The sequence below is a fragment of the Gadus macrocephalus genome, chromosome 4 (assembly GCF_031168955.1).
Source record: "Gadus macrocephalus chromosome 4, ASM3116895v1".
In the NCBI taxonomy this organism is placed as follows: Eukaryota; Metazoa; Chordata; class Actinopteri; order Gadiformes; family Gadidae; genus Gadus; species Gadus macrocephalus.
In genome coordinates this window covers 2,897,831-2,969,586 of record NC_082385.1, presented here as the reverse complement: position 1 = coordinate 2,969,586, position 71,756 = coordinate 2,897,831, and the positions used below count along the sequence as shown (strand labels likewise).

Here is a 71,756-nt window from a genome sequence, read left to right as displayed (position 1 = left end):
ATGGTGTTGTCCATTACGTGGAGAACCATTCATAACTGTTGACACATGTCATCAGAAATAGCATAGACTAAAATAATTTACATCACCAACCCTTTCCTAGCCCTTAATTTTATTTTTTAACGCTATAGAGCGTGCATGTTCCTTATTTAGTCATCCCGGAAGAAACTTAGGTTTCGTTTTCCAATCATAAGAAAAGGAAACTCATGCCGACTGCTGCCGTGAATAACCGCGACCCTCAACAAGTCTATCGTTTAGACTTGTTTCTGTGTGTGCAAAAAAACACCTATTTTTTTCTTTTTTTGAGGTTGGTTGGGGGACAACCTACCTATGCCTCTATGCTAAAACCACCACTGCTCTCACTCCAAGTTGTACACGGCTGTGAACTCGGTGGGTTCATGGACCTTGTAAAGAAAGGGTGGGTCGCGTTTATTCACGGCAGTAGTCGGCATGAGTTTCCTTTTCTTACGATTGGAAAACGAAACCCAAGTTTCTTCCGGGATGACCAAATAAGGAACATGCACGCTCTAAAGAAGGGTAATAAACAGAACTGAAAAACCTCTTATTAACATCATTGTATAATAGGTTTTAGATCATATCTTTAAGTTATTGATTATTTTTTTCCATATCTATTATTTATTTATTTGTTATCAATTGTAGTAATACAATAACGACATAAAGTACGACTAATATAGGGCTGTACAGACCCCTTTGCACAATCTTTGAACACAACCCATAGGTAAGTTGTAGGTCTACTGGCTTATGAATATCATACATCCCATTCTTTCCTTTTGTGTTACTATTTAAACTTTCTTGACGGGTAACAACTCGGTAACAACTCGTGGTGCAGAGACGCACCACGCCCCTCAGAGGACGAGTCGGGAAAAGTGGGCCACCGTGAGGGCGCAATGGTCAGCGATACTCTTTCCTGCTCGCTTCCTCCGCTCCGTGGCCTCACAGATATCCATGGGGCAATTTATCCAAGCGGGTGTCTCTAGATGGGGGCGGACACGCCATACTGATCACCTGTCATCAGTGAGGTGCGGATCAGAGTTCATGTATGGGGAGTCTGTCCAGACGTCGCCGACTAGCGGTTGTCCATCATCTGAAGAGAGTCTTTGGTGACTGTGGACGGAGGGAGGAGGGGGGGTTGGATGTTGAGCGGCCACTTCCCTTCATGTGCTGGGAGATTGAGTTACAGTGGGAATCTGACACCCTGATACACACTCCCACACACACACACGGGGGTAATGCCCGGGCTAGAATAGCCCCTTTTCACAGAGGACAAACACAAGTCACTCAGCAGTACTATAGGGGTCTGCTGCTCTCGTATCAGGGCACTGGTAGTAGACTTGTGATTGCTTGTTGAGGGAAGTTTAGTTTAGTCTACCTGTCACCTGCCATAAATAGGGCTAGGACACCAGCCTTAATGGATGGCCTTGAAGTAAATTGTTACACAAAATATCATTTTGTGTCACATTATTTGTAAAAAAAAAAATTGTGTAACCCACAAAATATAAATTACAGTTGTTAAAGAATTTAACAACATCAAAATCACAATGAATTCTTATAAATTCCTCTTCGCAACACAGCAGAGCTTGGTCTGAATGGCAGGTCAACAGAAAGCCCTGAAAGATGTTCGGGTCGGCCTACCGTAGCCCAGGGCTGTGTACTAGACTCTGTCTATTAACGAGAGACCTGAGAGATGTTCGGGTCGGCCTACCGTAGCCCAGGTCTGTGTACTAGACTCTGTCTATTAACGAGAGACCTGAAAGATGTTTGGGTCGGCCTACCGTAGCCCAGGGCTGTGTACTAGACTCTGTCTATTAACGAGAGACCTGAGAGATGTTCGGGTCGGCCTACCGTAGCCCAGGACTGTGTGGTCTATTAACGAGCTTGTTGGTTCCCCCAACTTCCCCAAATATTCTAATGAATATTTCATGAAAACGTTCATATTTGCAAGCATGACATCATACACATCATGTCATGCTGGTAAAGCATGTGCCTCTGGAAAATAGAAACACATAAGGCAGATATATCTGCCAAAAGTACCGCAACGAAAGGCCCAAAAAGCTTTTTTAACAACAGAAAAACAAACTATCTCCAAAGGTCTGCATTCTGTGTTTATCCCGGTCAGGAACCGGTAGGACTACGGTTAAGGTGTGACAAACGGAGCCTGATGCACCACAGGGACACAGCTGAGGGATCCCCTCTTCGGTGCGTCGAGCGTAACGCGATGGGTGCACCGGAGACCGTGGGCGCAATCACGCCTCGTTCACACTACATGCGTTTGTCGACGGATGGGGGCTTTTTGACGCATCCATGTGTTTTCCCGGGTTATATTACAAACGCGATTTCATTGGACAGTGTTTTTATGTATATATGCAAAACGCGATCTGATTGGCCGACTGATCCATCGCTGCCTGAAAGGTTGAAAAATTTGACGGACACATGTGGTGTGAATGCGCCCTTAGGGCGCATTCACACTACCTCCGTCCGTCGACGGATCTCATTGACTCTGCATGGGACTCTCTCGAAATGCATTGTGGTTCTGTCCGTTCTGTCGGCTCCGTGGCCTGCGTCAAAAAGTTGAGAATTTTAAAGCGACGGGCAGCGACGGATCCATCGGCCAATAAGATCATGGTTATGCAAATACACTCCACGCGACTACTGGAACCATTTAGCAATAACAAGCAGGAAGAAGCAGGAAAAATCAGGCCGTTATATTTTTTTTAAAGAAATGTGGAATTGTTGGATTGGATTGTTTTTAGTCGCCAGTTGTTTGTGTCATCTTTTGTATTTACATCCACACATCGGCTTTGTAGTAGGAAGCAATCCACAAAGACTTGTCCCCTATATGTCAGACACGCCCTCGGTTATCCGTTGACGGACGCATGTAGTGTGACGACGCATTCACACTGCCCCCGTCCGTCGACGGATGGGGTCTTTTTGACGTATCCATGTGTTTCCCCCGGGTTCTACTACAAAGACGATTTCATTGGACAGTGTACTTGCGTATATTTGCATTACACGATCTGATTGGCCGAAGGTTCCGTCGCTGCATGAAAAGTTGAAAATTTCTCAACTTTTGACGCAAGCAACAGTAACGAGAGAACGGATGGACCCACAATGCATTTCGAGAGCGTCCAATGCAGTCAGTGAGATCCGTAGACGGACGGAGGTAGTGTGAATATGTCCTGAATGCGGCGTAAAACTGATGCATCCGACGACGAGCGCCGCAGCGAATGCAGGGTTGCATTGTTACATCTCAGGACGATCAAGTAGGTAGGGCTGTTGTTAGGGGGCATAGTGCTGTGGCGGCGGGACGGCATTCGAGAACGCGCCGGGGATGCGATGTGCGGGCATGGCTCTGGGCACAGACGTGGGCGGGGGGGGGCTGGGTAGGTCTGTTGTGAGGGGGCGGTAGAGCTGTGGCAGAGGGGCGCCATTCAAGTACGAGAATGCCCCGGGGATGTGATGTGCCGGCGTGGCTCTGGGCACAGACGTGGGCGGGGGGGGGCTGGGTAGGGCTGTTGTGTGGGGGCGGTAGGGCTGTGGCGGCGGGGCGCCATTCAAGTACGAGAAAGCGCCGTCGATGCGATGTGCCGGCGTGGCTCTGGCCACAGACGTGGGCGGGGGGGGGCTGGGTCGGGCTGTTGGGAGGGGGCGGTAGAGCTGTGGCGGCAGTACGCCATTCAAGTTAGAGCAAGCGCCAGTGAACTGCTGAGGGGGCGTGGTTCTGGGTGCAGGCATGGGTTTCACCGCAGGCTTCGGTTTCACCACAGGCGTGGGTATCACCATAGGCGTGGGTATTACCACAGGCGTCGGTTTCACCACAGGCGTGGGTTTCACCACAGGCGTGGGTTTCACCACAGGCGTGGGTATCACCATAGGCGTGGGTATTACCACAGGCGTCGGTTTCACCACAGGCGTGGGTTTCACCACAGGCGTGGGTATTACCACAGGCGTCGGTTTCACCACAGGCATGGGTATTACCACCGGTGCGGCGGCAACAGCGATCAGTAACCCGGACAACGAGTAGCCCACGGCCGACGCCTTCTCCTCGTACGTGAGCAGGAACTCCGGGTAGATCTGAGGCCGGTCGAAGACGACAAAGATGGAGGGTGAGCGGATGTCGTCGACGCAGCTGTCGTAGAAGAGGGTGTCCCCGCCGTCCTTGGAGGGGGGGCGCACGTAGTCGGGCGAGCCCCAGGTGTGGTGACCCACCAGCACCCGGGACACGAAAAAGGAGCGGACCGTCGAGGTGTACCCGGTGAAGTGGTGGGAGTAGCTGGCGTCCCGGGCAAAGTAACTGCCTGGGGATGGGGAGAGAGACGAGGAGAGGAGACAGAGGAGAGGAGAGAAGGGGAGAGAAGAGGAGAGGAGACAACCCAACCTTTGGTTATCCAAGCCGTTCCAACACATGTCAGTTGTTAAAGTGGCAGTCTGTAGGATTTAGTGGCATCTAGAGGTGAGGTTGCAGATTGCAACCAACCGAATATCACCCCTGCCTCACCTTTCCCTTTCAAAAGACATAGGAAATGTAAGGCGGCCTGTACTGTACTGTACTTTGCTCATAGTTTGATAGTGTAAGTATGGCAGCGATTAAGATTTAACATTTTAAACTCTACAGCCTGAATTCTAAATTCTGGAGCAGTTTGTCCGTCCTAGGCTTCTGAAGAAGCATGGCCGCCTCCACGGCATGGGCTCATTGTAAAAATTAACAATACTTTTTTAAGGGCTATACAATAACTAAAACACAATTTTGAACATTCAATCTCAGCCAAGTCTGTTCTGCTAGATGCCCCTCATCGTACACACCGCACCTTTAAGTCCTGAAGCGATGTTGTTGCGTTAGCTTACCCTTGCCCAAGACGGTCCCGTGGGTTCCGCAGATCCTCCAGTCAAAGTTTGAGCAGCAGATGGCGTCGATGAACTTGGAGTCTGTGCCGTGGAACAGCTTCCTCTCGGCCACGTTACGGCCCCCATTCCTCGTCTTCATTTGTTCCCTTTGCCTTTTTAAAGAACAAGATTAAAAAAAAAAAAGTTAAAATTGCAGTTGATCATTATTTGTTATAAAACGTCACAAAAAATAACGATAACGTTATAAAGATAAGATAATGTTATAACGTAAGATAACGTTATAAAAGCGTGATCCAACCGATAACGCAAAGTTTTAAAAAACTAATTTTAAATGGTTGATCATATAAGCTTTATCGTTTTGAGTCCCTTGTGTCGGCCATTCTAGGGCATTTCCGACTAACCGACGTACAACTGAAATTGGTCCCAGAGACTCTTGTTCTGAATCCTCTCGATCTTCACGATGTCAAAGGTGGTCATCTTCTGACGAAACAGCGTCTCCACCTCCTTGTATTCTTCTGATGAATCTTGCAGCAGTACTTTCTACCAGAGACAGAGGAGAGAGCTCTTAATTTACCTTTGAGAACAGTTAGAACAACCCAAAGGTGTATGTCATGAGACTCATCTTTTTAAATACTGATTACTCATCTTTTTAAATACATCCTAACTGTATTTATCACCAGGATGTCGTCACCATCAATACTGGATACAAATCTGAATAAGGTTAACATCATCTCTCTAATAATGAATATAACATTTCTAAAAGCACATGGAATTTATGATCTCGACCTAAAAAAGAAAATGTAGGTAATGTTGTTGCATGTAACCCTTTGATGTAACCCTATAAAAAGGATTATAATTACCTTGTATCCAATCTCAGGAACCTGGGTTTTGTCCCAGTGTCTGGGAAAAGCATGGACATTTGGTGGACCATTTGGAGGCCTTCTACTGAAATAAAAAATAAATGAATAACTTCACCTAAAGCATAATAGAAAGGACCCGTTCTGTGTCTATTTTATGGTCAGCGGTCCAAAGTGCCCGATGTAGAATTGGTCTGTGTCGATCTGAAATGTGAGGGTCAATATTAGGACAGAGGTATGACGGCAGATACGGCAATACAAAGTCGCCTAACTGGAGCACTCACTGGTGATTTCTGAGGTTGTATAATCGTCTCTACATGGAAATTTTGATTCAGAAAAAATTTAACATTTCCCAAAGCTTCCTGGTCATAAAGCAGGAAAAGTGAAAGTGATAGGATTCATCAGGGTTGGGCCTGGGTTTGCTTTTTTTCATACTGTCTAGTGCAGTAGTTCTCAAGTGGGGGGTACTGCAGGGGGTAATCAGAAAATCGTAAAGTTAAAGGTCCCATGGCATGCTACTTCATGGATGCTTAATATTGATATTAGTGGGCGTTCCCGAAATTCAGCCGTGGTGCAGAATTACAGCCACTACGAGCCAGTCGCACATTGAGCTTTCCCCAAATGCGCCGTTTCGGTCTCTGTAGCTTTAATACAAATGGGGAGGAGAGAGGCGGGTCAAGGAGGAGGGGGGGCGTCGCCCTGAGCAGCTTGCGGCCACGGCACCATGCGCTCTGTTTACAGTGGATGTATCGCAATTGTGAGGCCACACAGCCTTTAGCCGTGTTCTGTAAATATTCTAGAACACACGGGAGTCCTGGTGCTCTATGTAGGAAGAGACTGCAGAGGGTGGCAAACGTCGCGCAAAGAATCATTGGCTGCCCTCTGCCTTCCTTAACCACCATCTACGGCTCCCGCTGTCTCAGCAGGGCCAGAGGCATCCTGAAGGACACCACCCACCCCGGCTACCATCTCTTCAACCTGTTGCCCTCTGGCAGGTTGCCAAAACAAATAGACTCAGGAACAGCTTCTTTCCCAAAGCTGTCACCATGACCTGCACTGATGTTTGTCGTCTGTTGGTAGTCTTTACTGTGTATTTAAGTTTTACTGTGTATACTTACATTTGTATTTATTTATTTATTTATTTATATTATATATTGCTTTTGTAAATTATTATATATTTATATTCGATAACATGTGTGCACTTTTATGGAGCTGCTCATTGCATTTTGTTGTACTTGTACAATGACAATAAAGCTTTCTATTCTATTCTCTATCTAAATAATATCTAAATAATATCATATTATACATAGATATCTATATCATCATTCTCACGGCCAAAAGCTGTGTGAGCCTCCAGACGATATTATGGATCTCAAACGACTGCGTCGCTCTTCCACGTCCATATCAATCTGAAGTAGACTGAACCACGACAATGGAGGAGAAAGGGATTGTTGACCGTGGTTGTCTCCCGCCGGAGCCTCGCTGCCGAAGGACCACCGCCTCGGGGGTACACTAGTAGCAAAAGTTTGAGAGCCACTGGTGTAGCGGGACCAAGACATTTGACTTCTCTAAAGGCAAACAGAGAGGCAGTCCGTCCTCCAGGTGGAACGCACCTTGTCCTGATGTCCTGCATGTCGGCGGAGGACAGGAACCGAGGCCGTCGCCTCACCACCCTCTTGGTGCCGTAACTCTTATTGGTCTGAATCATGTCTGCAAAATGAAAAGGAATACAAATCTTATGATGCTACGTTTCAATTGAGTCATCCAGCACACGCTGTCTGGAGTGACTCACAGAGAGTTCACCTAACAGATCATTAATAAAGGGTTGACTTGTTACCGGAAGGTTGCTAGTTTGATCCCTGGCTCCTGAGTGTTGAGGTGTCGATGAGCAAGACACCTCAGCCTAACCTCTCCTGACGAGTGTGTGTGGTTGTATGTCGCTTACTCGCTTTGGATGAAAGCGTCTGCTAAATGCCCTAAATGTTAATGTAATGAACCTCTTTGGTCCCAGGGGTTCAAACTCCCTAGCAACGTCACGTTGCACCGGCCTCACCCTGGAGGCTGAGTGTGTAGGCCTGGGACCCTGCGGTGAACTCCACCACCGCCTGGGGGTTCTTCTGGAACTTCTGCTCCAGCTCTGTGCTGCTGTTGGTCTGGAGCGAGCGTGCAAGGAAACGAAAACACGCCCAGTTAAGAATTTCTATTTGTCTGTTCAAATCAGTTCTTCGAATAAAATATTCAAGCACAATTGGTCGCCACCACCATTTCTAGTCTGCCACCAATTATCTACCCTGACCCCCTAGCACTCTAAACTTAAAGTTTACAAACCACAAACTATCGGCTAGATTATTGCGTTTGCGGATGTGAGCCGAGTCAGGCTGACGCCGCTTTGTGATGGTACTGAACTCACCGGTGAATCGTACTGGTTCCAGTTCCCATGCTCATCCTCCCAGTACCAGAGCCAGTCAGTGGTGAGTATGGAGGGGGGCTGGAGGACTGAGGAGATGGAGGAGAGACGCCTGACCTTCTGGAGTCTGCGCAACATGGTGTCAAAGCACACCGCTCCTCCATCCACCATGCTGCAGGAAACATCACACACCGTTGACCCTCAGTAACGCCTCGTTTCCACATACGTATGTTTTTCGTATCCGTGCTTCCGTAAATTTACGGAAGGAGTCGCTAGTGTTTTACGTACGGGCATGAATTTATTTACAGACAAAAGATGTTAGGAGGAAACCGATGGATTGCTTACTCCGGGTAGGAAATGAGTCCTTAGCCCAAGTGAACGAGTTCAAGTACCTTGGGGTCTTGTTCGCGAGTGAGGGTAGGCTACTATGGAGTGTGAGATTGGCCGGAGAATCGGAGCAGCGGGGGCGGTATTGCGTTCGCTTTACCGCACCGTTGTAACAAAAAGAGAGCTGAGCCGCAAGGCAAAGCTCTCGATCTACCGGTCGATCTTCGTTCCTATCTTCACCTATGGTCATGAGGGCTGGGTGATGACCGAAAGGACGAGATCGCGGGTACAAGCGGCCGAGATGAGTTTTCTCAGAAAGGTGGCTGGCGTCTCCCTTAGGGATAGGGTGAGAAGCTCAGCCCTCCGTGAGGAACTCGGATTAGAGCCGCTGCTCCTTTACTTGGAAAGGAGTAAGAAAAACTCCCCCCGTCAGAGTTGGTCAATGTGGCCCAGGAAAGGGAAGTCTGGGGCCCCCTGCTTGAGCTGCTCCCCCCGCGACCCGACCCCGGATAAGCGGACGAAAATGAGATGAGACAAAAGATGTGGGAGCGTATGATAATGGCCGTTTTTAGGAGACCGGTACTTTGGAACATGAGGATCGACATATACAGAGATAGATAAAAACAAAACCAACCAGGCTTGGAAAGAGATCGGTGAGGAGTTTGGCCTGCCAGGTACTTACAAGTTTTGTGAAAAACATAAAAACTTCCATACGGTATCTCCGTAAAACGACGGCGAAAGTTAAATTTTTTGAACGTATATTACGGACATACCGGACAGAAATTTTACGGAGGGGAGGAGTCTCGGAGGAAAAACGGACATTACGGAGAATCACATAGGAATGAATGGACTTTCGGTCGGAGACGGTTGGATCGCATACGAGAATGTACGTATGTGGAAACGAGGCGTAAGTGGGTTTAGCGATCACACGTGCAGCATAAAAACGCAACTCAACACTTGTTCAATCAATTCAATAATGAAAAATAGACAGGATTTAGGGGACACTAGGAATCAACCGGAGCAAACTGAGGTTTCAAACTGGGATTAAACGGAGTAGGCTAATTTCAACAAAAAGGGTTTCAAACTGGGATTTTAGGTTTATTCCAACAAAAAGGGTTTCAAACTGGGATTAAAAGGAGTAGGCTCATTTCAACAAACAGGGTTTCAAACTGGTATTAATGGACTAGGCTAATTTAAACAAAAAGGGTTTGAAACCGGTATTAAACCGAGTAGGCTCATTTAAACAAAAAGGGTTTCAAACTGGGATTAAACAGAATAGGCTCATTCAAACCAAAAGGGTTTCAAACTGGGATTAAAAACAAAAAGGGTTTCAAACTGTGATAAAATGGACTAGGCTAATTTAAACAAAAAGAGTTTGAAACCGGTATTATTCCGAGCATGCTCACTTCAACAAAAAGGGTTTCAAACTGGGTTTAAATAGAATAGGCTCATTTAAACTAAAAGGGTTTCAAACTGGGATTAAACGGAGTAGGTTGATTTAAACCAAAAGGGTTTTAAACTGGTATTAAACCAAGTAGTAGGCTAATTCAAATAAAAATGATTTCAAACTGGTATTAAATCGAGTAGGCTAATTCAAACAAAAAGGGTTTCAAACTTGGATTTAACAGAATAGGCACATTAAAACCAAAAGGGTTTCAAACTGTTATTATATAGAGTAGGCTAATTTAAACCAAAGGGTTTTGACTAGAGACGTACGAGCAGTGGCAGGTCTGCTTGTAACGACTAGAGCCTCCTCATCCTATCAGCACCTTCAGTCCCATACACTGTCGTCCGTCCCATACCTGTATGTCTTTTTGGGGTTACAGTAATCCTCTTCTATCTTCTCCGAGCTATCCAGCAGCGTCCACTGATGGCCCTCCAGAACTTCCCAGCTGTAAGGCAGCTTGTAATGAGCTCGGAAACACCTTTCTGAAGAAGACAGGGAGGAACAGGATTATCGGTTGTCATACGGCTAACACAACAGGTAATCTCTGGTGCTCAGGTGGCAACAGGTTTTTTGTGTACAATTGAGTTTTAAATAAGATCCGTTCATTTGAACTCACCTGTGGTGTGTCTACAGGTGCCTATAAGGAAGTACATGCAAATCTCGGTTTTATCTGAAAAACAAATCAAACAATGAACAACTATTTTCAATGGACGAGCACAATGGTAGTTTTAAAATGGACCTTGTTCCATTCTTATTCAACACCTCAGAGGATCATACAGACATTCCTCTGCAGTCAATGACATCAGTCTATCTCTCAGTTCACGTAGACAAGTATAATTAAGGTTAACTTTAAGTATAAATTCTACAAGAATATAAGGTAAATAGATTTACAATGGAGCCAAATCTTAAACACTATTCAGGGGTTGACACTAGGGTTTCAAAAGCAGTTGCCCATCGGGCAAGTACAGGTCATGCTTGACTTGCCCGAATGTAATGTTAACTTGCCCAAATTAAAATCACAATCGTGAACGCCGCAAGCCTCTTTTTGCCAGGCACCTGGCCTTATTTTGGGGAACTCAGAAAACTCATCCTAGCTCAGACTGAAGCTGAATGTTAGCTTCTTCCACACATCTACGTGTTTAAAATTAACAAACTTCTTCTTTGATTACTTGTTTACCAAATGGTCACATCGTGCCATGAAGTGATTTCAGTCCACCGTTGCAACCTATTAAAGCTATCGCCCAGTTATATGTAAACCTGCATGCTTTCATCTGGATTTTATGCAAATGTGAATAACTAAATGTCCAAGGTAGTAGTAAAGAGATGTATTTTTTACCTTTCACGTTTCTTGTAGGTCTAATAATCACGATCACAATCGCGTTTATAGTAGTGTTGTCACGATACTGGATTTTCTAACTTCGATACAATACCTGGAAAAATATGGATAATCTATACAGAGTTTCCGTTGTCCGGTAATTACCGGTCATTGACCGGTAAAAAATGAGGAGGACCGAAAATTCTAAATGTCTCCGGTCAGAATGACCAATGGAAATAATTCTCTGCACAATTTGAATTGTGTTTAAATATGCTACAGTGGTCATTTTTTTAGCCAATTCATGTTAAACAATGAGGGTTTTGATTGACCCGACCTGGCCCGCCAATATTTTCCACAGCTATCCTTGAGCCGGGCCTTTGATCGAGCGTTTGTGTTTTTGTTTTTTTTATCATTGCTTTATTGGACTAATCTGAGGAGAAATCTATGCCATAAACAGAAATATTATGGGTCTTTATTACACAGGTCTTCTCAATGCCGTGGAACACTCCGTTCACTTGCATGGGTAGTAGTCCGGTAACTTGTCAACCCCAGCGTCTTCGGTTGCTAAGCGACGTCACCGTCTTTGGCGGACTATTTCACTGCTGATCAACACTACGAATGCTGGTATTGAATAAATTGTAAAAAGACACACCATGTGAAGTTATTTTTTTCATTTTGGCAAGTGGCCGTTTAATAAGCGGGATAATGTATAGAACGTCGCCAGTCATTATCGAAAATAGGCCCCTTCAAGGCGAAGCAAGACACCTTCGCTGTGCGTCGGTGTCCTGTTCACCCTGTCGGGGCTTATTTTCCCGATAATGACAGGCGTTCTATACATTATTCCTCACATATATATTTAGCAGAGTAGGCCTAAGTAACAAATGTGTACTACAAAGTTACACATGTATTAAAAAAAATGTCGAATGTGTCGGGCCGGGCTCGGGCCGGTGCGGGCTTGATTTTCTGGGCCAATCTAAGCTCTAATAAAGACTGCTCATTGAAGCCGCCTTGGGGAAGGAAGAGTCACGAGGCGTATTATGCGTATTGAAAGCAGCAGAGACACTCTTGATACATTTGACTTTAAGTCAGCAGCGGCACGCTTTACAGCTTCCAAATATCGAAAGAAGTAAAAAATAACAACAACGTTAAAATGAAACCTTCCAGGTCACATGACCGGCACCAATATTTTCTAGCGGAAACACTGCAGCCAACCCGTTCTACCTCCTGAGCCTCATGCCGCCCCTGCCCCCCCCCCCCCACACACACACACAAATGTAAATCCTAAAAGAAAAAAAAAAAAGGAAAAAACACTTGTGTGACTGACCTTTAAGCTTGAGGTGCTGGATGGAGCTCTCTTGCAGTGGGTGGAGGGAGTTCCTAGGCAGGTAGGAGGACGGGCCGCGGGCCTTCTTCTGCTTCAGGATTTGGTGCAGCAGCTCATAGAGGACGTCTCCTACAGAGATAGACACACAGGGTCGAAGGTCAACCTAGAGGATCAGAGGTCAACCTAGAGGACGTCTCCTACAGAGACAGAAACACAGGGTCAAAGGTCAACCTAGAGGGTCAGAGGTCAACCTAGAGGACGTCTCCTACAGAGACAGAAACACAGGGTCAAAGGTCAACCTAGAGGGTCAGAGGTCAACCTAGAGGACGTCTCCTACAGAGATAGAAACACAGGGTCGAAGGTCAACCTAGAGGATCAGAGGTCAACCTAGAGGACGTCTCCTACAGAGACAGAAACACAGGGTCAAAGGTCAACCTAGAGGGTCAGAGGTCAACCTAGAGGACGTCTCCTACAGAGACAGAAACACAGGGTCAAAGGTCAACCTAGAGGGTCAGAGGTCAACCTAGAGGACGTCTCCTACAGAGACAGAAACACAGGGTCAAAGGTCAACCTAGAGGGTCAGAGGTCAACCTAGAGGACGTCTCCTACAGAGGCAGACACACAAGGTCAGAGGTCAACCTAGAGGACGTCTCCTACAGAGACAGACACAGGGTCAGAGGTCATCCTAGAGGTTGTTTCCTGCATGACGACACACACACACACACACACACACACACTAAGGATCAAATGTCAACATAGAGGACGTCTACTGCATGACGAGACACACAGGGTCAGACGTCAACCTAGAGGACCGAGACACACACACAGGTTCAGAGGTCAACCTAGAGGACACACACAGGGTCAGAGGTTTTCTCTCTCTGATTGTCACCACAAGTTGTTAAGACTTGGTTGACTTGACTTCAGAGTTGGAATTATTTATTTTTTGAATAAAAGCCCTCCCATGTTCCCGCTCATAAAACACACTTTATGAGTGTGTGTGTGCATGAGTGTGTGCGTGAGCGTGTGTGCATGAGTGTGTGTTCTTTCAAGTGTGTGTGTCTATACAAACATGTGTGTGTCCATACTAACGTGTGCATGTGTGTGCGTGTACAAACTCACTTCGATGTATGAGTTTGTGTCCATAATATTGCGTGTGTGTGCATGAGAGTGTGCTCATGCAATTGTGTGTGTCCATACCAGTGTTGGGGACGTTACATTAAAAAAGTAACTAGTTATAGTTACTCACTACTTGTTCCAAAATGTAACTGAGTTAGTAACTGAATTCCTCTATAATAAAAGTAGCTAGTTACCAGGGAAAGTAACTATTTGCGTTACTGTAAAAAAAGAAAGTTGCTATATGTCAAAGAATCTGGATTTTTCTGAGCAGTTTTCACTTGGCCTTAATGTGTTAAATGGTTGAACTGCCCATTCAAGACTGATATATATATATATCCTGATATACTTCCAACTGAATTTTAATTTGCTTGGTTGCAAACGCTGTGGAACTTTTCATCGGATTGCTCCGGACTCGCCATTTCTGCTGCTTCATCGAATCTGTTTGGTGTGTGCGTGTGCGTGTGCGTGTGTGTGTGTGCGTGTGTGTGTGTGTGTGTGTGTGTGTGTGTCAGACCAATGAGTAAGAGAGGATATGTGTGTGTGTGTGTGTGTGTGTGTGGCCTGTGAGACTTGTGTGTAAAAACACTGGCTCCAATTGGCTACCATGAAACATGACTCTGCATTAGCCAATCACAATCGCTTATCTTGTTGTTAACCCACCCGGTCACCTCACTAGCAGTTTGTGTTTGGAGCCAGGGGTGCGTTACGCAGTTTATTCAATCAATTCATAGTAGGGCACCGCATTTAACGTACAGTAACGGTAACAGCGTTGTAACGACGGAAACAGTAATTAGTTAGATTACCCCGTTACCGAAAAAATAACGGCGTTACCTAACGCCGTTCTTTTAAACTGCGTTATTACACTGGTCCAAATAAACATTTGTGTGTGTCCATACTAACGTGGATGAATGTGTTTTTGTCCATAATATTGCGTGCGCGTAAACATGTGTGTTTGCGTTGGTGAGTGAGTGTGCATGTGTGCTCTTGCAAGTGTGTGTGTTCTTGCAATTGTGTGTGTTCATACAAACATGTGTGGGTCCATACCAACGTCACGTGGATGTGTTTGTATCCATAATAATGTGTGTACACCTACGTACTGCGTGTGAGTGAGTGAGTGAGTGAGTGAGTGAGTGAGTGAGTGAGTGAGTGAGTGAGTGAGTGAGTGTGTGTACCTGAGTGTGGCGAGCGGGAGCGGAAGTCCTCCTTGGTGAGCAGCAGCAGGGCCTTGCCGTTCATCTGGAAGGAGGAGCTGGTGGTGGTAAACTCCCGTTCCGCCCAGCGCAGCCACTCGTCCACGTCCTCCTGGTCCCAGAACACCGGCTGAAGGGGGGAAACATAAAACAGGTCGGGACTGCAAAAAGGCTCAGGACCCAAAAAGGGTTGGGAAGATCCAGTTGGGAGTTCTGACAATGCAAAGAACCCCCGGTGTGTGGGTGCCATTCCAGTGTCTGAGTTTGGGGGAGGGGTTTGGACCCAAACCCCTCCCTCACAATCAGGTCCACACGTCAGGTCCCGGGATGACTGAGGTTCAGAACCGCCGTGGTGATGGACAGTCCAGAGCGGTGCTTCGTTACCTTTTTGGGGACTAAAGCACAGCGCTTTAGCGTTAGCTTTATTGGTAGCCGGACCCAAAATTAAAAGAATGACTGTTGTTGTGTTTAACAGTGCGAGGCACAGGGAGAATGACGGCAGATCCGGGGCCTCTACGAATAGTCAAATCTCCTAACCTTTATGCCTCCTTTACTTAACCTTTGTGGAAAACGTCATCGGGTCAAGGAGAGATGAAAAGGTGCTTCCTTTCGAACATAGGAAAAGACAGCACTGTTTAAAATGAATTCGAAAAAAACGAGGCTCAACTTATGTTGACGTTGAAATTAACTGCCCCCAGTAGTCTTTCTTCCATGTGAAGTCTGCATTTTATTTTCTTAAAAATTTCTTGTTGGTTAGTCAACTTCTTTATGTGGATTTGGCTCAATGGATGAATGGTGAACTGAATTTCACCTCTAGGGATGATGTGTGAAAAATACAATCGTGAAACGAAATCACATTCAATGAAGCTTTTGATATACAATATACAGTGTAGAAACAGAATGTCGAATTGAATCCGTTTAATATTTGAAGTTATTCAACATGGTGCTTTGTAATGATATGCATATTTTTTTTCTGGCATGAATTTGTTATTTGTTTTTATCTAAAACAAAGCCATAATTCCATTTACCGTATTTTCCGGACTGTACGTCGCTCCCGAGTATTAGTCGCATCAGTCAAAAAATGCTCCATGACGAGGAAAAAAACATATATACGTCGCATCGGTGTATAAGTCGTATTTATTTTTAAACAAGAACGTTTAGTCTGGAGAGACTGAATATAATTGCAATAGCAATATAGGCTATTCGCCAGTCCCGGCTTTTCGCCAGTCCCGGACAAGTTTTTCACTCACCCCAAACTTTCTTTCTGTTGCTCGATTGCCGTTTTCGGCTGCATACTTTATAATCTGCAGTTTAAATTGTGCAGTATAGCTTTTTCTTTTTGGCGGCATTTTATTTTGTGTTCTCTTTTGTTTTGTCTACGGTCTAGTTTATTTATAATTTATTCGGTGGTGCAGTAGGCTTGCAGCGTTCAGTTGTAGGCCTAATGAATGACGGTGCCATCTTGCGGCCAAAGATTATGTACGCACAATTTTGGCATATAAGTCGCTTCGAAATATAAGTCGCAGGGCAAGCCAAACTACAAAAAAACCGCGACTTATAGTCCGGAAAATACGGTAATTACATCGTAAACTACTATAAATGATTTCCCTGGATTTATGTAGCAAGGCAAGCTTATTGATAGTTCACTGTTCAAAGCAGATAAACACTGGCTGTGCATGGACTACAAACACTGTGTGTGTGTGTGTGTGTGTGTGCGCGTGCACACGTGTGTGTACACGTGTGCACAAACGGAAGGCTGCCGGGGGTGATAAGAGTGTGTGTGTGTGTGTGTGTGTGTGTGTGTGTGTGTGTGTGTGTGTTTGTGTGTGTGTCAGACCGATGTGTGAGAGAGGACGCCTTGAGGGGAATATTCTGTCTTCCATCTGTCATAAAGGAAATAAATAGCACAGCAGGACAGGCCTCGGGTGAGGACTTGTGACCCGCAGGCCCTTGCAGTTGTAATCATTCTCTGAAGGCGTCCCGAAGGAAAGCCCTGGGGTCCTCACATGTTAAATAAAAATACAGAGCCAGGAACCCGGGTTGACTCCTGTCTGTCTGTCTGTCTGTCTGTCTGTGTCTGTGGCGCAGGTGCGCTGGACTCACGCAGGTGGGTGGGCAGCCGGGTGGGGTCCTCCTCCATGCGGCCGGTGGGCCGGGCGGCGGGGGCATGGACGGGGGAGGAGGTGGAGTTGGGCTGGGGGCTGGCCGACGGACTGAAAGAGCTTCTCTCCTGCTGCGGACACACACAGGGGACACGGGGCATGCCTCACTAGGATCCACCACACACAAACACACACACACCATCGTCTTCTTCATTATCATCGTCGTCGTCGTCATCATGAGGGCAGGATGGTGGACAGGGGGCGACGGGAGCTCAAGAGGAAGAGCGGGTTGGCTGGTAACCAGAAGGTTGCTAGTCCTAGCTGTGTCGCGGTGTCGAGCAAGGCACCTCACCCTGACTGCTCCTGACCAGCTGGCTGTCGCCCTGCGTGGTCGACTCAAGTCGTCGGTGTGAATGAATGAATGGTTGTAATTCGTTTTGAATAAAAGCGACTTCTAAATCCCCTTAATGTAAATCATCATCATTGGGGCAGGATGGTGGAAAGGTTCTGGGTTCGATCCCCCATGTCGGTAGTATGTGACGTGTGTCTCAGTGCACTAAAGGTCACTTTGACTAATGATCTGCTGGTCATGATAGTAGGAGTTCAATGCCCGTATGATAAGCTTTAATCACCTGCCAAGTATTGCAATGATTTGTTTTAAAAATGCTTATTAGCCTGGAGAATGGTGGATCAATGTGATGTTGTTTCTTTTTATAAACCAGTGTATTATTTCATTTATCTAAGTAGAGTCAACCATGCATGGCTATCGCCTTGCATGGTTGACTGCCGTCGCTGTTTCAATGTGTGTGTAGGTGCCCACTTGGAAATACCACACAGGATGCAGAGAGCTTCGACTGGGGTTCGACTTTAATTCTCTCCTCCTTTCACCACTGCCATTTTAACACCTTCTGACACCGTGAAAACTATGAAAATGGACAGAAATACAAATGCCATAGTACCAGATTTCAGTAAATAATACATAGAAATCATGTTCACATTATTTTTTATTTTTTTTAAACCGAATAAAACTGAAACTGAGAGAAAACTGAGTTTCTCTCAGTTTCAAAAAAATTAACCACTCTTTTTACAATGAATACACCATAAGTCTCCTACTACCTCTTTCTGCTTCCAAGCGCGCTAAGTTTGAGGTCAGCCTGCGGTACCAGCCCTTACACTAGAAATACAATGACACAAGAAACACGGAGTGAACCACAATAAATAACCTTTTACAAGTTTTAACAAAGGATATGACATGTAAATAGTTCGTTTGCATGTTTTACCAACTCTGTAGCTTCGTGAGCATGTGGTTTTTGCCGAGAGGGAGCAGGAAGTGTAGCGTCTTTGATAACAGGAAGCACTCACAAAATAAGGGGGGTGCTCGTCAAATAAAAGTACAAAAAAGTAAACTGGCATAATTTATAGATGAAATTAACTGCAATTTACACCTGCTACAATGAATGAGCAAATACACAATAAGCAAATTAATTGTACAGGATTTCTTCACTAATTTCTTTATTAATGAATTACTTTACATTGAACTGTCAGAGGCATACAAATGATTTGTATCACATCATATCACTAAAGCAGTGTGCACATAACTGTTTGTTCTACATCATTTTTCAAGGAGAAGCACTAATCGAATCGTTGGATTGGTCTCTCAATAACTGAGGGTTTGGAAGGGGGATCTTGTTTTCTTTGAGACTTTCGCTCTCCTACATGCACTTTGACACGACGGACTAAGCCATCGCTGTCTTAAACAGACTCCACCACTCGTCCTAGTTGCAAATGATTTCTCGGGTTGTCGTCTTTGATGATGACAATATCATTGGCTCTGAGGTTGCGCTGAGGTGAATGCTATTTCTGTCTTATGGATATGTTGAGCAAATACTCCTTCTTCGACCCCAGAATTGTTCAATGAGATATTGAACTCTTCTCCATCTCTTTGTAGCGTACAAATCCTCCTTCACGAATACTCTAGGGGGAGGAAGAGCAACTTTAGATTTCATCATGATGAGATGATTCGGTGTTAAAGGTTCCAGCGCATGAGGATCATTGATTCCATCTACTGTTAATGGGCGACTGTTAACGATTGCCATGGCCTCATACAACAGTGCTCTGAGAGAGGCGTCATCAAGTCGACATGGGCACTGGGCGAAGGTTGCATTCAGCACATTTCGAACAGATCTAATTTGCCGTTCCCAGACACCGCCTGCATGGCTGGCAGAGGGGGCGATGAAGAGAAATTCACATTGCTTCTCAGACAGGACTATTTCCAGTAGCTTGGTGTCGCATTGTTTAAGTGCTTCCTTAAACTCATTTCTGGCGCCAACAAAGTTAGAACCTTGGTCGCAGTGTAGTTGTCGGACAGCTCCTCTGAGGCTGATAAAGCATCTCAATGCGTTGATGAATGAGTCTGTCGACAAATCTCTCGATTATGGACAGCTCTTGAGTACAGACCTGTGAAAATCAGGCCATATCTTTCATATTCTTTGCGGGCTTTCTTTACAATGAACGGGCCAAAACAGTCCATGCCGCTATTTGTAAAAGGTGCTGAGGCTTCAAGACGTTCTTTAGGGAGTTCAGCCATCCGCTGGTACTCTGTCGGCCGTCGAAGTTTCCTGCAAAGCACACAGGTAAGTATCAGTTTAGCAACCAGCTTGCTGCCACCAATGACCCAGAATCCATTTGTCCTAAGTTCCATTTGTGTCTGGCTTTGACCCTGATGGCATGTCTTAGCGTGGCAGTGGGACAGAATCAGCTTAGTCATATGACTGTTGTTTGGTAAGATGACTGGGTACTTAATTTTGTGGGAGAGATTACTTTTTTAATCTCCCACCAACACGGAGAAGTCCTTCAGACCAAATGAGATCAAGACTGAAGAGAGAGATTGAGTTTGGGAGGTTTTTTCACCTTGAAGCGTCTTTATCTCATGGGGGAAGGCTTGCTGCTGTGTGATTTTAATCACTGCCTCAGCAGCCTTCTCACGCTCCTCCACAGTCACACGTTCACTATGTTGTTTTTGTTTAGCACTCAGTCTCTTGATTCTTGCAACCACCTTTACAAGTGTTGTCCATGAGGAAAACTGACTCAGACGCTGGTGGATATCGTTTCAATTATTGGCTTCGGTTGCAAGCACCTGAATTGTCTTGACTTCAGGATCACCGACGAGCAATTCTGCTGGAGTGCTGGGTGTTAGATGTAAGTCACGCTCCCAGAGAAACTTCGGTCCTCGCAGCCAGTTCGTTGAGTGAAGGTCTGAGCATGAAGACCTCGGGATGCGTGACCTGCCGGGTTTTCTGAGGCATCCACATAATAACACTGACTTGGATTATTATTATCTCTAATCAGCTGAACACGGTTCGCAAAAAATATGTGGAACCTACGGGCATCATTGTTGATGTACCCAAGCACAACTTGCGAATCAATCCAGAAAAATCCTTGATCAATGTTCATGTCAAGCTCACCGTTTAACATGACGCTTACTTTTGCAGAAACCACCGCTGCTGCGCGTTCATTTCTTGGGATACTTGTGACCTTTGAGTGTGCGACCCTTGCCTTTGCCATCACAAGACTGCAATGGACTTCATTCTTGTAATTTTTGTACCTGAGGTACAAAAGAACATGCACCATATCCTACACAGCTGGCATCTGAAAAATGGTGTAACTCTACACTGACAATGTTATGAAAGTCATGACATCTTGGAATTGAGACCTCTTTCAACTTGAGAAGACCATTTATCCATTCCTCCCACCGTGGCTTTATATCATCTGTGACAAAGCTCCTGAAGGATATGTTTTCCACTTAGGCTGAATGGAGCGATGAATCCGAGTGGATCGTAGAGAGAGGCGATGACAGACAAACAACCACAACGAGTTGAAGGCTGATCTTTCAAGCTGATGTTAAAGCTGAAAGCGTCGTCCTTTATCGACCATTGAATGCCGAGAGCACGTTCTGATGGGTTTGGATCAAAACCTAGAGGCTCAATGTTTGCTGCTCTTTCAGAGGGATCTAAGCAAGAGAGCGCTGCTTCTTCATTTGAGTTGAATTTGTGAAGGCGTAGGCCTCCTCTTTTGCACAACTCTTGCAACTCAGTGATCCGTTTTTTGGCTTCCTCGGCTGATGAAACGCTGACTAAACCGTCAACGTAAAAGTTTTTCTCCACGAATGTTGAAGCCATGGAATAGTCAGTTTTGTGTTGTCGTGCTAGATGCTTTAAACCAAAATTGGCACATCCTGGAGACGAAGCGGCTCCGAAGAGATGAACCGCCATCCTGTACTCCTGAGGTTCCTTCTCCAGATCTCCACCTTTCCACCAGAGGAATTTCAGATAATTTCTGAATGCTGGAGTAACAGAGGATTGATAAAACATTCTTTCAATGTCACAGATTATGGCTACAGCTTCTTTCCTGAATCTGCAAAGTACTGCTACCAGAGGATTGATTAGATCAGGACCAGTTAGCAGAAACACCCTGGAAACACCCTTGTTTAGAGAAACACCCTGGAATTTGGCCGAACAGTCAAAAATGACTCAATTTATCTGGTTTTCTGGGGTGATAGATGCTGTGATGCAGATGGTACCACTCTGTCTGTCCCTCTGATGTCCATGGGGCAGGCTCTGCATTACCTTTGTTAATGGTTTCTTCCATGAATGTTTTGTATTGATCACAGTATTGTTTGTTGGCCTTTAATTTTGCTTGAGACACTGCAGGCGAACCATGGCTAACCTTTTGTGGTCTGGCAGGTTGGGCGGACTGTTGCCTTTGAAGGGGAGAGGCATTTCATAATGCCCGTCCTCCTTCTGTGTGATGTGGTTACTGAGGAACTGTATGAAATGAACATCTTCTTGGGACACATATTTATCCTCATAAGTTCTCTCAATAAAGTATTATTCCAGGGCCTTTAGAACATCTGTCGCTAATGGAACTGGCAGTTATTTTACTGTGAGTCGATGCACAAAGCTCTGACCTCCTTGACTGTCTAAGTGGGGGTTTGATCAGCCTATTATGCTCCATCCTAGTTCTGATCTCTGTGCAAATGGTTGGTTTTTATCACCTAAGATGACTTCATGAGGAGCTAGTGCTGCTGGACAGTCGTATCCGATTAGGAGCCCTACATCACAGTCTTGGAGGGGTGGTCAATTATCTGCCACGCTTCTGAGATGAGGCCGCAGTAATGCGGTTTCCTTCATTGGAACATAAGACATATCCACTGGGATAAAGTCACGGCTGTAGGCCTGCTGTAGTTGAATACGGCTCTCAGAGTGGAGTCCTCAAACTTGTAGACCATGAACACTCTTACTCAATATGATTGTGTCAATTGCTGTCATAGTACTAGGTTTCAGTTTTATTGGTTGGACATCCACATTCAATTTATCAAGTACATCTTCTAAGACAAATGTTGAATCACTTTGTGTGTCTAGTATTGCGTATGTGAGTATGTGTTGTGAAGCCTGTGAAAACAGATCCAACATTCAGTAAATTTGTAAAAGATAATCTTTAAACACACACACACATCAGTTTACAGATTGTTATGGCTACATTCATTAGTATGTTAATGCTATATCTTCCAGACTATGTACATTACCTCATGAGGCTGCTCATGGAGGTTTTTGAGGACCCAACATAATTTGAAGAGGAAATTAAGACTATCCCCATCCCTCCAGACCTTTCAGCGGAATATACACACACTCCCAAGGCTGAGCTGGTTGCCGTCACGTCTCCCGCTTCAATCAAGAGGTGGTCTGAAGCCTACGAAGTCACCAGATGGGAACTGCTGCCGTATCCGCTGCACCACACATGACGGGATGATGACCCGACAACTATGTCCTAAATATCCCCAACAACAGCTTACAAAGCTGCGATAGGCAAGATGCCTGAAACGCCTAAGGGACAAGGAGCAGAACTTTCTGTTAAACTGTTTTCAACAATAACGTCTTATAGGCTGGGCCTATACTGGGCCTTACTGTGCACCCCCCACCTCCAAACGAAACCAACTCTTTTTGAATGGTCTGACCATGCTCAACATAAAAATATAGTTGGCTTCGTTAGGAGGTGGGGGTGCACGGTAAGGCCCCGTAGCTCGCAGCCTAATAGTTTGTTTTTCTTTTAATGGTAAATTGTCACAGGTCCATAATCATACTTGTAGATATTGTAGATATTTTGTAGACTGTATGTGTTTAGACACACTCTCTAGGCCTGCATGTTGTGTCATGCAGGTTATTGATTCTGGCACTTGGCTCATTCGTCTTAGTACCTAATAAATACAATAAGACAAAATAACTACTGTGTAAAGTGACCTTGACATCACAGAGTACAACATTACTGTATAGGAAAATACAGATTCAGGAAGCAACATCTGTTTTCCAGTCATACTTTTATTGAAAAAAAATTTTTTAATCACTGATTAGTTCTAAATAACAATGATTGCTATTGTAAATACATGGCTGAGACAACAGTGAACAGGTGAGATTTCTCGTAACTGGTATTACTGAAGCAACATCTATTCGAGTAGGATTGTTATTGACAAAAAATGTTATCACTAATGAATTCACATAACAAACATGGTACAGTTGGCTGGTACTACAGCAAACAGGTGAGAATTATGAGATTACTCGTTTTCCATTACAAGTGGACTGGTGTTCCTGTTGCTATATGGTAGAGATGATCTAAACATGCAATATAGTTTACTAGAAGTTAATTATAAGGTTTTGTGATGATAGTGGTAGGCTATCTTCTGAGGATATATATATATATATATTAGTGGTGGGCATAGATATTTTTTTTTAAATCTAGATTAATTTGCAAAAAATTTGTGTGTTTACCTTGACAGCGGTCAATTAAACTGGGCAATGGTGATTTATCAAACATAATTCACTGCCGGAAGTTGTGAAGTGCCCATGCAAGTGAACGGAGCATAAACAAAAATAATTGACAGCTGAACGTTGGGAAGGCCCATGCAAGTGAATGGAGCAGTCTACAGCATTGAGAAGAGCCGTGTAATAATCCATAATAATGTAAGGTTTAGAAGTTAAATATTTGAAAGTTGTAGAATAAATTAATATAATTTATATTGGAGTTAATTTGCTAGAAATGTACTTAAAATATTTAGTCAGTTAATCATTTACATATTTATGTTACACAATTATTACATATTTACATATTTAACACAGTCAGGATATTCTGTTGAATCTGCCTCTCTGATTCCCTCACGTTTACCTCAGTCTAAGGGTGCACTCACACTAGGCCGTCTGGCCGTGGCCGTTGGCCGTTTTCACACCTAACGGTGCTCAAATGGCCCCATTGTTCTCTGGCCTGCACTCACACTGGGCCATCTGGCCGTGGCCGTTGGCCGTCGCAACTGTGGCCTGGCCACGGTAGGCTCTTGTACATACGTCATCACGTCGTAAGTAACACGTCATCACCAAGCGTCCGCTGCATGGACCATAATAAAGTCTGCCGCCAGTCAGAGTTTTAACAACAATGGACAACAACACAGGGAACTAAGTTCGCACTTTGCCGAGTCTGTTGCTTATTTGGATATATGTTTACCGTTTAATGGGAAAGAAGGCTCGTCGCCGTTATTATGTCCGTGGTCGTCGCATGGACTATACGTCATCCAGCTCAGGTTGCGTAGCCGTGCGTGTGCGCGTGTCGGCTCATTAACATCTGTACCGTAGCGGCCCGGACCGTAGCAGCACACCTCTCCCAAGTGGCCAAATTAGCCTGGCCTGGCCAGACTGGCCACACTCACACTGGCAGATTTGAGCACGGTTAGGTGTGAAAACGGCCACGGCCACGGCCAGATGGCTTAGTGTGACTGCACCCTAAATTCTAGCTTCTGATTGGTTAGTTCAGTCACGTGATGGGTCCGAACAAGGAAGTGTTTGAAAAAAGATTAACGGCAATATTTTTTTTTATCGCGCGATAAAAGTTTCGCGTTAACGCAGCCGTTAACGCCGATAATGGCCCACCACTAATATATATATATATATATATGTTAGGGGTGTAACGGTACACAACAGTCACGGTTCGGTACGTACCTCGGTTTTGAAGTCACGGTACGGTACAGGACGGTTCGGTTCATAGTTATGGTGAATAAAATGTGTAACAAATATAAAAAAAATACTGCTGCAATTCTCCAATAACCCTAACATAAAATTAATGAAAAATCCAGTGTTAATGCTCAGTCTAAACTCTTTAAGCTGGTATGTAAACAAAGAGTATGTAAACTTTAAGGGTTTAAAGAAAATATTCCTGCAGCTCTCTAAAGCTCTGAAGTTCTCATAAATATAAATATCAATCATTAAATAAAAGTGCAATTGCAGCCTTAACTTAAATTACAGCTTATGTATTTTATAATCTATTGGTGTTTTCATTGCCTCTCGTAGGTCAGAGGCAATGAAAACACCAATAGACCTGGTGATGGCATTTGCCCGTTCTGAATTCCCAGACAGGTGTAGGGGTTGATTAAATAGTATAGGGAGCTGGGTTTGAACGGTTTGAACAACTTTTTTTCATTTTGCAGGGGTGACAGTAACACCTGGATGGTGCTGTCACGTTAAAATTGTACCGGGGGCGAAAATTTTGTGCATGTTCGATGTGTTTCCATTTGCATAGACGATCGCTGTTGAACAATGTCTGCACACAGCTTTCGACTTGTCCACTCGTCTTTCCCCATTGTGATAATTAACCTGGAATCCAAAGTTCTCCCAAACTTGGGATTTAAATGACAGGGGGGCATCTTCAAGCTCCGGTTTTCTGTTGTCGCTCGCCATGCAGTTCGCTCTCAGTTCGCTAGTAGACATCAATCCACACACAGTCGCGATCGCGCTCTGCTACTGCTACTACGCGGAGTTCGCGCACGTGCGAGCCGAGCCTAATAAGGCTAAACGGTCCGGGGGGAACTCCGACATTAAGTTTTAAGTTCCGCACCGCAAAACAAGCCTTTACATTCGCCATATTAACGCTATGTACGCCACATTTACGGACCGCGGTACACCTCTGTAACCGCACCGAAGTGCCTGTACCGTGACGGTTCGGTTCAAATACGTGTACCGTTACACCCCTAATATATGTATATACATCCTCCGAAGATGATAGATAGATGACATTACATCGTTCTCAACAAACTGTGTAGCTTAGCCTAAAGCTCATCAGTTTTACCTTTGGGATTTCTCTACAGCAGACGTTCTCCACTTCGTTTGGCAAAGTGCCACAATTCCCACAGTTGCACCTAGGTAGTAGAGATGTTATAAGTTATAACGGTGTATTTTGATGGTCGAAAGTAGTCAACAATATGCCATGTCGGGACATAAAAAGCTTGTTACGGACCTTTGAATAGTACGAGTAGTCTACTAGCCGCAAGCTAAGTCTGAAAAGCTACGCTAAATACATGATAAATCGCGTGTGTGTATAATAGCATAAACAAAAACTTACCACTGTGAAATGTCCTGGTCCATTCTACGACTAAAATCGCGCTTGTCATTAGGAGTAGGGTCTATCTGCAGCCGGAGCCGCTTGCCAAACACGCCCATTGCTCTGCCAGGCACGCCCATTGCTCTGCCAAACACGCCTATTGCCAAACACGCCCATTGCTCGTTCTATGTGGTGGTGTCATGGCAAATTTGTACCGGCCTACGTCATCAGTTGTTGACAACTTGACAACTGATTTGATTGGGTTTTCCGTTGCCGGGTGGGTTTCAAAAAACATTCGGCTCATGTTTCCAAAGACGAAATAACATAATACAGATAACGGATCGCTAGATAACACTTGTTTTTTCCATTTATATTTGTATTGTATTGAATTGTTTAATCGAATTTATCTAGTAAACTGAGTGTTTAAAGCAGGTTTCAAAAACCATTCGCGCTTGTTGCCGAACACGTGGTAGTCGACCACGTGATAGGCACACGTGGTAGTCGACCACGTGGTAGTCACGTGACTGCAACGTATCAGGACGGGACTGGGCGGCGGGCTTATATTCTGTAGCATTGCGCACGAGCTATGGGCGTGTTTGGCAGAGCAAGGGCGTGTTTGGCAGAGCAAGGGCGTGTCTGGCAGAGCAATGGGCGTGTCTGGCAGAGCAATGGGCGTGTTTGGCAAGTGGCTCCGGCTGCAGATAGACCTACTTGGTCATTAGCGTCGTCAGCTCCATTATCGCTTTCGGGGTCCGACTCAGGCTCAAATTGGTAATGTAGCACTGAAGCCATAGACAGAGTGACAGAGTGCCTGAAGAGACGTCAGCACCAAGATTCTAAATGCCTCAAAAGCGGAATATACACACACTCCCAAGGCTGAGCTGATTGCCCGTCACGTCTCCCGCTTCAATCAAGAGGTGGTCTGAAGCCTACGAAGTCACCAGATGGGAAGTGCTGCCGTATCCGCTGCACCACACAGCGGTGTTTCACATAGGGGTTGTAATACTCATAAAAGTATGAGAAAAAAATCCTTAATAATAAATATATAATGAAGATATAATGATAAATAATGAACAGTAAAAAAGGGCATAATAGGGCCCCTTTAAGATAGCAGGGGTAAAGTATGTGGATAGACCAATCGCCTCTATCAAATAATGCTCCCACTACATAATCACATTATTTTAAACCACAACTCACCCTAAGTACACTGTAAGAATATGAGGAGCATATTTTGATGCTTGTTTATAACATCTATCATAACATCTATTATAGTAGCCTATAGGCTACTATAATAGATAACAGATAGATAATACAATACAACACAATGTTGCTACACAGTTAAGTACTATAATACAATACAATACAATACAATGTACAATGGTGGCCAGAAGGAGGAGGGTGGCTATGCAGATTCGAGGTGGACTCTGAACAGATGAGTCTTGAGCCTTTTTCGGAAGATAGTGAGCGACTCTGCGGTCCTGAGAACGGCAGGGAGCTCGTTCCACTGAGGTCCCAAAACCGAGAAAAGTTGTGACTTTGCTGATCGACCCGTCAAGAAAGGTAACACAAAAGGAAATAATGGGATGTATGATATCATTAAACTAGTAGACCTAGAACTTAACTATGAGTTGTGTCTGCAAAGGGGTTTGTACAGCCCGATATTAGTTGCACTTTATGTCTTTATTCTATTACTACAATTGATAACAAAGAAAACAAATTATAGATATGAAAAAATGAATCCAACTACTAATATGATCTAATACAGCCTATTATACAATCATGGTAATGAACCCTAAGTGGTCCGGGGCTGTTTATTACTAACATTTTCAACATGCGTGTTTGGTCATACCGAAAGGAACTTATGTTTTGTTTTCCATTCGTTAGAAAAGGAAACTCATCCCGACTGCTGGCGTGAATCGCGACCCACCGAGTCCAAAGCCGCGGAGTGAGGGGCCCGTGAATACAGGGCATTGAAATGCCAGAATCGGCCATAGTCAAATATCTCTGCGGGAATCTCGGATCCACAAACCGGGAAGAATTTGTGGCCAACTTATATTTCGGTGACGCCTCGACGGTGAACGAGATCATCAGCAACCGAGACCGGTTCGCCAACGCGCATTATAATGGAGAGAAGCTTCTGATCGCCAAGACGGCTCTCCGACTGTGCAGAAGGCTGCTGTGCGCTGGACCTGGATGCAGCAGTTTACATCTCTGTAAAACCTACCTGTACGGCGAGTGCCAGTTTGTTCCTGGAAGGTGAGGGCCGATTTACTATTATGCATGGTGCACAGGTGGGGCTCTGAAGGCCTTTCGTAGGGAGGCCCCTTCCCTGGCTGGGCATGTATTGTCCGGTTATCGAATGTCTGATCGTCTTGTTTTGATGTTGTGTTTATGTTGCGTACGTGGTCTCACTGTTGATTACATCTTGGACTTTGCGCGACAACACTCCCGTTGAGTGACCTGCACTTCATATTCCTATCTATCTATATATTTATATGTAGGCTACCATGTGACTAGGGTTGGGTATCGTTTGGGTTTTATCCGATGCTGGTGCCTACTCTGTAACCTACTTTTCAAACGGTTCCAGTGCTAAAACGGTTCTCTAACCGGTAGAAAAACGAAACCGCACACACTTACATACATTCACGAGTTGTTATAAGTTTCACATTAAGCAGAAAGTCAGTTGACAATGAGTTGAATGGCAACGGTGTTTGCTAGCCTACTTGATATTCAAGATTTACGGTTGGCAATAAATTACTCGACTTACCCGAAGAGGAAAGGCTGCAGTGAGTGCTGTGACTGATGAATATCTTTAAAAATAAATAGAAATAATTACAAAAGTAGGCAGGCATGCAGCTGTAAACCCGGATAAGTATCTACTTAAAAAAAGTAAGGTAACTCGTTGCCTTAACATTTTTAAGTAGGCCTAATGAAATTAGTTGAATAAGTGAAGTGGACTACGTTCAATGTACTTGAGCCCATAATGGAATGGAATAGAACATTTAAGTTTAATGTATTATCAACCGAGTTACAGTAACTGAAGATAGGCCTACTTAGTTTAAACAATCATTCCCCACCCATTTATTGAACTCACCTTGTTAAGTAAGCATTACTCCATTACCAATTCAACTAAATTGTATATTCTAATTTAACTTAACATTTTTAGTTCCTGAAACAAAAAAGATGTCTTCCAATCAATAGAGCCGTGATAAAATACATAAATACAACTGCAATAATATGATCAATTATTTTTTATTGACCATGTATTTTTCAGCAACAAAAGAAACAGAGCCATGGCCTAATAGGCTTCTAGTGTGTAGTTTCCTCAGTGATGGCATCTTTATCTCCAATCATTTCAATATTATAATATTGGATGATTAAAAAAAGAAAATATTGTAATTCAAAATATTGTACAAGAAAATATTGTAATTCAATAAAACTCAGCCCTGCGGAACACTGGCATCTTAACATTTACACAGAACAAATGTGTCCGTGGAGAAACAAAGAAAGTGTTTGAGAATGAAAGAGAACGGGAGGGTGAAAAAAATAACAGCAGATACCTGTATGCAGAGCCCATACTCTCCCCTCCACCTCTACCTCCCTTTCTCTCTCCCCCTCTCCTCTCTCTACCCCACTCCTCCATCTTGGCAATTTTGACCTCGATCATTAACAACAAATGTTTCTCTGGATGAAATAAAAAGCATGCGTGAGACAGAATAAAGGGTGAAAAATAAAACTGCCCATACTCTGCCCTCCTCCTCCCTCTATCTCCCCTCCTCACGACCCCCCATGCTTTCTCCATCCCCCATGTAACAATTCATTTAGTGTGTCCCTCTCTCTCTTCAATTTAATTTTACTACTCTGGAGGGTGTGTGTGGAGTGTGTGTTGATAGCTGGTTTACAGCCTCACCCTGGCCTGAGTCAGACTGATAAGACACTGGCAGGGTGGGGCTGCACACCTGTGGTGCAGAGCAACCATGGCACCCAGGATAAACAGCTATCATCCCCACACACACTCAGGAGGGAGATACTACTGTCAGGGCAGCTTGTAACATAAGCTCGGCGAATACCACCTGCCACCTTAAACAAAGGTATATTTAATCGAACATCTACCCGTGTCCTGTGTTGGAGGGCCCCAGGAAAAGCCACTTAGGTGGCGTGTGGTCAGGAGCGACCCTGCCACACTGGCACCCAATGTGGGGCCCCTCCGACCAGGAAGGGACACGGATGGGCTGCCCAAACCCGCACTGGAGCCAACAGCCACGGTAGCGGACAGCCACCTCAACGCCGGCAGTTCATCTCTGCCACACGCCACCTAAGTGGCTTTTCCTTGGGCCCTCCAACTCAGGGAAAAAAGTAGCAATATAATCAAGTGTGTTCGAGCATTTAAAATCGACGTTAAAATGACAAACGTGGTACCAGTAGCGGTTCATGACCGAGCTCACCAGGGATTATCTTGTTGTGGCGCGACAAATTAGACAAAACTTGCACAGCCACAGATTATGATTTGTGGAGCGACAAAACTTTGGCGACAACGCAAACGAGCGACAAATGTCGTGTTTGGTGTGAAAGCACAGTTAAAAAACATACTCGCATGACGCGTCGTGTGGAGGCTTATTACTGTGCGTTCACACCAAACGCGACATTTGTCGCCCGTTCGCGTTGTCGCCGAAGTTTTGTCGCGCCACTAATCATAATCTGTCGCTTTGCAAGTGTTGTCGAATTTGTCGCGCCACAACAAGATAACCACCAATGCATGTCTTTACCTTTTGTGGAAGAGGGAGGGACGCCCGAGGACCCGACACAGTCTATTCATAATATTGTAATGACCACGGAAGAGGCAGTGAATGAAGTATTGATTAGACAGAGATTTATTAGATAGGCCTACCTAATAAACCGTTGGAACACACAAGACCGGAAACCATAGCAACGCCGAGAAACCCAATCCCTATGAGAGCTCGCTACGGCCATCCGGAGGCGCACAGAGCTTTTGGCCGTGATATGATCCATACAATTATATTATATTATATACGTTAGAGCTCCGGGAGTCGCAAACGGCAACAATCACTTTCTCCTCCATGCTTCAGTTCACCCCGGACTGCACTGCACCGAGTTTGACGGTTGAACGCTGATTGGCTGTCATCACGCGAAATTCGTGTCAAAGTTGAAATATTTCAACTCAAGCGAATTTGTCGCGCCACAAATCCTCGTGAACGCGCTTGCCTGTGCACGGTGACAGTGTGGTGCGACCAATCAAAACTTGTCGCCGGTTTTCTCTCGCGAAAAATTTGCCCGATACGTGTCTCTACGTTCACTTTGTATGGGATCTTGTCGCCCCATCGCGTGTGGTGTGAACGCACAGTTAGAGGGGATCCTAACTAAAAACTAGACATTTAATAGTGTGTCAGCAGAGTGTAATGCTTCTAAACTTAAATGTAATACAAATGAGCCAGCTCATTTGCCGCACAAGGCGGCAACTGAAGGCAGCAACTGAGCAGCTCATTTGCTTAGAACGTTAAAAAAAGAAATAGCTGATTTGTGATTGGTTGCAAGGAGTAGATGCGGCTGGCCGCCCTTCCTATGTTTAACATGGTGTGGATGATTTACCTCGCAACAGTGGAACTGAATTGTGATTGGTTATTTTTTATTCTCAAAGGCGGCAAAGATAAGTTTTGGCCTCTTTGCCTCCCTTCAGCGGCTAGCCCCGGACGTAACATACTCAGAGTAGCGTCGGCCACACACATTGCACATAGATAATTGAAAGAAAAATATTTTTTTATAATAATTTTATAATCACGTAAATCATTTATTTTTATCACAAGGAGGCGTTGCCTCTGTTGCCCCCTTTAAGGAACCGTCACTGCGTGGTACAAATACAAAGAAAATAAATCTCTTTACGGGCGCAGCCATTTTTGTTGAGAGGGTCATAACTGAACTCGTTATACTCTCAGAATTTCGAGGGGGCCCGACCAAAAGAAAGCTGGGAGATTTCCCCACTTGAAACTCGGAAGGCTGGTGTCTGAGGCATCTAGAACAGTCCGTTATTCTTCGGCTGCTGATGAGGGGAACGTCTACCAACACGTTGTAGGCGTTCCTTGACCACATGAGGTTTTCCAAAGGCGTCACTCCCTGACCTTTTTCTCCTAATGTCTCCCCTCAAAACCCGTTGGATTTACAGGCGGTGTTCCTTTTCCCACGACCTCCACTCCGAACACAACGCCAGACTTCTGAGAACACACGGCTTGGAAGATCTGGACAAGAAGGAGATATGCGTGTTGCTGCTGCAGAACGACATGGCCCTGCTGCCCGATGTAAGTTTGTGAGCTGGTAGATCGGGGGAGAGGATTGAGGGTTCACTGTAGCTCAGCACTTCCGGTCGTGTTATATATTGTTCGGTTCAATGTTAGCTTAAGGAAACGGTTGCTGGAGGGTTTTTTTTTCTGTCAGAAGGCAACATATAGTGGGTTGATGTGATTCTGTCGCTCAAAATACCCTTTGACTTTGGCGAACATTGCCAATAGTTAAATCATTTTTTATTTTGGAATACAAATTTGCAATCTAATTCCAAAATAGAAATTTAATTCAGATTCTTCTTTTTTAATTCTTTGAAATGGTTTTAGTTAATTTATTATTTATTTACAACGTAGATCACCATTGCTCTGCCATGCGAATATCCCTGTCCTGGATGACAATCATTAAAAACACCCCCTCTCCACCCCGACAGGTGTGCTTCGACTACAACAAAGCCGGATGCCAGGAGGGCTGCCAAAGGATCCACATCTGTTATAACTACCTGCGTCGTAACTGCTGCTGCTCGCTGGCCCACGACTTCTACGAGCCGCAGCCCTTCGAGGTGCTGCAGAAGAGACGCATCCCCATCAGCCTGATGGCTTCCATGAAGCCGCTGTACATCAACAAGGAGGTCCTGAGTAGCATCGAGCACAAGGCCAAGCAGGCCGGACGGGCCAATCAGGTCCCTGGGGCCGTTGGAGCTATGGGTGGTGCTATGGGTGGTGTCGGTGGTGCTGGTGGTGCTTTTGCTATCGGAGGAGCTATGGGTGGTGCTCCAAGAGGTGGAGCTGGTGGAATGAGAAGACCGCCTCGAGGTAAAGCCGGAACGTTTATTTGATATTAACATTTGTTTTCCCCTATATGTTTTTGTGAGTGAGTGAATCAGCTTCAGCTCATTGGTTGCACGAACCCCGGCACCTCCTAGCTGTGTCGAGGTGTCCCTGAGTGAGACACCTAACCCTAAACTGCTCTTGACGAGCTGTCTGTCACCTTGCACGGCCCGCACCGCCGTCGGTATGTGAATGTGTGCATGAATGTGTGAATGTTAGGCAGTATTGTAAAGCGCTTTGAGTGGCCCCTGGTTAGCAAAACGCTGTATAATTGCAGTCCATTGATATATCTGCATCTCAAAACAACAACGACTAAATACTATTTGAAATGTAACTAGTGTCATGAATGTAATATATTATGACGTTGTAAGTGCAACACGATGTCTGGAGAACGGGAGATCATATTTTAAAACCCATTGCAAAACTTCCATGGAAGTGCTCGTCCATTGATCTGAAAATAATGTTCATTGTTTGATTTGTTTTTCAGATAAAACCGAGATTTGCCTGTACTTCCTTAAAGGCACCTGTAGACACACCATAGGTGAGTTAAAACGAACGGATCTTATTTAAAACTCAATTGCATACAAAAAACCTGTTGCCACCTGAGCACCAGAGATTACCTGTTGTGTTAGCCGTATGAATCACCGATAAAATCCTGATCCTCCCTGTCTTCTTCAGAAAGGTGTTTCCGAGCTCATTGCAGGCTGCCTTACAGCTGGGAAGTTCTGGAGGGCCATCAGTGGACGCTGCTGGATAGCTCAGAGAAGATAGAAGAGGATTACTGTAACCCCAAAAAGACATACAGGTATGGGACGGACGACAGCGTGTCGGATTGAAGGTGCTGTTTGAATGAGCCTACTCCGTTTACGCCCAGTTTGAAATCCTTTTGTTTAAATGAGCCAACTCTGTTTACCGTCCCAGGCTGAAACCCATTTTTTTTAAATGAGCATACACTGTTTAAACTCAGTTTGAAACTCTTTTGGTTAAAATAAGCTTTGACCGTTTTATCTCAGTTTGAAACCCTTTTAGTTTAAATTTGCCTAGTCCCAGTTTGAAACCCTTTTTGTTGAAATGAGCCTTCTCCGTTTAATCCCGGTTTCAAACCCTTTTTTGTTGAAATTTGCCTGCTCGGTTAAATCCAAGTTTGAAACCCTTTGTGTTTAAATTAGCCTACTCTGTAAAATCAAAGTTTGAAACCCTTTGTATTTAAATGTCTACTTCGTTTGATACCAGTTTGAAACCCTTTGAGAATTGAGACTACTCGTTTTAATACCGGTTTCAAACCCTTTTTGTTTAAATTAGCCTAGTCCGTTTTAATCCAAATTTGAAACCCCTATTGTTTGAATTTTCCTACTCTGTTTTATCCCAGTTGAAAACCAATTTTTTTGACATGTGTCTACTCCGTTTAATCCTAGTTTGAAACTCTTTTAGTTTAAATGAGGCTACTCTGTTTAATCCCAGATTGAAACCCTTTAATTGAATAACCCATTTTTTAATCATTAAATTGATCGAACAAATGTTGTGTTGTGTTTTTAACTTTTTATGCTGCACTTGTGATCTCTAAGCCCACATGCTGAGGGTCAACGGTGTGTGATGTTTCCTGCAGCACGGTGGATGTAGAAGCGGTGTGCTTTGACACCATGACGCGTGGACTCCAGAAGGTCCGGCGTCTCTCCTCCATCTCCTCAGTCCTCCAGCCCACCTTCCTACTCACCACCGAGTGGCTCTGGTACTGGGAGGAAGAGGATGGGAACTGGAACCAGTACGATTCACCGGTGAGTTCAGCACCATCGCAAAGCGGCTCCAGCCTGAATCTGCTCACATCTGCAGACTTAATAAACCAGCTGATAGTTAGTTTGCGGTTTGTTAACTTTAAGTTAAGGGGGGGGGGGGGGGGTAGATAATTGGCGGGAGAGTCCAAATATGCCATGAATTATGCTTAATTTATTCAAATAAGTGACCTGAATAGATCAAGAAATAGAAATACTAAACCGTTTCGTTCTTCTTACAAAAACACCCTTTTGTGTGCGTGTGTGTGTGTGTGTGTGCGTGTATGTCCGCGCACGTGTGTGTGAGTGTGTGTGTGTTTGTTCGCCCGCTCGCTCGCTCCAGACCAACAGCAGCACAGAGCTGGAGCAGCAGTTCCAGAACAACCCCCAGGAGGTGGTGCAGTTCACCGCAGGGTCCCATGCCTACACACTCAGCCTCCAGGGTGAGGTGCCCCCACAACCCCCGACCCACCCATCGGTGTACATCCCGTGAGCTGGTATCGTTTGTCATACGGCGAGGGAGGGATGGTGACGTCGGGGGTAGTTTCAACCCCTGGTACCGAATAGGTTGCGGGTTCGCACCCGCAACCTATTCGGTTGACAACCGTTCATACACACACTGCTCAGAAGAGGTTAGGTTGAGGCGTCCTGCTTAGGGACTAGGGATGGGGATCAATAATATTTATTGATATCGATACCATTTTCAGTACTCCTTAACGACCCGAGTCTTTATCGATACCACTATCGATACTTTCCTCTAGGTGGAATTACAACGCGTTTTTTGTGATGAGGAATGTCTGAGCTTTCATTTTTCAAAGGCGGAGCAGGATACCTAGTGTTCGTTTTACACCTTACGCCATTTCAGGCTAGGGGAAGATATATATTAATGTTAGGAAACCTCAAAAATTGAAATTGTCATGCCATGGGACCTTTAATAATCTGTCTTGTGAAATCTCAGTGAGTCGCTTCAGACAGTGTCTGCTGGAGGACTACAGGGAAACGTAGCATGATACGATTTGTATTCCTTTACATTTTTCAGACATGATCCAGACCAATAAGAGTTACGGCACCAAGAGGGTGGTGAGGCGACGGCCTCGCTTCCTGTCCTCCGCCGACATGCAGGTCATCAGGACAAGGTGAGTTCCACTGAACGTCTTGGTCCCGATACACAGGTGGCTCTCAAACTTTTTCTACTAGTGTACCCACTCTAAGTTATATTTTCAGCGGAAGGAGTACCCCCTTCACTGGCACAAAAAAATGTGGGCAGGATAAAATTAAATGGAACATGAATTATATATGTGTGTTCTATTTGGCAGTGTAAACATGAACATTTAAAGGGTCACGTTTCAACCACTTGTGCAATTTCCCACAATTTGCTATTGTCTAGCTGTCAGAATTCAAAGTTGCTCAGGTTTGAAAAAAAATAAAGTGGGTACTCGCTGAGTAGTACCCACTTTATGACCAGGAAGCTACTGTATGAAAATGCCATAAGGTTGTACGACCACAGAAAGCGCCACTGACTGCACCAGTAAGGCAACTTTGTATCGCTGTATCAACTGTCACACCTCTTTGCTATTATTGGCCCTACTTTTTCAGTGTGACAAAGCCCTACTCTTACATCGGGCACTTTGGACACTTGCCTCATAAACCACACACAGAACGGGACCTTTCTATTCCGCTTCAAGGGAAGTTATTATTGTTTTTCTATTTCAGTAGTAGGCCTCCAAATGGTCCAACAAATTTCCAAGCTATGCCAAGACACTGGGACAGGACCCAGGTTCCTGAGACTGGACACAAGGTAATGATAATTATAATTTATTAGAAGAATTACAAGCAACCACATGACCTACATTTCCTTTTTTAGTTTGAGATCATAAATTCCATGCGTTATTAGAAATATTATATTCATTATTAGAAAGATGACATTAATTTCTGAGTGTAATCCAGTGTTGATGGTGATGACATCCTGATGATAAACAAAGTTAGGGTGTATTTAAAAAGTAGCTAAAAAGACGAGTCTCCTGATATACACGTTTGGGTAGATTTAACTGTTCTCAAAGGTAAATTAAGAGCTCTCTCCTCTGTCTCTGGTAGAAAGTTCTGCTGCAAGATTTGTCTGAAGAATACAAGGAGACGGAGACACTGTTTCGTCAGACGATGACCGACTTTGACATTGTGAAGATCGAGAGGATTCAGAACAAGAGTCTCTGGGACCACTTTCAGTTGTACGTCACTTGGAGAAGCCGTAAAATGGCAGACACCAGGGAAATCGAACACAGCACGCTGTTGAATCAAAGCGATAACGCTTATTATGATCAACTGTCATTTTAACCCCAACCCCTTTAAATGGTTAAAATTACAGGGTTTAAAAACACGATTTTTTATCGTAAGTATTAAACACTATTACTTTTACCATTATAAGCATTAACGTTTTGATCGAACACCAAGCAGTGTTTTATTTCTCTCGTGTCGGCCATTTTACGTATGGTGTTCGACTCGTACGGGGCGGTACTCGACTCAAAACTATAACATTTACTATGAAATTTTAACCATTTTTTATAAATGTGTCTCATAAAAGGCAAAGGGAACAAATGAAGATGAGGAATGGGGGTCGTTACGTGGCCGAGAGGAAGCTGTTCCACGGCACAGACTCCAAGTTCATCGACGCCATCTGCAGCTCAAACTTTGACTGGAGGATCTGCGGAACCCATGGGACCGCCTACGGCAACGGTGAGCGAGCCGCTAAGACACCGCTGCAGGGCTTAAAGGTGCAGTATGTGTGATGATAAGTGGCATCCAGCAAAACAGTCTTGGCAGGGATTGCGTATACATAAGTGTGTTTGAGTTATCCTACAGCCCATAAAAAAATATTACAATTGTGTTGTTGATTTGCAATGAACCTTTAATGTCTACAGAGGGGGTCCAATCCCATGGAGGCTGCCATGTTTCTATAGTAGCCTAGAAGGGACAAATGGCTCTAGAAGGACGAGTTTCAAATGTTAAATCATCATCGCTGTCATACTTGAGCTGTCAAACTATGACCTAAAGTTAGTCGATACCTACTGGCACCTCACAGGTCAGTACCGCCGCCTTACCTGTCCTACGTCGTTGGAAAGGGAAATGTGAGGCAGGGGCGATGTTCATTTGGTTGCAATCTCCATTCTCACCTCTAGATGGCACTAAATCCTACAGACTGTGACTTTAACAACTGACAAGTGTTCGATTGGCTGGGAAAACCAAAGGCTCCATATTTCTTCTCTTCTTATCTTGTCACACTTCCCCCTCATCCTCTCTTCTCTCCTCTCCTCTGTCTCCCCCTCTCCCCTCCTCTCCTCTGTCTTCCCCTCTCCCCTCCTCTCCTCGTCTCTCTCCACATCCCCAGGCAGTTACTTCGCCCGGGACGCCAGCTACTCCCACAACTACACCGGGAACGCCGCGACGGTCCGCTCCATGTTCGTGTCCCGGGTGCTGGTGGGCCACCACACCCGGGGCGAGGCCGGCTACGTGCGCCCGCCCTCCAAGGACGGCGGGGACACCCTCTTCTACGACAGCTGCGTCGACGACATCCACTCGCCCTCCATCTTTGTCGTCTTCGACCGGCCTCAGATCTACCCGGAGTTCCTGCTCACGTACAAGGAGAATGCTGCGGTCGTGGACGACTCGTTGTCCTGGTTACTGGCCGCCGCCGCGCTGGTGGTGAAACCCACGCCTGTGGTCATACCCAGGCCTGGGGTGAAACCCACGCCTGGGTTGAAACCCAGGCCTGGGTTGAAACCCACGCCTGTGCCCAGAACCAAGCCCCCTCAGCAGTTCTCCGGCACTTTCTCGTACTTGAATGGCGTCCCGCCACCACAGGCCTACAACCCAACCCCCCCCCGGCCACGCATGTGCCCAGAGCCACGCCGCTCAGAGGTTTGGCTTACCCAACCCCCCCCCGGCCACGCATGTGCCCAGAGCCACGCCGCTCAGAGGTTTGGCTTACCCAACCCCTCCCCGGCCACGCATGTGCCCAGAGCCACGCCGCTCAGAGGTTTGGCTTCTGAGTGCGCTTCCACGTACTCAAAAGCCGTCCCTCTGTCCAAGCCCTACTACCCATTCACAACAGGCCAACCCCCCCCCCCTTACGGCTACAGGGACCCGCCCCCAAAGGACGACGACGACTTCTACAACACCTTTGGATACGAGCGCTGCGTTCGCAAAAGCTGGAACGAGGACAGCTCGGACGAGGACAGATGGGGCGAGGACAGATGGGGTGAACTACCATAGCCCGAAGCCGAAGCCAATGGACTCGTGTGTGTTCTGTACAAGGGCTTTGGGGTCTGGGACCCGTCGTTCTCATCTGGAAAGCCTGAGGTATAATGTATTGATGTACTTTCAAATTAGGCAAAATGCACAGAGAAAAATGCTTTATGTTAACCGTTGATGGTTACACACATATATATATATACCACATGACATTTTGTAAAGTGTTGAAAAACAATCCGATATAAAATTAAGCGAAATACTCATAGCTCACTTCTCCTTGTTTATTTTCACTTCAGTCATATCATTCAAAAACGACTGTCTATATATATATATAGGCATATATATATCTAGGCATATATATATATATGGATGTGTATATATATATATATATATATATATATATATATACACATCCATATATATATATATGCCTATATATATATATATACACATCCATATGTATACACATATAGGCCTAAATATAATTATTTATTTTGTTGCTTCGAGGAGTTCTGGTGGTCTCCGTATACATACCTAATATGTATATATAATTATATATATATATATATATATATATATATTTATATATATATATATATATATATATATATATCAGTGGCGGCTGGTGGTTTTTAAAGTGAGGGAGGAAGGACTGCGCGCTTGGTTGCCATTGGCCTGCTTGCACTGTTGGTGTATAGTGGCATAAGAATGTGAGACTCAAGTTGTTTCAGGGTGTTTTGGTGAACTACAAAATAGCATACAATATGATTTTGGGAAGTGGTCTACCTCTTTCTGAATGAATGGAATGGTTTTTGTAATAAGACGTTAACAATGTCCTCCGTTTCCAATGTTTCCATTGTGCATTTAGGATCTCGCTATCGCAGATTTCACTTGCTCTGCGTCTCTCAGACTGAGCACCGCGGCAATGCAGACCGGGTTTGTTATCGACAGCGTTGCCAGATTGGGCAGATTTCCCGCCCAATGATAATTTTTCCAGCCTAACATGGTTAAAAGTAGCCCAATTGGGTGGGAAATCGGACCAATCTGGCAACACTGCTCAACATCCAGGGATCCTGCTTATTGTTTCATAGTGCAGACGGATAGATTTTTGCCCGAATCAGACCCCTTAAGGTCCCACCCACTCAGAGGAGGATTTTCCTCCTCTCTCCCATTGAAACCCATGTTATCCACCGGCCGCCAGTACTTTCGGGAAAATGAATGGGAGTCAACGGCGGCGGAGGGAGGACGTTCCTCCCTGAAGTAATTGTCAATAGGCGATAGGGGGTGCTAATGTCCCTTTGCCCAGGGAAACGAACATTATATATTCAAAGGCAATAAAGTAGTCATATTTAAGGGCATTAATTCATTACAATAGTCGGGGCAATCTAAATTTTTTATTCTCAACAATGTTAGGGAGGATCTTCCTCCCTCTCCTCAATGGAGAAGCCTCCACTGATATATATATATATATATATATATATATATATATATATATATATATATATATATATATATATACATGCATACATACACATATTTATTTATTTATTTATTTTACGGAGACCACCAGACCTCCTCGAGGCAACAAAAGTGGTCTATTAAATTCAAGATGGGTGGGAGAGAGGTGTGATATAGGATATAGTGCCATACCGTCGCTTCCGAGAGGATGGTCAATGGTCAGATACAGATCTCGGGGTAACAATAATTTATAATATGTTACGAGGAAGGATGTTACGGTGGCGCATTACATTCACATCACAAAAATAAATCAGGTTATCTCGTTATTATGACATAAAGATCTCATAATTATGAGAAAAGATCTCATAATTACGAGATCTTTATGTCAAAATTCCGAGATAATTATCTCATAATCACGAGGCCACCGTATCTTTAGTTCTGACTATTTTTTATCGGATAAAAAAACCCTGCTGTGAAGAACTTTTAGATTCCCAACGCAGCGCACAGAAACGGTCGCTGTCAGGAACACGCGTCTTGAGCGTCATCACTGGTGAGCCGTCTCGTTATCACCAGAACAGTGAACGCGCCTATAGTCAATGAGATCCGTCGACGGACGTATGTAGTGTACAAGGCGTGGTTCACACTACATGCGTCCGTCGAAAGGTATGGCGTGTTCGCCCTGATCTGGAAACACACGCTGGGCTAAATTGCCCCATCGGTATCTGTGCACTGTGGCCCACATTTCCCGACTCGTCCTCTGAAGGGAATGATGCATCTCCGCCACCAGAGGGCGCCAGAGCGCTGTACCGCCCATAGGAGAAACAGAGACTCGTCTGCAGCAGTTTTTAGCCGTCAAGAAAGCTAACACAAAAGGAAATAATGGGATGTATGATATCATTAAACCAGTAGACCTACAACATAACTCTGAGTTGTGTTTGCAAATGGGTTTGTAGCCTACAGCCCTATATTAGTTGTACTCTATGTCTTTATTGTAGCCTATTACTAAGCCTATAATTGGCAACAAAGAAAACAAATTATACATATGAAAATATGAATCCATAACTAATAATATGATCTAATACAGCCTATTATACAATGATGGTAATAAATCCGAGGTAGTTCGGTGCGTCTACCCTTGTTTACATCATGCGTGTTCCTTATTTGGTCATCCCGGAAAAACCTTAGGTTTCGTTTTCCAATCGTAAGACCAGGAAACTCATCCCGAGTCCCGACTGCTGCGGTGAATAACAGCGACCCACCGAGTCTACAGCCGTGTAAAACTTTGAGTGAGAGGCCAGTGAATACAGGGAATTGAAATGGCAGAATCTGCCATAGTCAAATATCTCTGCGGGAACCTCGGATCCACAAACAGGGAAGAACTGGTTGCCAACTGTGTATTCGGAGACGCCTCGACGGTAAACAAGATCATTAGCAACCGAGACCGGTTCGCCAACGCGCCTTATAATGGAGAGAAGCGTCTGATCGCCAAGACGGCTCTCCGACTGTGCAGAAGGCTGGTGTGCGCTGGACCTGGATGCAGCAGTTTACATCTCTGTAAAACCTACCTGTACGGCGAGTGCCAGTTTGTTCCTGGAAGGTGAGGGCCGATTTAATATTATGCATGGTGCACCAATGGGCCCTAAAGGCCTGTCGGAGGGAGGCCCCTCCCTGGCTGAGCCTGTGTTGTCCTGTTATCGAAGTTCTCTGGTTTTAATGTTGTAAATTATGTTGTATCTCACCGAGCGTTAAAACACTCCCTTAGAGTGAGAAACCTTTAAATGCACTCTATATCGATCTATTGATCTATATATTTATATAATTCAAAACAACCATAACATGCCACACAGTGTGGTTGACGTTGCCCAGTGGAGTTAAAGGGGCTCTATGTGAGATTAAAGGGGTACCATGTGAGTTGTAATTGTGTTATTCTTCGGCTGCTCGTGAGGGGAACGCCTATCATCACTTGGTAGGCGTTCCTTGAACACGTGATGTCCCCCCCCCCACCCACAGGCGGGCCGAGTGTTCCTTCTCCCACGACCTCCACTCCGAACACAACGCCGGACTTCTGAGAACACACGGTTTGGAAGATCTGGACAAGAAGGAGATATGTGTGTTACTGCTGCAGAACGACATGGCCCTGCTCCCCGATGTAAGTGTATGAGCTCGTTGATCGGAGGCGAGAGTGAGTAAACGGATAGCACTGCGAACCAGGCGATGGATTTCGGGTTCACTGTAGCACTTCCAGTCATGTAATATATAATGTATATTGTTGTTATTCAACGTTAGCTTTCATAAAAGTTTGCTCTTTTTTTTATTGCATACTGATAGTATGCAACATAAAATACACTTTAAATTTCAGTTTTGTGAGCGAACGATTACCAATATTTAAATTGCTTTATTTATAATAAAAATAAATAAATGCAATTCTTTATTAGTGTGTTTTCAAATATGTAGATACATTTTCAATTTCAATTATATTTGTATAGCTCTTAATCACAGGTACAGTCTCAAAGGGCTTAACAGGCCATATATTTCTGACAACCCCCCTGACTCTAATGCTGCTATCCATTTAGATGGTACGCTGGAACGAACGACCAGCTTCAGCGAGAACGTGACGTATTTCCCTTGCTCCAGCCTTCCAGTTTGTCATTTGTGTTTCTGTCGAGCCACGAGGGGGAGTAGTAGCAGGCTAGTCATCATTAGCAACATAGCCTCTTTAGCAAACCAGCTTGAAAACACAACTTTACATTGAATTGCACGCAAAGCCGTGCAATGCATAAATTGGTGACCGGATTAAAGCAGCAATGAAATCAAGTGTGTAAGAGGATTTAAAAACGACATTAAAACCTCCAACGTGGTACAAATACAAAGAAAATACATCTCAACCCCCATTAACTATGGGCGCAGCCATCTTCTTTACAAGTTGTACAGCTCTGCTCACTCTACTTTGAAAGCGACGAGATACTACGACCAAAGGGGGGCGTGCCTCAGTGAAATGCCGCAAGAAAGCTGGGAGATTTGCGACTTTACCACTTCGTACATCCAAATGGATAGCAGCATAGCCCCCCAGAGGGCAAGAAAAAAACTCCCTTAACTCCCTTGTTTTTATGACTCGATAAGTAGATTGGCAAACACAGAGCTTGCGTATTGCTGACGGCTGTCACAATCTCTGTGTTCGTCAATCTACCTATCGAGTCTTGAAAACAAAATGGCGTCGACGGGTGATCTAGTGATGGTATTGTGTGTATAAGATGTCATTTTTAATAAACAATCTGTACACTTACGAAGTTCTCAATGCCTCGTTTTATATGTTAAGACCCTTATTATACTTCCAAAGAAGTGTCGGGCTACTTCTAGCCTTTTAAGTGGTTTAAAATAGCGATTTAGTTTTTACCATAACCACTGCCCCCTTCGTTCCAAGTTTATAGCGTTTTGATTGCATCAGCTAATAACAGCCAGCTGAAGAAAGCGTCTATGTGCGTTTTTTGTGCTCCAAAATGAACGTTTCAACTCGTTCATACAAAACATAACCCAAATCCATTTTACACCGGAATTACCCTTTAATTAGCAAGGAAGAAATCTTGAAATCCATGCGAATATCCCTGTCCTGAATGACGATCATCAAAACACCCCCTCTCCACCCCGACAGGTGTGCTTCAACTACAACAACGCCGGATGCCAGGAGGGCTGCAAAAGGATCCACATCTGTGAGCAATACCTGCGTCGTAACTGCTGCTGCTCGCTGGCCCACGACTTCTACGAGCCGCAGCCCTTCGAGGTGCTGCAGAAGAGCCGCATCCCCAACGACCTCATGGCGTCCATGAAGCCGCTGTACATCAACAAGAAGGTCCTGAGTAGCATCGAGTACAAGGCCAAGCAGGCCGGACAGACCAATCAGGTGCCTGGGGCCGGTGGAGCTGGTGGTGTTGATGCTGCCGTTGCCATCGGTGCTATTGGTGCCGCTGGTGGTGGTGGAGCTGGAGGTGTTATCGGTGGAGCTGGAGCTCCAGGAGGTGGAGCTGGTGAAAGGAGAAGACAGCCTCAAGGTAAAGCCAGAACGTTTATTTGATATTTTACCTTTCTTGTCCCCTTGTATGTATCTTGGGAGGTTTTCAAGTGAATCAGCACAATGGCGGAATGTGGTTCAGGAGGGAAAGGGTTGGCTGGTAACTGTAAGGTTGCTAGTTTGAACCCTGGCTCCTCCTAGCTGGCGCGTATCGAGGTAGCAAGACCACTAAAGCTAGCTGCTCCAGACGAGCAGTGAATGTGTCGATGAATGGGCGAATGTTCGGCAGTATTGTAAAGCGCCTTAGGTGGCCACTGGTTAGGAAAGCGCTGTATAAATGCATACAAGTGCTCGTCCTTGGATCTGAAAACAGTTGTTCATCGTTTGTATTGTTTTTCAGATAAAACCGAGATTTGCCTGTACTTCCTTAAAAGCAAATGCATCCACACCGTAGGTGAGTTCAAACTACTGAATCGTATTTTAGAACCCATCATATAGCAGACAGCGTTCGAACCTGATGCCACCAGAGCACCAGAGAGGACCTGTGGCGTTAGCCTCATAAATCACCGATACTTAATCAATTGTTCCTCCCTGTCTTCTTCAGAAAAGTGTTTCCGAGCTCATTGCAGGCTGCCTTACAGCTGGGAAGTTCTGGAGGGCAATCAGTGGACGCTGCTGGACAGCTCAGAGAAGATAGAAGAGGATTACTGTAACCCCAAAAAGACATACAGGTATGCAACACACGTTTACCGTCTCAGTTTGAGACCCCTTTGGTTTAAATTTGACTCCTTGGTTTGATACTGGTTTGGAACCCCTTTCGTTTTAATGAGCCTACTGTTTTATCCCAGTTTGAAACCCTTTTCGTTTAAATTAGTCTACTCCGTTTTACCCCAGTTTGAAACCTCAGTTTACTCCTGTTGTGTTCCCAAAGTCCGGTCCATTTTCAATCATTGAATGAATTCATCAAATTTTATGTTGTGTTCTTATGCTGCACTTGTGACCTCTAAACCCACATACTGAGGGTCAACGGTGTGTGATGTTTCCTGCAGCACGGTGGATGTAGAAGCGGTATGCTTTGACACCATGACGCGTGGACTCCAGAAGGTCAGGCGTCTCTCCTCCATCTCCTCAGTCCTCCAGCCCACCTTCCTACTCACCACCGAGTGGCTCTGGTACTGGGAGGACGAGGATGGAATTTGGAACCAGTACGATTCACCGGTGAGTTCAGCACCATCGCAAAGCGGTGCCAGCCTGTATCGGCTCACATCCGCAGATATAAACCAGACGATATTAATTGAGGGTTTGTAAAATTTAAGTTTAGAGTACCTGCTAGGGGGGTCAGGGTATATAATTGGCGGGAGAGTCAAAATATGCCATAAATTATGCTTAGATAATAATTTATTCAAAGAACTGACCTGAATAGATAATAAATACTTAACAGTTTCGTTTTTCTTTCAAAAACACCCTTTTGTGCGTGTGTGTGTGTGTGTGTGTGTGTGTGTGTGTGTGTGTGTGTCCACGTGTGTGTGTGTGTGTGTGTCTGTGTGTGTGTGTGTGTGTGTGTGTGTGTTCATTCGCCCGCTCGCTCGCTCCAGACCAACAGCAGCACAGAGCTGGAGCGGAAGTTCCAGAACGACCCCCAGGAGGTGTTGGAGTTCACCGCAGGGTCCCAGGCCTACACACTCAGCCTCCAGGGTGAGGCCACCGTTACCCCCCCAGCCCCCGACCCACCCATCGTCGTACACCCCATGAGCTGGTATCGTTTGTCATACGGCGAGGGAGGGATGATGACGTCGGGGCTAGGGAGTTTCAACCCCTGGGACCCAAAGTTCATTAGATTTACCTAGCAAGCGCTGTTATCCAAAGCGACTTACAACCGCTCATGCACACACTGGTCAGGAGTGGTTGGGACGTATTCCCTGCTGACAGTCTGGGGTGGCTGTGCAGACCGCTAAACACTCGGGACAACGTTTGCGATTCACTTGTTCACATTTCCGGGAAATCATCTACGTAGAGGCACTCCTGCCGCGCCCCCATATGCCTGGTCAAATCTGCCCGCGCGCGCTTCAAGGAAGGTAACCAATCACAACGGAGTTGGGTTGGCAGGAGGGGGGCGAGGGGGCGGAGAAAGACGAAACGGAGCGTTGACAGAGAATGCTGAAAGGGCCCAGATGAGAGGAAGAGTTTCCCGAAAATCGACATCATTTTTTGTGAATGGTTAAACATGACTATCAATCATTATAACAACATTTATAGGTCATAAAAGTCGAAAAAGCATAATAGGTCCCCTTTAAGCATGTAATTCTTAATATTTATTAATTATATATTCTAAAATGATTATAGCACTATACAACTGTATTAGTAATACAGAAACATGAGTAATACAGTATTACTCTTGTTTCTCACCAAAAACTAAATTTCCCGTTTCTTTATGTTACACTTGAACGCATCATGATAACCTAACAGTCGTTTTACTGAGCCAACCTCAACACATCACGCAGCACGTCAAACTTTATTTACTTTTTAAGATAACTAGCTTGTAGGCTGCCAATTACAACACCGAGTTCACAATTGGATTACTATTTTTAGCTACGGGACTGGCGTCAAACTCTGTGTGTGCGATTACCGCTCGTACTTTGAGTGGATGATTGAGGCGGGCCAGTCTGTGGTGCAGCAGGAGAAGGAGGAGACAGTCTTTTCAACTCAGAGACAGCCGAAGGTAGCCTACTGCATTTGCCCTTTATTTGATGCACAATGCTAATGTGCTTGGCCATTGAGGTTGTGTTCCCCCCTTTTCGCTCATTCAGCCATCGTCGCGAGCAAAGTTAACGGCAAGACTTACAATTCAATTCAAAAACATTGGTGGACCAGCTGGAGTGATTGGATTGATTTGATTTAAATGCCGTGTCCAGACTCGAGGGACACAACATTAACTTTCAGGACCTACGGGACAAAAAAAAAATAGACTCGATAGTGGTATCGATAAGCCCAAACGTTAATGATTTTCGTATTTTGAAAAAAGTTAAACCGGGTCCTTGATAGAACCGGGTTTCGATCCCCATCCCTAACAAGGACACCTTGACACTAAGGAGTCACCAGGGATCGAACTAGCAACCTTCCGGTTACCAGCCAACCCGCCCTACCTCCTGATCTAAGCCAACCCTTGAACAGGCAGCGAACTCTGCCTTCGCTTTATTAATAATCTGTCATGAGAACTCTCTGTGAGTCGCTTCAGACAGCGTCTGCTGGATGACTCAATTGAAACGTAGCATCATAAGATTTGTATCCCTTTGCATTTTGCAGACATGATCCAGACCAATAAGAGATACGGCACCAAGAGGGTGGTGAGACGACGGCCTCACTTCCTGTCCTCCGCCGACGTGCAGGTCATCAGGACAAGGTGCGTTCCACCTGGAAGACAGACTGCCTTTGTTCGCTTTTAGAGAAGTCAAACGTCTTGGTCCCGCTACACCAGTGGCTCTCAAACTTTTTCTACTAGTGTAGAAAAAGTTTCTACACTAGAGAGAGAGAGAGAGAGAGAGAGAGAGAGAGAGAGAGAGAGAGAGAGAGAGAGAGAGAGAACTTTGAGATAGGGGAAGGGGTAGATAGGAACACAGCCATGTGTGTTATACACACACATACTAAGTTATATTTTCAGCGGATGGAGTACCCCCTTCACTGGCACAAAACATTTTGGGCAGAATAAAATTAAATGGAACATGAATAATATATGTGCGTTCTATTTGGCAGCGTAAACATGGACATTAAAAGGGTCACGTTTCAACCACTTGTCCAGTTTCCCCGATCTGCTATTGTCTAGCTTTCAGAATTTAAAGTTGCTCAGGTTTTATTTTTTTTGTATTACTTTTCAATTCGCTGTGTATCCATTGTGGTACCTCAAAGTGCCCCTAGGGGTACGCGTACCCCCATTTGAGAACTACTGCACTACACAATATAAGAAAAGCATGACCCAGCCCCCTTCATGCATACCCATACCCTGGCCTAACCCTGAAGAATGCTATCGCTATCGGTTTTACTGCTTTATGACCAGGAAGCTTTGGGAAATGTTCCATTCCTACTGTATGAAAATGTCCACGTACACAGACGATTGTACGCCCTCAGAAAGCGACACTGACTGGCGACTTTGTATCGTCGTATCTGCCGTCACAACTCTATGCTAATATTGACCCTCCTTTTTCAGTGAGACACAGCACTACTTTTACATCAGGCACTTTGGATAGCTGCCCATAAACTACACAAAGAGCTGGTCCTATCCATTACGCTGCAAGTGAAGTTATTATTGTTTTTCTTTTTCCGTAGAAGGCCTCAAAATGGTCCAACCAATGTCCTAGTTATGCCAAGACACTGGGACAGGACCCAGGTTCCTGCGACTGGACATAAGGTAATTATAATTTATCAGAAGAGTTACAAGCAACCACATGATCTACATTAAAAAAAATGTTTGAGATCATAAAGGCCATGCGTTAATACAAATATTATATTCATTATTAGGCAAGGCAAGGCACCTTTATTTATATAGCACTTTTCATACACAAGGCAGGCTCAAAGTGCTTCACATATAAACATTGTCATACAATAAAATAAAATAATAGATAAGTAAAAGACAACATATGCAAAGAAATGGTTAAAATAGAAAGTTAAAAAGGCATTATAGTATTAAAATAGAAAATAAAGGCAAAGTTAAAAAAGCTTTTTAGAAAGTGCAATGTATTTACAATTTTGCAGAAACTAAAGCAAACATAAAAGTCTTCAGTCTTGTTTTAAAGGTGCTCAGAGTTGGGGCAAGTTTTAAATCCTCTGGGAGTTTATTCCAGCTATTTGTTGCATAGTAACTAAATCCTGCTTTCACATGTTTCGTGTTTACTCTGAGGATAATTAACAGATTGGTCTCAGAGGATCTTAGTGGTCTACAAGGCTTATGTAGTGGAAGTATATCAGTTAGAGATTTTGGGCCTAAACCATGTAGGGATTTATAGGTTAGCAACATGATTTTAAAATAAATTCTCTGACCTACAGGAAGCCAATGTAACGATTTCAGAATTGGTGTAATATGTTCATTTTTTTTGGTCTTTGTTAGAACTCTAGCAGCAGCATTCTGAACAAGCTGAAGCTTCCTCAGAGTTTGTTTTGGGAGACCTGTAAGGAGACCATTGCAGTAATCAAGCTTATGTATTGTGTACAAGTTTTTGTAAGTCTTCGGTGGACATGAGCCCTCTAAGTCTACATTTTTAAGGTGATAATATGCCGATTTTGTAAATGATTTGATGTGACTGTCGAAATGTAAATCTGAATCCATGATAACCCCAGATTTCTGGCTTGGATTGAGGTTTTCAGGGACGGAGAGTGAAGGTGTTGGGTTACTTTAAGCCTTTCCTTTTTTGAACCAAATACAACTATCTCTGTTTTGTCCTCATTTAGTTGAAGGAAATTTCGGCACATCCATTCTTTCACTTGCTCAATGTATTGGCACAGCAGATCTATGGGCCGATAGTCATTTGGTGACAGCGATACATAGATTTGCGTGTCATCAGCATAGCAAGGATGGTCAATATTGTTATTTTGCATGATTTGCCCTAGTGGGAGCATGTAGATGTTGAATAAAGAGGGTCCTAAGATCGAACCTTGTGGGACTCCACATGTCACGTTGGTTGATTCTGATACAAAGTCGCCAATGGAAACCAAGTAGTTCCTATTTTGTAGGTAGGACCTGAACCAATTTAAGACTGGGCCTGAAAGCCCCACCCAGTTTTCTAACCTGTCCAGAAGTAATGTATGGTCTACAGTGTTGAATGCAGCACTGAGGTCAAGTAGCATTAGTATTGAGGTTTTGCCAGAGTCTTTGTTAAGACGGATGTCTTTTACAACTTTAATAAGGGCGGTCTCAGTGCTGTGCAGGGGTTAAAATCCTGATTGTCATAGCAACCAGTTGATGTCAGGAAGTGATTAAGTTGCTGGAGGACAACTTTCTCAATGATTTTACTTATGAGGGTAGATTTGATATTGGTCTGTAGTTGATAGAGGCTTATAAGGTGCAGGTCACCAGTTATAACTAGACAGTCAAATTATGTGGAGATGCTAGACAATAAGTCTTTGAAGTCATCGAAAAAAATTGCAGAATATGTGGGTGGCCTGTAAATAATTAATAGGAGAACTCTGGGGGAGCATTTCAATACAGCACTAAGGTATTCGAACAATGGAAAATCACCAAATAACATCTGTTTCCCCTGAAATACATTTTTAAATACAGCAGCAAGCCCTCCACCTCTTTTTCCAGATCTATATGCATCAAAAAAGTTATAGTTAGGAGGAGCTGTCTCTATCAGAACGGTAGCACTGTTATTTTGTTCCAGCCATGATTCGGTTAAAAACATAAAATCCAGTTTATAAGTGGTAATAAAATCATTAACTAAAAATGATTTGTTATTAAGAGACCTCATATTAAGTAGAGCCATCCTGATGGAGTTGCTTAAGGCTTTAAGGTTGTTTTTGGTTTGGAGGCAATCGATATGAGATTTGTGAGGTGAGCAGTGTGTCTACGTTTCCCTTTGGTTACTCTCTTAGTGGTTACAGCATGAATGCAAAAGTTGCCCAGTTTTGACGTAGGCAACCTTGGGTTCAGCAGATGATGTGAAACTTCCTTTATACTGTGTCTACGGCTGAACCCTTTTTTGTCTCAGTTATACTCAGTACTACTATCAGTACAGGGGGGGGGCTGGGGCGCCATCCTCTTGGGTGTTATCAGCCTGTGGCCATGACGTGGCGATGCTATCATTGACACAGATGCAACATATTCCTGTTTCTTAAATTCAGCTGGAAAATCGCAAAGGGAGGAGACATTGGGGCTGGAGTTGTTGTTGTGGCTATGGGAGAGATGAGGCTGGAGGTCATCGTCGATGGGGGGATGCAGAGGAGGGGGGTGGCCGTTCCTCGCCAAGCCAGCATCAGCGATGGGGGAAGGCAGAGTGTTGATGGCGTCGGGCGGGCTGTTGTCTCTCTTCAAGGTCTGTGGGCTGTCTGCTATCTGTGTTTCAGATAGTGGCAGAGTAGATGTGTGGGGGAGGCTGTAGTCTCGCTTCTTCTCAACCTGTGCTCTTACTGTGGCCTGTGCGTGAGACCATGGAGATTTGTGGGAAAGCGAGAAGAGAAGATTGTCCCTTTAGAAGTTTTGAGCCTGACCTGTTTGGGTGTAGGCCATCTGCCAGTCTCGTTTCAAATAAAGCCACTGTCTGTTGCAGTTTGGTGCAGTCTGTGCATTTCCCAGTCTCCACGCCTGAGATATCCGAGTGCACAGGCATGTTGGCGATAGGAAAGTCCAAGGCTTTTTCTGCCGTCTGATCCGGGAGTCATAAAAAGTGCCAAAATGTATTGTTGAATCGAGCGATGGAGGACGACGGAAACAAAATAAATAGTTTTTCCAATGCCTAGCAGAGCTTTGGGAAACATGACCTCTCTCTCTGCTGCCTCTTATCATCACTCTTATTATTAGAAAGATAATGTTAACTTCTTCTTCATTTCTGAGTGATCTAGTGTTGATGGTGATGACATCCTCATGATAAACAGTTAGGATGTATTTAAAAAGTAGCTAAAAATACGAGTCATGATACACAACTTATGGTTGTTTCAAACGTTCTCAAAGGTAAATTAAGATCTTTCTCCCCCGTCTCTGGTAGAAAGTTCTGCTGCAAGATTCGTCCGAAGAATACAAGGAGGTGGAGACGCTGTTTCGTCAGACGATGACCGACTTTGACATCGTGAAGATTGAGAGGATTCAGAACAAGAGTCTCTGGGACCACTTTCAGTTGTACGTCACTCAGTCTGAGAATCCATAAAATGGCCGAAACCAGGGGAATCGAACACAGCACACTGTTCGACTCAAAGTGATAACTTTGAGTCAAACAGTGTGTTTAATACTTTTTATCATAAGCATTAAACACTATTATTTTTATCATTATAAGCATTATCGTTTTGAGTCGAACACCATACAGTGTTTGATTTCCCCCGTGTCGGCCATTTTACAAACGGTGTTCGACTCCTACGGTGCGGACCTGTGCGGTGTTCGACTCAAAACGATAACGTCTACAACGATCAACTGAAATTTTAACTCTTTTTGAAATCGTGTTCTATAAAAGGCAAAGGGATCAAATGAAGACGAAGAACGGGGGCCGTTGCGTGGCCGAGAGGAAGCTGTTCCACGGCACAGACTCCAAGTACATCGACGCCATCTGCAGCTCAAACTTTGACTGGAGGATCTGCGGAACCCACGGGACCGCCTACGGCAACGGTGAGCTAGCCGCTACGACACCGCTGCAGGGCTTAAAGGTGCGGTGTGTACGATGAGGGGCATCAAGCACAACAGTCTTGGAAGGTATTGTATGTACATAAGTGTGTTTGAGTTATCAAACAGCCCATAAAAAAATACTCCAATCGTGTGTTGTTGATTTACAATGTCCACAGAGGGAGTCCAATGCCATGGAAGTTGCCTTGTTTCTACAGTAGTCTAGAATGGACAAATGGCTCTAGAAGGACTAGTTTCAAATGTTAAATCATAATCGCTGTCATTCTTAAGCTGTCAAACTATGACCTAAAGCTTGTTGATACCTACTGGCAACTCACAGGTCAGTACCACCTGGACGGATGGCATTAAATCCTACAGACTGCCACTTTAACAACTGACCTGTGTTCGATTGGCTTGGATAGCCAAAGGTTGCACAAACAAACTTTAGATGTGCCAATATACTTGAAATGGGTTCAACCTTTTTAGATAAGATGTATTATTCTGGGGGTATTTTCTGTGTGTATTCGATGGATTCAGGGTCAATGTTTCAAAACACAAGCACAAGCTGGAGTTAAAGCAACACTTCATATTTCTTCTCTTCTTATCTTGTCACACTTCCTCCTCCGTCCCTCTCCTCGTCTCCTCTCCTCTCTTCCTCTGTCTCCTCCTCTTCTCTTTCTTCTTTGTCTACTCCTCTCCCCTTATCTCCTCTCCTCTGTCTCCTCCCCTCGTCTCTCTCCCCATCCCCAGGCAGTTACTTCGCCCGGGACGCCAGCTACTCCCACAACTACACCGGGAACGCCGCGACGGTCCGCTCCATGTTCGTGTCCCGGGTGCTGGTGGGTCACCACACCCGGGGCAAGGCCGGCTACGTGCGCCCCCCCTCCAAGGACGGCGGGGACACCCTCTTCTACGACAGCTGCGCCGACGACATCCGCTCGCCCTCCATCTTTGTCGTCTTCGACCGGCCTCAGATCTACCCGGAGTTCCTGCTCACGTACAAGGAGAAGGCGTCGGCCTCGGATGACTGGTCCTGGGTGACGGCCCCTGCCGCGCCCGTGGTGCAGCCCGCGCCCGTGGTGCAGCCCACGCCCGCGCCCAGAGCCACGCCTGCGAGGGCGTACGGCAACCCTTCCTCGTTCTTGAACGCCGTCCCTCCGCCACAGCGCTACGCCCCCTCACCGCAACCCTACGTCAGCCCCCCGCCTACGAGATACAGCCCCCCGCCCCCGACGTACCCCAGCCCGAAGCCGAAGCCAAAGGACTCATGTGTGGTGTGCTAGGGCGGGGCAGGCAGTGTTGGCAAAGTTCACTTTCTACATGAACTAGTTCCAAGTTCAGTTCACAATTTTTTTATATCCCACTTTATATCCCCCCCAATTTTTTTATATCCCACTAAGAAAATAGTTCACAAAACTATTTTCTTAGTTCAAAGTTCCAACAATTAACTACCGGTCGTTCATAATAATTTTTTCAATATGTTGCTGAAAGCTATTATTTTTCAAAATTATGGCCACAGCCCATATAGAACCACAGACAGCAATTATTTGATCAGTTTTTAACCCTGAAACTATGCGTCAGATTTCATCTTCATATCCAATTTTGAATCCTTATCCAACCAGGGTTTACATTAGCATTTAGGGGACAGCCTTTCCCCACTGATGCTTTAACGCTTGGTTGTTGTCCAATCAGTCCATACTGGCCGCTGCAGCTTTCACCCCTACAGTATATTCTCAAAAACATGAGGAAAAACTTGCTGTCTTTTTAAATGAGGAATTATTATATTATTTATTTTATAAGAAAAACAGGAAAGAATTCCTTAGGGTGCAATAATAATTTTCCATTTCAAATTCTATTTCACTACATACTTAAAAGGAATACTTGTATCCTCGAAAAGACAGGTTAATCAAACTAGTTTTGCTGAACGAGTGTGTTACGAGTGGCGGGGCGTGCACTTATTTAACATGCCCGCGGTATTCAAAGAATAGGAATATTTAAATATTCTATGAAACTTAAAACTGAACCATTTATTCGTTAGAGTTGGATTTATACTCAATGCAGGAACACTATTGGAGGGGTTTGGACGAACATTGGAACTAAATGAATTGTTTGGAGTGCCGCGGCAGAACGAATCAAGGAATGAGTGCAGTTAGCAGTTTTTTGCCCATAGAAGGCAAATCCGTTAAACATAGACTGTTAAACAATATCCCCCCGACCTCAGAGATAATCAGAACAGCTGGTCAGGTGAAATTAATTGATCCACAGAATAAAAACATCCTTATTTTTACATGCCATAGGTCTGCATGCATTTGTTAGATTGCTCAAACCGCGTTTGCATATTTATGCCGCTTTTCCACCACACATGTAGCTCGACTCGACACGACTCGACGCGACACGACTCGACACGGTAGCAGCACGGGTGCTTTTCCACCGCAAATAGTACCTCCTGGACGTGGGCGGGGTCGGCTGCGCGAAAGGGCCGTGACGTATTTGTGTACGCGACGCAAACAACACATACGCAACCCACACATGGACAGAACCCACATAACAACAATGGAGGACATCGATCGCATTACTATTATTAGCTGGCATGTTGAAGAAGTTGGAGAAGTGGAACATGTTGGCTGCGGCGCTGCTATGGATGTTACCAGCATGGTTGCCATGTCGCTCTCGTGACTTCGTCACACTCTCTGGCCAATCAGTCGCCGGCCGTCTGCCGACGTCACCTTTTAGCATCGGCTCAGCTCGCTTGGAACCTAGAGCGAGTAGGTACTAGAAAAAGCAGCCACTTCAGGTACCAGATACCATGGTACCGCGGTGGAAACGCAAAAAATGCGAGCTGAGTCGAGTCGTGTCGAGTCGTGTCGAGCTGGTACCATGCAGTGGAAAAGCGGCATTAGTCTTCTTTTTCTCGACTCTCCAGCATCCCCATAATTAATGGCCTCGGTGTGCAAAGAAAGGCGGGATTTCCGACGCTCCTTTTACAGTAAACCACTTTGAACGTTCAAATAACCCTCAGAGTTAAGTCTCTATCAGTCCCAACATTTAGAAACAGAATCGAAAAAGTCCAAGAGTGAATTGGGTCAGTGGGGGTGAGGGTGGGTGAGTGAGGGTCGGCGACTATCCCCAATGAAGAATGTCGTGTAGACACTAAAGCGCATGCAATTAAGAAATAATCGCACTAATTAAGAATAACGATAATTTGAATGAAATTTATATCAATGACGCGTCGGAATGGCGGGACGTTTGAAAGAAACGGCCCGCCAATTGGGAAGCAGGCCTCATGAAGGCCGCGTCCCCCGGTGTTTTGCTGAGTCATGGTGTGTCGAGTCATGAAGACACGTACGCCCCTGGAGGACTTCGGGAATCTGTTTTGGTTTTAGTTCTACCTTTCCCATCTGTAGAAGGGCTTTGGGTCTCGACTCGTTCAACATGAGGTCTAATCTGAAAAGCCTGAGGTTTAGTAAAAAGAAAATGTATTGATACATTTTCTGTTGTACATTAAAATGATACGATATATACATAGAGAAAAATGCTTTATGGTAACCAACATTTGCGTAGCGATGCGCTGCTGTTTGATTGCCCAGTTGAATGATTTTTCAAATCTATGGAAACCACTGCTGGCCTTAACGAAGGATTCACTCCGAATCCTGTTCGTCCACACGTCAGGGAGAGGACTTCATCAAGAGTGTAAATAAAACATTTAAATGTCTGTACCGACTGTGGCCAGCAGAGGGCAGCAACTACACACGAATCAACGACCAATGTCATAATTGTGTTTAATTACTTAACCCTCATAGGGTGTTCGTTTTTTTGTTACACAGGAGGTGCTGCTGGGTCTGGTGGACCCATTGCATTTTAGGCCTTTTAATTCAACATAATCTAACTTTTTTTTAAAATACTCACCAAATGGTTACTTCAACCCAATTGCAAGTAATATAAACAACACCTATGTTAAATTTGTTCCCTTTATCTTTGTTAAATCACATTTATGAATAGAGGTGCCACTCGTTTTGGTTTATTTTCGTATTAGCATGTAATAAAATAAGGAAATGCATCATAAAACAGGCATAACTGGGAAATTTATATACTGGTATATTGTGTTTTATATTATTATGTAATATGCATATTGTGTATTTCTCTTTTACGTTTCGGAGCTGGCTGATGCTGATCCTCCTCTTCAAACTCAGTGTCAGACTCTGAATTTTCAGAAATGTTATCCTCACTTTCTGAAACTGTTTCCTCTGCATCACCATCAAAACCCTCTGTCTCTTCAAATATCAACTGTAAGGCAGTCTGAACAGAGAATCGCTTTGCCATCTTGATCAGTTGTGGTATGGAACCACGCTGACAGAGATGTTTTATAGTGTCCGATCCCCAAGCTTGGTTCCCGCAAGACAGAGGGTGAAATGTGTGGGAATATGGGTGTAGATAGTGTTGGGTGCTCCAATATTGCAACCTTGTGCCGGAACAGTGGGTGCTCAAACCAAGGGCCCATTCACCTGCTTTACTCTCCACGCACACACACACACGCACGCACACACACACACACACACACACACACACACACACACACACACACACACACACACACACACACAGAGAGGAGAAAGGGAAAATGAGGGTGCACAGAACCTATGATTTCCACACTTAAACTAGCTCCGGGTCCATTGGACCCGAACACCCTGTGTGTAATATAAATGTGATGGGGGGGTATACAGGGGGGGGTCCTTGAAAATGTTTTCTGATTTATGTTCCTCACAGAAAATGAGCCAAAGCCAATGAATCTTAGTTCAAAAAAATAATTATTTGTATCACTTTTATAAAGCTAAAAACTGAAAAAGGGTCCCACAGACCCGAACACCTTAAGGGTTAAAAAAACAGGTTGGTTTGCAGGGTTATATACATCATTTATTTGCTACAGTGTGTATCATCCTGAAGGAACAATCTGTGATAGCTTGTGTAACTCCAAAAAAAAAAAAGTATATAAATTGATTGAAAAATCTAACCGTTTTTGAGACTGCATTACTTCTGTGACAAATGTAGTTTACATAATCAGTCAGTTAATTTATTTGGCCAATGTATTTAACACAGACTAACACATTACACTGTGATCTGTGATGACCAATGCCACCAGCGAGTTACACCGCATCACGTCGCGAAGTTACACCGCCTCACGTCGCGAAGTAGCCAGAGAAAGAGAGGGTGAACACGGCCAACGGCGAAAGAAAAACAGCATGTTGCTCCAGCCATCTGGGACCAGTGTTGCCAGATTGGGCGGGAAATCTGGTCCAATCTGGCAACGCTTTCAGAGATGTGAGGTGTGGAAAATGATATTATCCGAGTGTTTAATCATTGCGTTATAATCCTAAAGTATAGGCCTGCCTACATGTTGCCTTCGTCTCTGCTGTTAACATAGAACCGATCCAATACGATCCAGCGTCTAACCGCTCATTTCTAATTCAACACCAGTGGTTGTAACTTCTATTCCGCTGTAAGGCAGCTCTGATCTCCAGCTGCAGAGTTTTTTTTATATATATATAATATGTCCATGGTCCAGGCCTCCCTGTGAACGGGGGCCGCCTCTTCCTCCGGATCCCGGCCGCCCCAGCAGGTGCGTCTCATCCCGGTCATTAGGGGCGGGATCGAGGCGTGGGGCTGAGGCTCATCGAAGAGTAGATGATCCATGGATCGGAGAGGGGTCTTGGGTCTGGTGTGTGAGATGCTTCGCCTCCCTCCCCTCCCGTTCCCGTTGTGTTAAGAGACGACCCTGCATGGCTTTGGGAATCCGTTTGGTCATACTGTGGGTCTATCTTTGGGCGGGCGGGTGATTTATGTTGTAGGGATTAGGTTTCCTGCAGCTACAGCCGTTGAGCTGCAGGTTGGAAGTGATCTTTGTTGTTTATGTCAACATAATCACTACGAGGATGATTTTGGTAATCATACGTTATCGTGGCAATGCAGGTGGAAGCATGTTGCATTGAGAGATTATTGCTCGCTTCCAGTATTAATAGTAGGCTATTGACAAAGTTATAATTGATAATTACAGTATTTTAATTGGCATACTCTTGTATAATGATGGCGATTATGCAATGGGCTTTTGATTCATTCATTCATGTTTTTTTATGATCATTATGAATATTATTTATGCATCCATCATTAATAACAATCAACCATCATTTATTACAATCTGGTTATAGTAATTCGGAATGAAGCTGTCTGTCTAAAGCAGCCTATAACTGCATGCGGACAATCAGGTGTCTCCAGGCTTGCGGTCCTGAATGCATAAGACTACACTTCCTGGCATGCATCGGGGGAACACGGAGCGATCTGGACAGGGAGGCTGAGCGCCAGCCTATGAGGGATCGTGATCAGCGTTGCCAGATTGGGCCCGGTTTCCCGCCCAATCTGGCAACCCTTGGTGCAGTGCAGGTTGCCAGATTGGGCAGGAAATCTGGCCCGATCTGGCAACGCTTATCGTGATTGTGACACGAGCGCATAAGGAGAACCACCCGACGCTGTAGGGACCCCTGAGCTCCGCGTAGGTAAGTGTTTACATCTTTTAAATTAAAATGTGTGCAGGATGTTGTGCAACTCGTTCACCTGATCAACCGAAGATTTAACCGCGTGTCCATCGCTTTGGGGGGGGATCTGAGTTTTTACGAGCATCCTGTCCCCCGTTTCCTCCAGTTAATCTACCTTATGCATCCAATTGGCGTGAGCCTTGCTTGCTGCATGCACCGTGCTTTGATCGTCCTGAGATGTAACAATGCAACAATGCATTTGCTGCGGCGGTCGTCGTCAGATGCATCAGTTTTACGGTCTCCGGTGCGTGCATCGAGCTCCGTTCGACGCACCGGAGAGGGGATCCCTCGGCCGTGTCCCTGTGGTGCATCAGCCTCCATTTGTCACACCTTAATCGTAGTCTTACCGGGTCCCGACCTGGATAAACGCAGAATGCAGAAAAAGTAGACTAATTGTTATGAATATTAACTTAATTAAATTGGACTGCTAAATCTTTGCAGATAGTTTGCCTTTTGTGTAAAAACCAAACGCTTTTTTTGCCTTTTTGTTGCGGTACTTTTGCCAGTTTTTTTCTTCCTAATGTGTCATTTTTTTTTATCAGAGGCACCGTTGCACTTTTGTATGATGTCATGCTGGCAAATATGACCGTTGTCATGAAATATTCATTAGGCGTTGAGGGAACCAAACTGCTCGTTAATAGACCACACAGTCCTGGGCTAGGGTAGGCCGACCCAAACATCTCTCAGGTCTCTTGTTAATAGACAGTCTAGTACACAGTCCTGGGCTAGGGTAGAACGACCCTAACATCTCTCAGGTCTCTCGCACGAAAGACGCTTTCTGTTTTACCTGCAAATCAGACCAAGCTCTGCTGGGTTGCGATGGGGAATGTATAATCATTCATAACGAGTTTGATGGCGTTAATACAATCATGTTTTGTGGGATATAATAACTCATTTTACTTCCAGACAGTAAGGCTGGTGTCCCAGCCCTATGTACCACTTTTCTGAAAGGCAATTTCCTGTGTCTTTAAGAGTCCTATTTCTACACACCTAGATTCCCGTACCCTGTTCCGTTCGATGCGTCCAACGTGCGTCTGACGCCAGATGGATTCGTCTGAGCTAATAGAGGGTCTGCTCTGTTTGTCCAGCCCTTAACCACCGCTCCGGCCACAAAGGGGTTCCCGTTGTACTACGCTCCCGGGCCGAACCCGTCCCTCTGATGGGCTTTGGGGTTCCCACTGCTGTCCTGCTGCTGTACCCCGCTGTTTCGCCTCTTCTCACATGACTTGCTTCACTTACCTCGGATATAGTTTGGTTCTTACCATCTATTCGATTCTAACCGAGATCGAATACTGTAGGATACTATGGAATACCGTGGAATAACGTAGTTATTGGGCATACCGTTAAGAAGGGAATACCGAATACCGTAGAATATTGTAGGATACCAGGGAATACCATAGCATACCGTAGAATACCGTGAAATACCAGGGAAGACGGTATACTGTGGAATACCACAGAATACTGAGGAATATTTTAGGATTCCTGGTCTGATCTGGTAGAGATTCTAAACATAGGAAACTCCACCAGACACGCAGTCTCTCAGTTCAGCGATGTAGCCATACGTGGAGCCAGCGTGAGTTCAATCCCATCTCTGTGCTTGTGTGCGTGCATGCAAGCGTGCGTGCGTGCGTGCGTGTTTGCGTGTGGAGTTCCATCTGGCCACGGTTCCGCCGGGCGTGACACCGGGTTCTGCAGTGTAACGTGAGGCGAGGGGGTCGACCTCAGGGTGTGTGTCAACGTGAAGACACAAAACCACCGAGTCCACCCTGATTCACCGACGTGAGGCTGCAGGAAACGCTCTTCCCTCGTCTCAGCGCAGTCTAGACGCAGACACCGCCGTGGGGAGGATGCACAGGAAATGATCCGTTTCCTTTGTGGCTGAATTATCCAATCAAAGCTGGTTTATTACAGCTCATCATTTTAAAGGGTGATCACACCGTGGATGGTGTGTGGTTTATCACCCTGTGCTTTCTTTGGCAGGCAGTCTAACTTCGGGGAGGGGGGGGGGTTAACGCCTTACGCCTGTGGGTATGTCCACCATTGTAGTGGGGGGGATCAACAGACCGTCGATGACATTTATGCTCTGAAAATGTTCATCTTTTATGGCCGATCGCCTCTGATTGACGACCAAAGTGTGGGCAACCCTGGAGTAATCAATGGACAGCGTTTTACACTCCCCCGGTTGGCATGGGGATATGCTACTATGGTAGCGTAGCGGTTAGCTCGCCGGTGTCTCGTGATTGGCAGGGCCATCCCACTAAGCTTTGTGTAGTGGGTGGAGGAAGGCGGACAGGCAGGGCAAAAGGCGGTAATTACTCCTTAAAGTAATTACCCCCGTTGGTCAAGCAGTGCAACTGCTACAGGACAGAACACAGCCAGATAGGACAGGACAGACGGACACAGAACAGCTGTGAAACGGCACGGACCAACGTTGTGCCAGGTCTGGTGGTAGAGCGGGTAAGGACCATCTGTGGTGACTCATGATGTTGACATCACCCACCACGACCAGCTCCTCGTCTTCTGCTTTGGTTTAAGAGCAATCTCCTGATGCAGCAGAAAGAAAGAAAAAATCAATGCAAACTAATTTCATAAAAACAAAAACTGCGGGCTGCTCGACAATCTCTCTGGGATTTGGTTTTCGAGACGGTGTGCTGCTGCTGCTTGGGAAAGGGCGCAGTAATCGTTCTGGGGTTTATCTTTGGTAAATTGTAAATGGACTGCATTCGTAAAATGCTTTTCTAACCTATGGCCGCTCAAAGGGCTTCACAATACTGCCAAACATTCACCCATTCATGCACACATCGATGGCGGAGTCAACCACGCGAGGCGACAGCCAGCAGTCAGGGTGAGGTGTCTTGCTCAGGGAGACCTCGACGCTCAGGAGGAGCCGGGGATCGAACTAGCGACCTTCCGGTTACCAGCCAACCCGCTCTGCCTCCTGAGCCACCAGGCGCACTCAACATCCAACCTGGCCGTTGCCAGACCGAGCTCAATCGTAGATTGCACGCTGGTCTGGGGAAGCTGCCGTCATTTTCTTCAGCTCAAGAGGCGTGATCAACGGGCCTCGTTCAACTGACTCTGTACGCAATTTGCTGCTTGCCGCCGCTTCATTGTGTTAAAGCAGCCCAATAGCGTGCCAGGGGGAAACGCCAGCTTGGTGATTGGCTCCCGCAGAAACGCTTCAGAAGCAGACAGAAATGTATTGCTCTTCTCCAGACCCTTCTGCAAGGCGAATTCAAATCGATGGGCGGGGCTTCCCAGTCTTCTCCCCACTATGACCACAGGGTCATAGTGGTCATACCCCCCCCCCCACTCCCTGGAGGAAGGGGCGGGGGGGGGGGGGGGGGGCGCATGGACGGTACAGACTATAGATTATCAGTCGTGTGTAACTCAACTGTTACTCCAGCAGATCGATGAGTGTGAGGATGTGGGCGGTGTTGGTCTTGTCGCCGTGTTGCGCGTTTGCAATCGAAGACGTTGGGGTGTAGCGACCACGGCCAGGGCATGTAGTGAATGTCGAGTAGTCGAGGGACAGTCATCTTTTGACACGCTCACACACCAGGGCTTTAGTTTCCGCAGTCGTCAGCGAATGAGGAGAACACACACACACACACGCACACGCACACGCACACGCACACACACACTGTTCGTGTAATGCAGGCCAGAATTCGCATCTGCTCCTAAACATGTTTCCATGGCATTCCAACAGTTCACCTGTTGGATTTCTAGGATGAATTATGCCGGGATGCGGAAGTGATGTCACAGAGGGGTGTGTTCAGGAAAAGCGATATCACCCCGTTGCTCTTATACGCTCACACTTTAGCAGCCATCTTGTAATGTTCCGGTGATCCACACATCTGGTCTGGAGTGCCTTGACCCCTCACCATCACTGCCTCGCCTCACCGCTGGCCATCATGAATTATAAAGAGGAGGAGGCATGATAGCTCGCCTGCTGTTCGCCACGGGGGGGGGGGGGGGGTATATACAGCTAACCTATACCGCTAACCTATACCGCCGCGGGATCGCTCATTAAAACGAACACAGCGTAAATAGATTTCATTACAAACAGTCTTCTCACGCTATTGGCTTGCCGTGTGTGTGTGTGTGTGTGTGTGTGTGTGTGTGTGTGCGTGTGCGTGTGTGTGTGTGCGTGTGTGCGTGCGTGTGTTTGTCAGTGGTTACTGCATTGTATAATCGATACTATACGGTAGTGTGTTTCATCCGCGCCCCAACGCGGCCTGCATTAGCCACAGGGTCTCCTATAGCATTATCTCTCTCTCAGCACCCTGTCATTAGCGCTCCCTGACTGACGGTGATTATCACCTGCCTTCCTCACTCTGGAAGCAAGCAGGGAGCTCCCATTGTATTACCACAGTGATCTGAGTGCCAGTATCGTATGTATACGATGCTATGGTCATGGTCTTTTGTGTGAGTGTTAACGGATAGGGTTAAACGCAGAACATAATGTAGTTCATGTGTATTGACGAGTCGAACACTGTGTGTAGGACTGTACCATTCATTAGCTTACCGTGAGGTAACTTCTCCGCCTCAAAAGGTGAATGAAAAAATACGTTGTTTTTTTTTGCATCGATTTCATCTACAGGTTGTTTCAAAAATCGTAAAGATGGCCAGACCATGAGAGCACATTTGCTCTGTGATGATGGTGGTAGGGAATATAAATCAATGGGCAGAGACATGAATCAATGAGGTTACTGTAAATACCATCGCGCATTATTGAATCTGACGGGAAATCGATGGGAGGAATTTCTAATGTCAATGGTTGTCTGAGAGCGACCTTTTATAAGGGAAGCAAATCATCGAATCATGATCCGGCTTTGTGGAACAACAGATCAATCAACTGCATCTATCAACAATAATGGTGGGGGTTGGTGCAGTGACTAGGGGCTGTGATGGTGCAGTGACTCAAGGGGGTGGTGTAGTGACTAGGGGGTGATGGTGCAATGACTCGGGGCTTGAGGGTGAAGTTGCTTTGGGGGGTCACCTCCTTGAGCGAGGTGATGGCCGTCTGTATCCTACCTGTCAGCCTTCTTGAGCGAGCTGCCTCACCCCGACGACCTGTATCTCAATTCATTAGGAGTCCCTTTGGTATAGACTCATCGGATTGAGGTCTACATATTAATATTAGTCATAGTAACATTATCGATGGATATCAAAGTTGTTTTTGTGTAAAGGGTAATAGTCAGCAGCAGTGACTGGGACACGCAAGAAAAAACAAATGGTGCATTGCATCCCCAAGACCAGATTATGAGAGGCGGGGGGTAGAAGGAGCGAGAGACGAGCATTCTCTGCAGACATCCATAATAGATCACAGGTTTAACTCCGGTGGTCCCCCGACGGCGTCTCTGTACCCCTGTTCACGTCAGTCAAATGGGGCCGTGGTCATTAACGCAGAGAGCCCTCAGCTGGGAATCACCCCGCCGGGATCGTCGGTTACAGTCGCCCCGGCAACCGGGCGCGGGGCAACCGCATCAGGACCTGCGTTGGGTGTGTTTTCGAAAAGGGGGACGACCCTGGGGGTAAACTGAGGTCCGCTGAGATCAGGAGATGTGAGTCGTCACGGCAGACAAAGGGAAGATGAGTAAAGCAGAGTGAAGGACAAAGGTCTATTTAAACGGCGCGGGGTCGCAGTGTGTTTCCATTACCGCCGGCGCTCAAAGTGACACCATTTCATGTTGCAATCAAAAGCCAATCCCAGGTTTCCCTCCCGGCTGCCACTTCAGAAGGTCGGATCCGGGCCTCTGCCGGATTGCATCGTTATCTTCTCAGTCTCGATCTCCCCGTCTAATGTCACGGTCCAGCTTTGCGTTTGTACCTGTTTTTTTAAAACAAACGGTGTATTTGCGAGATCTCCACTAGAACTTTAAAGATGAAGGCTGCGATTGATCATGATAGGAAACGTGCCTTGTTTCACGAGTGTGCATATATTTAGTCCAAACAAGCTCCACCGACGTGTGTGTGTGTGTGTGTGTGTGTGTGTGTGTGTGTGTGTGTGTGTGTGTGTGTGTGTGTGTGTGTGTGTGTGTGTGTGTGTGTGTGTGTGTGTGTGTGTGTGTGTGTGTGTGTGCTCCTCCTCATTCGCTGACACCTGCAAAAACAAATCAAAGCCGTGGTCTGCTGTGATCTGTGGCAGTGAGCTCCTGATGAGCATCACAGAGCCCTGCTGGTTCTCATTCGAGCTGAGTGCCCCACTCCTCTTCGCTCCTCCTTAGCACTGGATCTCTGCGGCCTGTCCCTGTCCATTCACTGCCCTCCATCATGTATCCTTGGGGCTCCCTTATTCAATTCAATGTCAATGCAATGTTATTTGTATAGCCCTTAATCTCAGGTACAGCCTCAAAGGGCTTAACAGGCCATATTTCTATGATACCCCCTCACCCTAGCCCCCCAGTGGGCAAGAAAAAACTCAAAGGAAGATATTCCTTTTTTATATATTACAACAAAGCATCGTATTTACAATACTGTGAGGGCAGTCACAGCAAGATTCAAAGCTGGTTTAGTAGCTGATTCATAGCTGGTTTTACTAGACGAGAACCACAGAATCACCATCTTCTGCGTGGATCTTTCCATCTCCTCCACCCGAGACGTCTCCATCTACAATCCTGTGAGTGCAGACCCGGTGTGACTCAAAGCCTTTTTGGTTTTAGTACGATGGAAAAGGCGATGTTAATATCGTGCTCTAGTGACGCAGCTTGACAAGAATCACAGAATCACCATCTTCTGCGTGGCGACGGTTAATTCTAAGAACTACGATGTGTCGTGAGAGCGACTTCATAACGGGGACGCTGTGCCTGTGTGGGATACTGACACCTTTTTTTTTTTCTTCTTCTTTCGGTTCAGAGAGTGGCAAGTCGAGTTTCACAGGATCTATTTTCTACTGGCGCCTCAGAAGGTGCTTCTCTGTTCTGAGTCCTGCCAAACTGCATTCTGGGCTTTTTCATCGTAATATGGAGGAGGAGGAAAAGGTTATTTTATTTGTTGTTTTTTGAGTTATTTTTGCAGACACTTCTATCAGAAGGAACTTGTGAATTTAGAAGCACTTTTCAGTAGGTGAGACACTAGTGAGACCAATTCACAAATTATTAATCTAAATTTATCTGGAACCTGTTCATTAATTTTCAGTTATCAACGGGCACCGGCCAGAATGCCTCTGGGCGCGATTGGACAGACCTACAACCAATCAGAATAACGACATGTGTGACAGCTCAGAAGTGGCCATCATGGTTGTTTATGAAAATGTCTCAACGACGCTCCCATTGGCCGCTCGTCTGTTCAGTCACCTTATCAAACCCGCCCCATAATATATACAGGGTTGTGATTGGCTGACCCAGCCAGGTCTGGGGAGAATCTGTCTGAACTGGAGGGGGCCAGACCCATATGTTAGATCAAATATAACATGAGCTCGCAGATTCGTCCGGCTTCCAGGCCAGGGTTAGACCTGTTGCTCAAGAGCAAGCAAATTACAAACTAATAGAGAAACCCTAAAACTAAGGGAGGGACAGATTTCTACCAACCCTGACAGACGGTATAGTCACCATTACAGTACACTTTCTACAATATCAAGTGCATTCACCTAAAGGGAAGAATTAAACATAAAAACCCCTTGTCATGTGTTTCACATGACAAGGCCAGGATGCTGACACTGGGCATCGAACCCAGTACCTTTCAGCTAGGAGTCCGACTCCTGATCCAACGCTCTCCAGTTCATACATGGTGCGGTACACACAGCTAGCTGTGACCGCAGGAACCCTGTGAATGTCTCCCAGCAGCACCAGGGAGTCCATTAACCGTCGACCGGACCGGGGGACGCTGTATTGATCGTTTGCGTCGGGCTCCATGCTTACTATTGATTTGTTTTCCAGGAGAGGTAAAACGGCACCTTGGTCGAGGTAATGTCCTCCCAGCTCCTTTCATTTAGCCATCAAAAGTGTGGACCTCAGATAAAAACACTATTAGCTCCAGAATCGGGGAGGGGTGTGTGTGTGTGTGTGTGTGTGTGTGTGTGTGTGTGTGTGTGTGTGTGTGTGTGTGTGTGTGTGTGTGTGTGTGTGTGTGTGTGTGTGTGTGTGTGTGTGTGTGTGTGTGTGTGTGTCCATAATCAGCCTGGAGAGGCTGCAGTCGCCATGAACAGGAATGAGACGACAGACGAGGGAGGGAGGGTTGGATTTCCTACCCCTACTGCATCACCTACCGGTTCTCAAACTGTATTTACTACGATTTTTAGATTTCCAGCCAAGTCTGTTTCACCAACACAAGACATTTTGGGGAGGGAATAAAATGAAAATGAATTTCAATAAGGTATGTGAATGTTACTTTTTGTAAACAAAAGGTGGTATTCCGAATGTGTTCAATGTTATTAGGATGGTACTCCGTTTTGATTACGTTATCAAGGCGGCATTCTGATTTTATTATTAGGGTGGTATTCCGATTCAACACGACTCAATCTGTCTCTTAAGAAGGAAAAAAGCCCCTTTGCGTCTGATAAACTTCCTCTGAACAGCGAGCGTTCTCCTTTAAACCCGTCTTTCTCTTACTGCTCGGGAGAGGAGCGCTAATCCCTATGAATGGGTCTCTGGCACCCGGCCTCCAGTGTGTCTCTCCGGAACGCATTGTGTCGGTGTCTCTCAGCCAGCGCTCTGCGGCTGGTCCGCTAATGGAAGCAGCTCTGTACCGCCGGTACCGGTGAGGTGTCTCCGCTGCCGCCGCGTGTGTCCTGACTCCTGACAGATTGAGCGCGCAGGATAATGCGTTGTATGCAAATCCACCGCTGAACAAACACGTCGCTGTCACTGCGACCGAGGTTGTCCCTGCACGGTTTAAATAGCGATAGCGAAAATGCGATCTGACTGACTGTGTTTCCCTGTCCTTCCTCCTTCCTCTTCCTCTTCCTCTGTCTTGCCGTCGCTCTGCCTCTCTGTCTTTGTACTCTTATGATTTAATGTCTTCTCTCTGCCTCATGAATAACCATCTCTCTCTACCTTTCTCCTTCTCTCTCTCTCTCTCTCTCTCTCTCTCTGTCGTTCTCTCTCTCTCTCTGTCGCTCTCTCTCTCTCTCTCTCTCTCTCTCTGTCGTTCTCTCTCTCTCTCTCTGTCGCTCTCTCTCTCTCTCTCTCTCTCTCTCTCTCTCTCTCTCTTACAGATTCCTGACCCCCCTTAGTCTCTTGGCCTGACCTCCGACCCCTAACCATGAACTACCTTCGGCGCCGCCTGTCCGACAGCAGCTTCGTGGCCAACCTGCCCAACGGCTACATGATGGACCTCCAGCGGCCGGACCCCCCAGGGGGCACCCCCCCCACCTCCTCCACCCCCACCTCCTCCACCCCCTCCACCTCCACCCCCGCCTCCCCGGCCATGGAGCGGCGCCAGCCCCCGGGCCAAGCCGCGGAGCAGCCCCCCCACACCCCTCCCCCGCCCGCCAAGGCCGCCACCCCCGCCCCGTCCGCCGCCAAGGCTCCTCCCACCACCACCACTGGCCCCGCCCCCGCCCCGGCCGTTACCGCGGCGCCGGCTCCGTCCTTTGGGGGCGGCGGAGGCGGCTTCCTCAGCTCCTTCTCCAGTGTGGTAAAGAGCGCGCAGTTGGCGCAGAACGTAGCCGCCGCCGCGCAGGCTAGGACCGCCGCTGCCGCCGCTGCTGCCGCCGCCGCGGATGCTAAGCCCGTCGTCCGAAAGCCCAAGATCCTGCTGGTCATCGACGGAGCGCACACCGACTGGTGAGTGCAGCCGGAGCAGAGTCGCCCTGTCTTAAAGGGGCAGTGTCACGGCACCAGGTGTGGGGGCGGTCTTAAAGGGGCAGTGTCACGGCACCAGGTGTGGGGGCGGTCTTAAAGGGGCAGTGTCACGGCACCAGGTGTGGGGGCGGTCTTAAAGGGGCAGTGTCACACCACCAGGTGTGGGGGCGGTCTTAAAGGGGCAGTGTCACGCCACCAGGTGTGGGGGCGGTCTTAAAGGGGCAGTTTCATGCCACCAGGTGTGGGGGCGGCTATAAAAGGGGCAGTGTCACGCCACCAGGTGTGCGTGTGATTGCCAGTTATAAGCCTTAAGGGGGCAGTCTTAAAGGGGCTATCACGCCGCCAGCTGCGGCGGGATTGTCCGATATATGCTTTAAAGGGGCGGTCTTAAAGGAGTGGTATCATGCCACCAGGTGTGAGTGTAATTGGCTGATACAAGTCGTTTTTTGCCTTATTCCTATCACGCCGTGGGACAGCGTCTACTGCGGCTACAGGGAATCGATCCACGTCTTAAAGGGGCGGCGTTACGCCACCAGGTGTGAGTGTGATTGGCTGATACCGTTTGAAAATCAGCCTTTTCCCTGTGTTTTAGTGACATCACAAGTTGGCGTGCCAAGCAAGATGTACGCTGGGTAGATCAGTCTGTCAGCCTGGCATGTAGACCGTAGCAAAAAGGTTGCTGATCTATCCAGCACACAACTAGGTGGCCACGCCCACTTGTGCTGGCAATAAAACAAAAGTAAAAGGCAGATTTTCAAACGGCTCCTAACAGCCAATCACGGCACACCTGGTGCCGCGATAACGCCCATTTAAGACGTGGAGTAATGTTCTGAGGCGGCGTAGATGCGGTCCCACAGCGTGATTAATGCCAGCGCTAGCCGGCGTGTCACCTTCTATACAGTAGCTGTTAGCGTTGGTGTTAGCGTACGTTAACCTGCTGGCCTGTGTTTAATCTTCCGCTAAGGCAAAGAGGTTTAATGAGGTTTCATACGGTGGGAGGACACCTCACAGGACGCACACACCTGGGCACACAGGCCTCGTTCAAGAGGTGATAAATCTCTGGTAATGGAAGTCATAAATAATACACACGGAGAGAGTTTTACCATCAGTCACTGGCTATACTAGGAAACATTGGCTAGCATAATGGCTATTGCATGAAGCTGTAGCATGAAGCAATAAAATAAGGCTATAAAATAAGTCTTTAGCATAAGGCTAAAGCATAAAGATATAGCATAAAGCTATAGGATAAGGCTATTCAATAAGGCTATAGAATAAATCCTTAGCATAAAGCTATAGCATAAGGCTATAACATAAAGCTATTGCAAAATAATATAGAATACGGCTATAGAATAAAGCTTGATTATAAAGCCATAGAATAAGGCTATAGCAAGAAGCTATAGCATAAAGCTACAGCATAAAAAATACAGCATAGTGCTAAAGCAAAACGATATATAGTATAAGGTTATAGCATAGAGCTATCGCAAAATAAAATAGAATACGGCTCTAGACTAAAGCTTGATTCAAAAGCTATAGAACAAGGCTATAGCATAAAGCTATAACCTAAAAATATAACAAATATATAGCACAAAGCTATAGCATAATGCTACAGAATAAGGCTTTAGCATAAATCTAAAGCGTAAAAATATATCAAAGCTATAGCATTTAGCTATAGAATAACTCTATAGCATAAAGCTATATAATGAAGCTATAGAATAAGGCTATAACATTAAGCTATATAATAAAGCTATAGAATAAGGCTATAGCATAAAAACATAGCATTAAGCAGAAGAATGAATCCCTCATGCTGTTACCATGACGCTCCTTCACCCCCTGCTGCGGTTCAACATGCAGGGTCGGGGGTGGAGGGTGGGGGGGGGTAATTGGCGGGGGGGGGGGGGGGTAATTGGCAGGGTAGGGGGTAATTGGCTCTGTTGATCAGGGTTTAGGATGCGCGTGGTAGCCTCACACGTCCAGCGAGCCGTCCTCGTTCCCCTGGAGTTCAGGGTTGTTACTCAGTGGATCAATAGACCCGCGCTACGTCCGTCTGAATCCTGAGTGGGGGGGTTTGCTGGTGGCTGTGTCACGTTAAAATTGTACCGGGGGCGAAAATTGTACCGGCCTACGTCATCGTTTGTTTACATCCTGACAACCTGCCCGGCAACAGACTACGCG

At 45.6% G+C, this 71,756-nt stretch overlaps 3 protein-coding genes across 10 annotated transcripts in view; 2 read left to right on the top strand and 1 right to left on the bottom strand.

Moving 5' to 3' along the window:
- LOC132454943 (uncharacterized) overlaps positions 1-18,283 on the bottom strand; it is a 103,749-nt gene extending 85,466 nt beyond the window's left edge. For 4 of the 8 annotated variants that reach the window (XM_060048562.1, XM_060048568.1, XM_060048569.1 and 1 more), the window contains exons 1-9: positions 18,226-18,283; positions 16,947-17,076; positions 14,826-14,973; positions 12,538-12,666; positions 10,515-10,568; positions 10,254-10,380; positions 8,128-8,296; positions 7,771-7,870; positions 7,331-7,427 (exon numbers count right to left, since the gene is read on the bottom strand). In XM_060048562.1, coding sequence (XP_059904545.1) covers positions 7,331-7,427; positions 7,771-7,870; positions 8,128-8,296; positions 10,254-10,380; positions 10,515-10,568; positions 12,538-12,666; positions 14,826-14,973; positions 16,947-17,076; positions 18,226-18,248 — 977 coding nt within the window. In that variant the 5' untranslated portion in view covers positions 18,249-18,283. Of the gene's footprint in view, positions 208-325; positions 507-7,330; positions 7,428-7,770; positions 7,871-8,127; positions 8,297-10,253; positions 10,381-10,514; positions 10,569-12,537; positions 12,667-14,825; positions 14,974-16,946; positions 17,077-18,225 lie in introns of those variants that run through there. The other 4 variants (XM_060048566.1, XM_060048565.1, XM_060048563.1 and 1 more) reach the window with 3 other exon arrangements.
- A 9,518-nt stretch (positions 18,284-27,801) lies between these two features.
- Positions 27,802-55,545, top strand: LOC132456644 (uncharacterized). The gene is made up of 26 exons (XM_060051051.1): positions 27,802-27,919; positions 28,249-28,615; positions 32,538-32,670; positions 33,084-33,465; positions 33,968-34,021; positions 34,159-34,285; positions 35,087-35,255; positions 35,593-35,692; positions 36,289-36,385; positions 36,963-37,047; positions 37,344-37,474; positions 37,828-37,979; positions 38,632-39,501; positions 41,716-41,755; positions 42,325-42,549; positions 42,963-43,101; positions 44,602-44,998; positions 45,359-45,412; positions 45,563-45,689; positions 46,008-46,176; positions 46,554-46,653; positions 48,262-48,358; positions 49,279-49,360; positions 52,650-52,780; positions 53,109-53,260; positions 54,005-55,545. Exons 2-26 carry the CDS (start codon positions 28,335-28,337, stop codon positions 54,535-54,537), a joined length of 4,827 nt encoding a protein of 1,608 aa, XP_059907034.1. The 5' UTR covers positions 27,802-27,919; positions 28,249-28,334; the 3' UTR covers positions 54,538-55,545.
- A 610-nt stretch (positions 55,546-56,155) lies between these two features.
- Positions 56,156-69,570, top strand: syn3 (synapsin III). The gene is made up of 2 exons (XM_060051050.1): positions 56,156-59,799; positions 68,996-69,570. The coding sequence occupies exon 2, from the start codon at positions 69,043-69,045 to the stop codon at positions 69,568-69,570; it is 528 nt and encodes a 175-aa protein (XP_059907033.1). The 5' UTR covers positions 56,156-59,799; positions 68,996-69,042.
- Positions 69,571-71,756: the final 2,186 nt, after the last annotated feature.

Coding starts and splice junctions, on each gene's coding strand:
- LOC132456644 (XM_060051051.1), top strand. CDS start 28,335: ATGCCAGAATCGGCCATAGTCAAATATCTCTGCGGGAATCTCGGATCC. Junction 45,413..45,562: donor CAAATGCATCCACACCGTAG/GTGAGTTCAAAC, acceptor TGTCTTCTTCAG/AAAAGTGTTTCCGAGCTCAT. Junction 48,359..49,278: donor GTGCAGGTCATCAGGACAAG/GTGCGTTCCACC, acceptor CTTTTTCCGTAG/AAGGCCTCAAAATGGTCCAA.
- syn3 (XM_060051050.1), top strand. CDS start 69,043: ATGAACTACCTTCGGCGCCGCCTGTCCGACAGCAGCTTCGTGGCCAAC.